Source organism: Cetorhinus maximus, unplaced genomic scaffold (genome assembly GCF_964194155.1).
Source record: "Cetorhinus maximus unplaced genomic scaffold, sCetMax3.hap1.1 HAP1_SCAFFOLD_1878, whole genome shotgun sequence".
Taxonomy (NCBI): Eukaryota; Metazoa; Chordata; class Chondrichthyes; order Lamniformes; family Cetorhinidae; genus Cetorhinus; species Cetorhinus maximus.
The window spans coordinates 1-64,777 of record NW_027597818.1 but is presented as its reverse complement, the minus strand read 5'-3'; the positions used below and the strand labels follow the sequence as shown (position 1 = coordinate 64,777).

The 64,777-nt window shown below is 52.5% G+C and overlaps 2 protein-coding genes across 2 annotated transcripts; one reads left to right on the top strand and one right to left on the bottom strand.

The window, feature by feature from the left end:
* Positions 1-14,407: 14,407 nt before the first annotated feature.
* mrpl9 (mitochondrial ribosomal protein L9) lies at positions 14,408-21,021 on the top strand. Its single transcript, XM_078537081.1, has 7 exons — positions 14,408-14,553; positions 16,590-16,749; positions 16,859-16,983; positions 17,181-17,234; positions 18,493-18,594; positions 19,643-19,726; positions 20,652-21,021. Exons 1-7 carry the CDS (start codon positions 14,449-14,451, stop codon positions 20,802-20,804), a joined length of 783 nt encoding a protein of 260 aa, XP_078393207.1. The 5' UTR covers positions 14,408-14,448; the 3' UTR covers positions 20,805-21,021.
* Positions 21,022-22,006: 985 nt separating this feature from the next.
* LOC144676764 (otoancorin-like) lies at positions 22,007-64,347 on the bottom strand (the record flags this gene model as incomplete). The annotated part of the gene is made up of 22 exons (XM_078537082.1): positions 22,007-22,510; positions 25,309-25,453; positions 26,503-26,600; positions 27,777-27,913; positions 28,686-28,828; positions 30,508-30,663; positions 31,120-31,304; positions 33,422-33,590; positions 34,471-34,564; positions 35,664-35,857; positions 37,644-37,779; positions 41,797-41,915; positions 43,290-43,410; positions 44,458-44,507; positions 45,164-45,304; positions 48,195-48,272; positions 52,681-52,908; positions 55,563-55,671; positions 56,851-56,990; positions 57,956-58,059; positions 59,881-60,023; positions 64,136-64,347. Coding segments are annotated over 22 exons (2,988 nt in total), but the record flags the coding sequence as incomplete, so codon positions are not given.
* Positions 64,348-64,777: the final 430 nt, after the last annotated feature.

Below are 64,777 nucleotides of genomic sequence, written 5' to 3'. Positions count from 1 at the left end.
GGAATAATTAATCAGGTCACAGGAGGTGCTGCCTTTCACAGTCAACGAGTGCACACATTAAGATTGGCCCATTTGTAGTCAGAGAGCAGAGAGAAGGGCCACTGCCTGGTGACCCGGGGAACACCCCAGCGACTGTGGGGAGAGAAGTGGGGATTTAATTTACAGTTTTGGAGCAGGGAGACCAGTGTTTCTCACAGGGACTCACCCGGCAGTTTGGGAGCCCGAGTGGTGAGTGCTCCCCTCCCCCTCCTCAGCAGAGTCTTTACCCAATCTTACCCCGTTTACCCAAAAAAGACTGTGCAATAAATAGGAAAACTGGAACCCACTGACATTAAAGCTTGTTCAAATTCCCCGAGTCACTCTTCATTCATCCCAAACGACGCATTCCTGCAGCACCTTTATCCTCGGACATCCCCAAAAGCGCCTTACCGCCGGTGAACACGACCCCTTTGTGTTGTCTGACGGAGAGTGGAAGACCCCTGCGTTGGGTTATAATCCAGTGGAAAGCTTCAGCATTCCTGTCCCCACAAAAAACAGCCTCGTCTTTGTCTTTTGGAGAACTGAAATACCGCGAGTGAGCAGGTGGTGGCAGCAGAGGATCACAAATGACTCCACACAGGAGGAGGCCATTCAGCGCCTCGAGCCTGCTCCACCATTCGATAAGATCGCGGCTGACCTGGTTGTGGTCTCGGCTCCGCTTTCCTGCCAGCACCCCCGCCCCCATAATCAAAACATCTGTCTTCACTCCGCCCTGACTCTATTCAATGCCCCCAGGCCCCTCTGAGGCCAAAGAGATTCTCCTCATCCCCGTCTCAAACTGTCCCCCTGACCGAGCGGCTGCACCTCCGCCGAACAAAGAGCTGCATTTCTGTAGAGCCGGTCCCGACCGCCGGACACTGCAGAGCGCGATAACCAGCCGGTGAAGCGCTTTCCAAAGCGGAATCGCTGTTTCGTGTAGGACGCGTGGCAGCCAGCTTTCGCACAGCAAGATCCCACAAACAGCAACGTGTTAATGACCAAGTCGGCTTTCCTTCAGTGATGTTGATTTGAGGGATGCGTATTGGCCCCAGGACACCGGGGAGAACTCCACCCCCCACCCACCCCCTCCACACTTTTATTCTTTCACGGGATGTGGGCGTCACTGGCTGGGCCCAGCATTTATTGCCCATCCCTAATTGCCCCCTTGAGAAGGTGGTGGTGAGCTGCCTTCTTGAGCCGCTGCAGTCCCTGTGGTGTAGGTACACCCACTGTGCTGTTAGGGAGGGAGTTCCAGGATTTTGACCAGGCGACAGTGAAGGAACGGCCGATATATTTCCAAGTCAGGATGGTGAGTGACTTGGAGGGGAACTTCCAGGTGGTGGTGTTCCCCATGTGTCTGCTGCCCTTGTCCTTCTAGATGGTAGAGGTCGTGGGTTTGGAAGGTGCTGTTGAAGGAGCCTTGGTGAGTTGATGCAGTGCATCTTGTAGATGGTACACACACTGCTGCTACTGTGCGTCGGTGGTGGAGGGAGTGAATGTTTGTGGATGGGATGCCAATCAAGCAGGGCTGCTTTGTCCTGGATGGTGTTGAGCTTCTTGAGTGTTGTGGGAGCTGCACTCATCCAGGGATGTGGGGAGTATTCCATCACACTCCTGACTTGTGCCTTGCAGATGGTGGACAGGCTTTGGGGAGTCAGGAGGTGAGTTACTCTCCGCAGGATTCCCAGCCTCTGACCTGCTCCTGTAGCCACAGTATTTATATGGCTGGTCCAGTTCAGTTTCTGGTCAATGGTAACCCCCAGGATGTTGATAGTGGGGGATTCAGTGGTGGTAATGCCATTGAATGTCAAGGGGCAATGTCTGGATTCTCTCTTGTTGGAGATGGTCATTGCCTGACACTTGTGTGGTGCAAATGTTACTTACCACTTGTCAGCCCAAACCTGGATATTGTCCAGGTCTTGCTGCATTTGGACATGGACTGCTTCAGTATCTGAGGAGCTGTGAATGGTGCTGAACATTGTGCAATCATCAGCGAACATCCCCACTTCTGACTTTATGATGGAAGGAAGGTCATTTATGAAGCAGCTGAAGATGGTTGGGCCGAGGACACTACCCTGAGGAACTCCTGCAGTGATGTCCTGGAGCTGAGTGACTGTGGGATCTTTCATGTCCACCTGAGAGGACAGACAGTACCTCAGTTTAACATCTCATCTGAAAGGCAGTCCCACTAGCAGTGCGGCACTCCCTCAGTACTGACCCTCCGACAGCGCAGCACTCCCTCGGCACTGACCCTCCGACAGTGCGGCACTCCCTCAGTACTGACCCTCCGACAGCGCAGCACTCCCTCGGCACTGACCCTCCGACAGTGTGGCACTCCCTCAGTACTGACCCTCCGACAGTGCGGCGCTCCCTCAGTACTGACCCTCCGACAGTGCGGCACTCCCTCAGTACTGACCCTCCGACAGCGCAGCACTCCCTCGGCACTGACCCTCCGACAGTGCGGCACTCCCTCAGTACTGACCCTCCGACAGTGCGGCACTCCCTCAGTACTGACCCTCCGACAGCGCAGCACTCCCTCGGCACTGACCCTCCGACAGTGCGGCGCTCCCTCAGTACTGACTGTCCGACAGCGCAGCACTCCCTCAGTACTGACTGTCCGACAGCGCAGCACTCCCTCGGCACTGACTGTCCGACAGTGCAGCACTCCCTCGGCACTGACTGTCCGACAGTGCAGCACTCCCTCGGCACTGACCCTCCGACAGTGCGGCACTCCCTCAGCACTGAGCCCCCCCCCCCAAATGGTCAGGTACCTGTGGACAGTGAGAAACAGAGCTAACATTTAAGTTCAATGACCTTTCATCAGAATTCGAGGGAGAAAATCTGTTCTGAATAATTCCTCCTCCTCCTCTCCCCCCCACAACCCTCCACTGCCCAGTGGGTAGACATCCGTCCAGGACAGCACACGGACTGAGTGTTATCTATAACTACATTGACATTCTATGCCATACGGTCTCTGCTCCAAGTCAGGGACCAGCCCAACTCCCTCTTGAAGGTGAACAAAGAGTCAGCACCCATCGCACCAGCCAGCAGTATACTCCAGAGATTCACTACTCTTGTGGGAAATGAAAAATCACCCCATGCCTGGTCGGTTTAAACCCTTGCCCCCTGGTCCTTGCCAATCTGTTAAACTGCAGTAATCCATCACTCAGGACGCTATGCAGCCCTTTTCGTTGTTTTATATATTCTTCTTCATCAAGCTTCCTCTAAGTGGACATTGTTCTAAGCTAAATAAACCTTGGTCCCTGTTGAATATATCTGAAGTGTCGGTGCCTGTACCTTTAAGGTGTTTAACACGCAGCATCAGGAGTGTAGTTGCCTATACCTTTAAGGTGTTTAACACAGCATCGGGAGTGTAGGTGCCTGTACCTTTAAGGTGTTTAACACGCGGCATCAGGAGTGTAGGTGTCTTTACCTTTAAGGTGTTAAACACGCAGCGTCGGGAGTGTAGGTGCCTGTACCTTTAAGGTGTTTAACACGCAGCATCAGGAGTGTAGGTGTCTTTACCTTTAAGGTGTTAAACACGCAGCGTCGGGAGTGTAGGTGCCTGTACCTTTAAGGTGTCTAACACGCAGCGTTGGGAGTGTAGGTGCCTGTACCTTTAAGGTGATGTTTGGTGTGAATTGCCCAGTCAGTCCCTGGTCAGAGTCCTGTGTTTTTCCACACCGTGAACGTCACTGCAGCTGCTCCAGCTCAGTTACTGCCATCCAGATGTTTGTACTAAACCGAATCATGTCTGGAGTGTTAAGGCAGCTTGTGTGAACGGTGGAATGTTTGTCCCACCGATGTCTCTGTTAAATCGCTGGTCTGGAAATCTGTCTGATATTGTGGCATTTCTCATGCAGCTTATTCACTTTGTTAATCGCAGAGGGGGTTAGAGCCGTTTGAGAGCGACAGAATCCTGCATTGATTTATCACCCCAGCATATAAAGCTTCAAAAATCCTCTTCACATGATGGGTTTTAAACAGCTTAGCTCTTGGGCTTCCGAGGGCCGGATAAAGAGCTCCCTGAAATACCACAGGTGAGCAGATGGTGGCAGCAGAGGATCAGAAATGACCAGGGGTGTAACGCAAGCTGACCAAAGCAGGTCCAACTCTGCCCGGGAAAGACCTGCATTTCTATAGAACCTGCCCCGACCACAGGGCATCACAAAGGGCTTTACAGCCAATGAAGTACAGTTACGACCGGGATGGGGGTGTAGTGCGCAGTTGATCTAGCCCCGCTACTCCACAGCTCACACCATTAGTTTAAAAGTTTAACTTACCAAAATGGCCAATCATTTACCTTCTCTACTGTACCCAGAATAAACAACAAACTTATTAGTTTATTATAAAACCAGTCTTGTTAAATAAAAAGGCAAAGCTTATTAACATACAGCATGGAATATGAAAGTATACCAAGTACTCTTTCAAGATACACTAAATCTCTCTCTCGCACGCTCATCCACATTCGCTCTCTCACATTCACACTCACACATGCACACGTTCACACTCTCATGCTCTCTTACACACAAACACACTCGCTCATGCTCACATTCACACTCTCGCTCACGCACACGTTCACACTCTCATGCTTTGTTACACACATGTTCACACTCTCATGCTCACATTCACACTCACGCTCACACACACGCACACGTTCACACTCTCATGCTCTGTTACACACAAACACACTCGCTCATGCTCACATTCACGTACTCACGCGCACACACACGCGTTCACACTCTCATGCTCTCTTACACACACTCACTCGCTCACACACACCAAAAAACAATGAAAGTAAAAATGGAAATGGAGGAATTTGGCCTAAGGTTAAAAGTCAATGTTTTAAAGGCAAAGGATAGACGCAGGAGTTCTTGAAATGGGTCTGGGTTATACGGTTGGTCTCAGCACTGACCTGTGCGTGAAACAATCAATGACTCTGGCACTGCTTTTCAGGCGGCCTCGAGGGTTCTCCATTCCAGCATGTAGAGCATCTCAGGAGCAGCTTACATTCACTTCCAGCTGCGGACTGGCTCTGGAATGCAAAAGGCTGCTGTCTTCCTTCTCAAGCAGTTGGTCCTTCTCTTCTCGAAGCAAAGCCAAAAGCCATTTTTAAAACAGTCTTCCAGGCATGGTTTTATTTTTCTGAGCCATAAAACCCACGTGACCCTCTTGATAGTATTTTTTTCAACTGCTTTATTACCCTTTTTCCAGGAATGGAAATCAAGGGTCCTGCATTAACCCTTTAAGGAGCAGTGTCTTTTGAAACACACATTCTTCTAGAACGTTCTAAGCCCTTGAAGATCGGCCAGTTTCTGTGATTTGAGCGTTGGTGACATTACATTTTAAAGCTCTCTGTCGTGATGTAGGGAGCGCGGCAGCCCCATTCAGCGCACAGCAAGATCCCACAAACAGCGATGTGATAATGACCCGGGTCATCTGTCCTTAGTGATGTTGGTTGGTTGAGGGGTAAATATTGGTCCCCCGAGGGCAGCGGGGAGAACTTCCTTGCGCAGCGAGGGCTGACAGCCTAGAACTCTCGCTGCCCGGGAGGCAGGATGGGAGCTGAGATGAGGAATGGTTTCGAAAGGACTAAGCTCACAGGGATAGAGCGGGGGACATGGGACTGATCTATGGAGGGCTGGCCCAGACTCGATGGGCCGAATGTCATCGGCCTGTGCCGTGATGGCTATTCTAGTGGAATATTCTTAGTCTGTCACCGTGCTGAAATTGCCAAAATCTGTACGCTTTATTGCCTCTACCAACCAACCTGAGGATCGAAGGACTGAGCAGTTCGGACTCGCGTTTGTTTCAACCAGCTGAGTTAGCAACACTTTCCAGTCCTGAACAAGGTCCCTGTGGATAAAGCGAGCGGGACCCCCACCTCACACGGAGAGTCGGGGCCAGAGTTACGGAAGCTGATTTTAGCGGGAAGTAGAACAAGGAAGGAAAAAATTCGAGTACAGGAACAGGGATGTCTTGCTGCAATTGTACAGGGCCTTGGTGAGACCACACTTGGAATATTGTGTGCAGTTTTGGTCTCCTTATCTGAGGAAGGATGTTCTTGCTATAGAGGGAGTGCAGCGAAGGTTTACCCGACTGATTCCTGGGATGGCGGGGCTGACATATGAGGAGAGATTGAGTCGGTTGGGATTATATTCGCTGGAGTTCAGAAGAATGAGGGGGTGGGGTTGTCATAGGAACCTCTAAAATTCTAACAGGATAGACAGGGTAGATGCAGGAAGGATGTTCCCGATGGTGGGGGGAGTCCAGAACCCGGGTCACAGTCTTGAGGATACGGGGTAGACCATCTAGGACTGAGGTGAGGAGAAATTTCTTCACCCAGAGAGTGATGAGCCAGTGGAATTCGCTACCACAGAAAGTAGTTGAGACCAAAACATTGTATGTTTTCAAGGAGGAGTTAGATATAGCTCTTGGGGCGAAAGGGATCAGAGGATATGGGGAGAAAGCGGGAGCAGGTTATTGAGTTGGATGATCAGCCATGATCATGATGAATGGCGGAGCAGGCTCGAAGGGCCGAATGGCCTACTCCCGCTCCTAGTTTCTATGATATTCCAGTCCCATTGCCCTGTCCCACCACTGCCTTCCACACCGATGGCCCAATTTTCACTCTGCGAAAGCGAGTGTGGGAGAAGGAAGGAGCAGTTAAACCCGGAGACGAAGCGGGGTCTCGGTGGAACGTGTACGAGCTGATCTTGTGCACCTTAAACTGGCTCTCCGGTATTACCGGGGCCAGTATCACGGCTTTTTACTGGCCTTTCAACATGTTGAACTGTTTTTTTTTTCCTTCACACCCGAAACACACGAGTTAAAATTGGGTCACAAAATGGACCGTTTTCACTGTGAAAGGGCGACAGAGGTTACGTTGTAAAATAAGAGGGAGAGGGGGCTTCGCACTTTCAGTGATGTTGCATTTTAGTAAACGGGTCAAATTCGAACTGGCAGCCTCCCCAGAGCGAACAACCCGCTGGAGCTGATGGTGTCTCAGGGAGCTCGGGGCTGACGCTGCAGGAACATCTGGAGTCCCTCTTGGGCAGGACTCTGGTCAGGCCCTAACTCTGATCGCTGTCCGGGGACACAGGGCCGTCCTCACGCCACTCTCTGTCCACCATCCACACACCACAGGAGCTGCATGAAGCCCGGCTTAAAGCCAGAGTGGCTGAACCCGAATCTGTTTCTTCCATGGAGGGAGCAGAAGGACTGATGGACTCCGATCCTCTGTGTGTGTGTGTGCGTGTGAGAGAGAGAGAGAGAAAATTCATTAATATATAGAACACTCTGACCTGTGTGTGTGAGAGAGAGGAGGGACTATCCTTCTATTGTTTATTCTCTTGTCTTGCTTCCCCTCCCCAAACGCATCACTTCACGTTTGTTAATATCTTATCAATTCCATTGTTAAGGTTTGTTAATGTCAATTTTATCGTTGAGCTTAAGAGAAACAGGCACTGGGCACTTGAGCACATATAAATAGGGGATAGCTGGGACACTGGGTGGAGTGCGAGGAGAGCTGTGAGACTGAACAAGTCAATAAACTCCCTCTACAAAGAAACGCTCCATGTCTTGGTTTTGACTTCAGCTGTCAGGGAGCCTCTGAAAAACATTTCTCCAGATTGAATTCCATTTGCCACTGCTTTGCCCGCCTGACCCAGTCCATTAATATCTTGCTGCAGTCTCCACTTGTCCTTCTCACTATCAACCACGCGGCCAATTTGTGCGTCGCCTGCAAACATCTCAATCAGAACTCCGATATTCATGTCCAAATCGTTAATATTAACCAGAGAAGGCAAGGGAGTCAGTACTGGAGCCCTGAAGAACCCCACTGAAAACAGCCTCCCAGTCACAAAAACACCCATCGACCGTTACCCTTGGCTCCCTCCCTGCCTCTGAGACAACTTTGGGCCCGTCCCTGTTACTTTGCCTCCGATACCGCAGGCTTTAACTTTCGTGACCGGTCTGCCATTATCGAAAGCTGTGCTAAAATGCAAATGGACAACATCAGATTCTGGACCATCATCGAACCTCCTTGCTATCGCTTCAGAAGGTTCCAATCAGGTAAGTCAGACACGACCTTGCCTTGACTGATCCACGTTGACTGTCCAGTCTTTCGAAATGATGATTTGTACTGCCCCTCAGATTTGTTCCCAGTCATTTTCCCAACACTGAGGTTCAGCTGACTGGTCTGTGCATCACTCAACCCCCTTTCTCCCCGTCTAAACAAGTGTGCGGTGTGAACTGTCCTCTGGCGCTGCATCCCTAGCCAGAGAGGATTGGAAAATGATGATCAGGGGCCTCAGCTCCCTCTCCCCTTAACGGCTTAAGACACGTTTCCTCTGGGTCATCTGGATTTCCCCCACTTTCGAAGACATTAACCCTCCGAATATCTCCGCACGCGCTCCGTCAATTCACCTCATATTTCACACCACACCACCTCCTCCACCCCCGATTGCAATGTTTGTCTGGTCCCCTCCCGACACAAAGGGCCAGGTTTTCACCGTCGCGTTGCCTCTGGAGCCCTGGAAAACGGCGGGCGGGTTCCGATTCCAGGACTCCTGACACCCCCCCCCCCCCCATTCCCGGGCTGACTGAATTTCGGGGGTGCCTTTAAGGGGTGCGGGTTCGTCCCTGTCAAAAATGCCCGGCATTCCCGCCCTCACTGGCTCCATTGCGGAGACAGGCACATCCTACTCCTCTGTAATTCTCATGGCGTCGGCATGGTTCACAACCCCCTCAAAGCAGTCACGAACCCTCATCTGCATGAGGGAACCTTTTAGGTGGCTCACCTCACGCCCCTCACGCCAGACTCTGACCCCCCCCACCCACCCCCTATGTCCCCTATGCCAGGGTCTGACATTAACCCACAGTGTAAAGTTGGATGTGTTAAAAAACAGCTTTGAGAAAATGTACTCCGTTAGCAAATTTCTCCTATTGAGGGGGAATAAAAAGGGTCTGGAGATAAAGCTACTAAAAGTGTCAATCATCCAGGCCCTTTGAAATTTCAAAAAACCACAAGCGCTTGAAACTACTTGAGTTATGCAAACAAACATCATGAAATTGACAGCAAGGATCAGAGGGCCTGAGCAATCGATCAAACAATGTTCCCGTTGGGGCGCAGGCTGTCCGGGCTCTCAGCCCGGCATACATAATGAGGCTTGGCTGAGCACCCAGACGTCTAGTGGAATAACAGAACACCTGCTCCCCGGTGGTAACAGATAAGTTGACAGCTCGGGCTCTCTGACCTGCTCACACTGTGACATTGATTGGTCCTAGAGAGTGGGTGAAGGCCAGAGCCAGCCAGAGGGGGCATGAGTGGGCATGGGGGGGGGCATGAGGAGCATTTGGAGGGCGAGGGGATGTGAAGGATGAGGGCCGGAGGCCCTTTCTGTTTTTATTTGCAGCGAGGTTGGGGCTTTTAAACAGCACCACGCCCCCCCCCCACCCACCCCAAGGCCCTGCCCTGTGGCTGCCTCCACACCTCCTCCCAGGTCGTCTGGCCCTGGCTCCAGTCCACAACCCCCCCCCTTCCGGCAATGATGCCACCTTGGCGGGTACTTCGTCCCGAGGTGGGCAGGTCAAGCCGGTCATTTTCCTAAGACCAGCTACCTACCTCGCCAATGAAAATCCAGGCCGCAGTGTTCAGGAAGGAGGACAAACACATCCTCCGCTCCCCCTCACACACAGGTTACCCTAATGCCCCCTTTAACAGCCCCGACTCGCTCCCTGGTTAACCTCCTGCTCTTTATGGAGCTGTAATAAATCGGCGACGTTCCCTCGATGTCACTTGCCGATGTTATTTTATGCCCTCCCTTCACTCTCCTCATTTCCGTTTTAATGTCCATCTGTCCCCTCCCCTCCAGGGGCTGGACTCCTCGGGGCTTTTGTGCTGCATTCGACAAACTTCCCTTTCTTCCCTGAATCCTCGCGGGACCCTCGACACTCAGGGGGCTCCAGGTTTGTTAGTCACGCCCGTTTTCTTTAAAGTAACAGGTCTGTTCTGAAACCTCATCAACTCTTCTTCAAACACCTCCCACTGATTTTTTTAACAAGTCCTTTCATGGGACCTGGACCTCGCGCAGCACTGTCAGAGGGTCAGTACTGAGGGAGCGCCGCACTGTCAGAGGGTCAGTGCAGAGGGAGTGCCGCACTGTCGGAGGGTCAGTACTGAGGGAGAGCCGCACTGTCGGAGGGTCAGTACTGAGGGAGTGTTGCACTGTCGGAGGGTCAGTACTGAGGGAGTGCCGCACTGTCGGAGGTTCAGTACTGAGGGAGTGCCGCACTGTCGGAGGGTCAGTACTGAGGGCGGTGCCATCTCTCAGATGAGGCATTATACTGATGCTCTTGTCTGCTTTCTAAGGTGGATGTCAAAGATCCCGCGAGGGGCTCACCGACTCCCACAGCTACCTCGACTACAGCTCCTTACACCCCGCTTCCTGTAAGGACTCCATCCCATTCTCCGTTCCTTCGCCTCCGTCGCATCTGTTCTGATGATGCTACCTTCAAAAACAGTTCCTCTGACATGTCCTCCTTCTTCCTTAACCGAGGTTTTCCACCCACGGTAGTTGACAGGGCCCTCAACCGTGTCCGGCCCATCTCCCGCACATCCGCCCTCACGCCTCCTCCTCCCTCCCAGAAACATGATAGGGTCCCCCTTGTCCTCACTTATCACCCCACCAGCCTCCGCATTCAAAGGATCATCCTCCGCCATTTCCGCCAACTCCAGCATGATGCCACCACCAAACACATCTTCCCTTCACCCCCACTGGCGGCATTCCGTAGGGATCGTTCCCTCCGGGACACCCTGGTCTACTCCTCCATCACCCCCTCCCACGGCACCTTCCCATGCAACCGCAGAAGGTTCAACACCTGCCCCTTTACTTCCCCTCTCCTCACCGTCCAAGGGACCAAACACTCCTTTCAAGTGAAGCAGCATTTCACTTGCACTTCCCTCAATTTAGTCTACTGCATTCGCTGCTCCCAATGCGGTTTCCTCTACATTGGAGAGACCAAACGCAGACTGGGTGACCGCTTTGCAGAACACCTTCGGTCTGTCCGCAAGCATGACCCAAACCTCCCTGTCGTTTGCCATTTTAACACTCCACCCTGCTCTCATGCCCACATGTCCGTCCTTGGCCTGCTGCATTGTTCCAGTGAAGCTCAACGCAAACTGGAGGAACAGCACCTCATCTTCCGACTAGGCACTTTACAGCCTTCCGGACTGAATATTGAATTCAACAACTTCAGACCATGAGCTCTCTCCTCCATCCCCACCCCCCTTTCCCATCCCCCTTTTTCAAATATTTATTTTTAAATTTATATATGTATATTTTTTTTCCTGCCTATTTCTATTATTTTTTTTAAAATTTATTTCCATTCATTGTCTTATCCCCGGCTTTTCTCCCACACCATCTCCTCCCCCCACCCCACCTCCACTAGGTCCATCAGTCACTGGCTCATCCTGCTTTCTACTCTTAATGTCACCATTAGCACCTCCTTGAGCCAGTATCGCCACCATCAACACACCTTCCACCTTTTGGTTATGACATTTTTCCCAATCTCTCCTTTGCCTCCACCTATTACTGGCCTTTATCCAGCTTCACCTTATATAGTCGTACAGACTCGAAATGTTAACCCTGTCTCTCTCTCCGCAGACGCTGTCCGACCTGCTGCGTCTTTCCAGCTATTTTCTGTCTCAGTTTCAGATTCCCAGCCTCCGCAGTGTTTTATTTGTATTTTGCATTGCGCCCCTGGTCGTTTCTGATCCTCTGCTGCCCCCCTCCCCTGCTCACCCGTGGTATTTCAAGGAGCTCTTTACCCGGCTGTCAGAAACCGAAGGACTAACTAAAGCTGCTTAAAACCCATCGTGCGGACAGGATTTTTCAAAGCGGATAAATCAATGCAGGATTCTGTCGCTCTCAAACAGCTCTAACCGCAGCCCCCACCCTAAGCGATTAACAAATGGGAGCCACTATTTGACATCCACGCCTGCACCGCTCTACTAACAGGTTTAACTGGACTTTAAACAGAAAACTCTTTCCATCGCTTTCTGTACAGTTTGTCTCGGGTTCTAACTCCCGATCTGATCCGAGATCAGCCTTTATGGTTTAAGCTGTGTCCCCCTCGAGGACTGAAACAGGCGATAGGTGGTCACCAGCCCTTAATTCCCCTCCCTGATCCCCCCATCCTTTAAAAAATCAAACACTCTCCTTCGCGTTTGAGTCATACCCGTTGAATAGTACGGCAAGTATTTAAAGAGGGGAAGTTTGCAGGGCTGTGGGGAAGGGGGGGGCGTGGGGTGAAGAGCAGGGGAGGTAGAGCGGGCACTAACCAGACAGCTCTTTCAAAGACCCAGCACAGGCATGATGGCCTGAATGGCCTCTGCTCTGCTCTGTCGTTCTCTAGTTTGGAGCTGGTTAATATTCAGGCTGCTTCACCATGAAATCACCCCCCCACCACCCCCTTATCCATAAAGGGGAGCAATCTTCAAATTCGCTGCTCCTCTTTAAAGCCGGTCTTTAACTGACCCTGTACTGCATTCACTGCAAATTCACTGAAAATGGGGACAAATTCACGTGGCTGGTTTTAAAAGAGGTGAGTTTTTTTGGGACTGGCAGAAGTCGGGGGAATCGGGCTGATGTCCCCCCCCCCTCATTACCCCCTTCAGGACAGCTGTGAGGGCGGACCAGAGCGGTAGCCGAGGGCAAGGAGCTGGTGAAAATCCGTTGGACAGAACGATCCAGCGCAAGAGGAGGCCATTCGGCCCATTGTACCCGTGCTGGCTCTTTGAAAGAGCTATCCAATTAATTCCCGCTCGACCCCCAGCTCTTGACCCCCCCCCATCGCCCTGCAAATATTTTTCCCCTTCAAGCATGTATCCAATTCCCCCTTTTGAAAGTTCCTATTGAATCTGCTTCCACCGCCCTTTCAGGCAGCGCCTTCCAGATCACAACAATTCGCTGTGTCAAAACAAAAATTCTCCCCATCTCCCCCTCTGGTTCTTTTCCCGATTCTCTTCAATCTGTGTCCCCCTCTGGTTACCGACCCTCCTGCCCAGTGGAAACAGTTTCTCCTCATTTACTCTGTCCAAACCCCCTTCCTGATTCCGAACGCCTTGATTCAATCTCCCCCTTAACCTTCTCCGCTCTGAGGAGAACAATCCCAGCTTCTCCCAGTCTCTCCACATGAACTGAAGTCCCTCATCCCTGTCCCCACTCTAGTCAATCTCCCTCTGCACCCTATAGCTCTCCGATGCGTCAATCTCCTTACTGAAGACAGAGTGGCTTGGATGAGAAACGTTAACTACGTATTGCATTGCAAATGGAAGGAACAGAAATTCTTTGCCAATCTGAATAATGGTGTAATTAATGTAGACATATATATATATATATATATACAGACAAGGGAATTCTGCTATCCACAATCTACAGATACTATCAAGCTCTGCCAGGTTACTGCACCAGTCTGGTCGTTGGGTAATTGCAGTTTTTCATTGCAGTGACTCCACCTCGGGTATTGATTGATGTTGGTGAGGTGATTCCTAACAACCTGTCCCAAATCTTTGGTGTTAATCTTGACCCCCTGTTTACTCGAATCTACCCCTGTGTCACAAGAGCCCTGCAGATAGATGGCCTTGCAACTTAACAGTGCCAGGATTAAGCAGGGGGTCCAGCTATTTCCCCTCCTACGGCTTTGGGGTATGCGGAGTGCGGTCGATGTGAACTGGTTTTGGCGTGTCTGAGTCTTCAGTGCAACACCAAGTATTTATGTAAAGCCTTGAACTCAATAAAAGGTCCCCCCAAGTTACTATATTTTATAGCATCGGTGGAGAAGAGCAAAGTTGACGTTTCGAGTTGTGTTGAAGGGTCACGGGGACTCGAAACGACAACTTTGCTCTTCTCCGCCGATGCTGCCAGACCTGCTGAGTTTTTCCAGGTATTTCTGTTTTTGTTTGGGATTTCCAGCATCCGCAGTTTTTTGTTTTTATTACTATATTTTATATTTTGTGTATTAGATATATAATCAGGCAGGAAAAAAGTTGCCAAGGCCACATAAGGAGATATTCAGGAGATCAATAGTTTGATCCAAGAGATGAGTTTAAAGGAATATCTGAAAGGAGAGAGAAAGGTGAAGAGTTCTGTGTGGGGAGGGAAATAAGGAGGTGGAAATGTGGAATATTCTCCAAATGTTGTGATTAGAGAGAGAAAAGAGACACAAATTCTCCTGAAACTGGGTTTTTTCCCATTTCACAGGCAGTGATGAGGGTTTGGCTGAGATTTGGGGGGGGAGGGGCCTTTCCAATCAGGCGCCGCGCCGGACAGCCCCAGGGCCCGGCCGCCAGGGGGCCTCCCTCGCCGCCGGCGCGCCCGTTGCCCGGGTGACGGGGCCTAGTCGGTGCCGGCGGAGCCTTTCCCCGGGATGTGGAGACTCGGCCTCAGATTCCTCCGGCCCCAGGGCGGCGGGGAGGCGGCGGCGGCGGGAGGAGGAGGGAGAGGCCGAGGATTCGGATTGAGCTCGGCCCTGGTGAGAGAGAAAGAGAGAGAGAGAAAGGGAGAGAGAAATAGAGAAAGGGAGAGAGAAATAGAGAAAGGGAGAGAGAAATAGAGAAAGGGAGAGAGAAATAGAGAAAGAGGGAGAGAGAAATAGAGAAAGGGAGAGAGAAATAGAGAAAGAGGGAGAGAGAAATAGAGAAAGGGAGAGAGAAATAGAGAAAGGGAGAGAGAAATAGAGAAAGAGGGAGAGAGAAATAGAGAAAGAGGGAGAGAGAAATAGAGAAAGAGGGAGAGAGAAATAGAGAGGGAGAGAATGAGAGAGAAATAGAGAAAGAAAGAGAAATTGAGAAAGAGGCAGAGAAAGGGAGAGAGAGAGGGTGAAAGGGAAAGAGAGACAGAAAGAGAAAGGGATAGAGAAAGGGAGAGAGAGAAATAGAGAAAGGGAGAGAGAAATAGAGAAAGAGGGAGAGAGAAATAGAGAAAGAGGGAGAGAGAAATAGAGAAAGAGGGATAGAGAAAGAGGGAGAGAGAAATAGAGAGGGAGAGAATGAGAGAGAAAGAGGGAGAGAAATTGAGAAAGAGGGAGAGAAAGAGAAATAGAGAAAGAGAGAGAGACAGAAAGAGAGAAAGGGAGAGTGAGAGGGAGAAAGAGAAAGAGAGAGAAAGGGAGAGAGAGAGGGAGAGAGAAAGAGAGAGAATGAGAGAGACAGAAAGAGAGAAAGGGTGAGAGAGAGGGAGAAATAGAGAAAGAGAGAGGGATAGAGAAAGAGAGAGAGAAATAGAGAAAAAGGGAGAGAGAAATAGAGAAAGAGGGAGAGAGAGAATGGGGGGATTATTGGGATGGAGTGAGATTATTGGAAGAGAATGGGATACCATTCGAGTTTCTTTTATCTGTAAATCAGGAAACCGAACTCACCTGAAAACCGTATTGTCTTTGAACCTCATCGACCTTTAGCGCGGGAAGTCTAATTGTTTGTCTGCCCTGTTTGCCTTGCCATTTTTGTGGTGAATATGTCAGAAAGAGACTTATTACCAGTACCCTGTATTTATTATTCAGTGGCGCATCTGACTTTTCTGGCCATTTTATTTACTGTAGACAATAGCCAGCCCAGGCTCGGGTTAGCGTGATGTACGTTTATATGCGGCATCCGAGATCCAGAATGCAGTCGGCCCTGAGGGTTTTGGATAAAGGATTCTCGACCTGTATTAATGTATCTCTTGCCTCCTCCAGGCAAATAATTAATTAACGGAAGAGTTTGCCTCATCATGCCAAGCACATCAGGGTGTGATGCTGGGACTGTCATCTCACTGGACCTAGTAATCCACGGAGTGTCAATTCAGATCCCAGCGGGGACAGTTAAGACGATTTGAATTCAGCCTTTCAAAATAATGTGTACACTTCGTTAGCAGAAGCGGGGTCAGTAAAAGTGATTGTGAATCTGTCCCTGTGTCATTTCTGTTTGCTTCACTGATGGTTCTTTTGGGACAGGAACCTTGCTGCCCTTTTACCCTGTCCGGGCTTATACGCCACTCCAGTCCCACAGAAACGTGAGTAAGGGTGAGCTACCCTCCGAAATGGCCAGAGGAAGCTGCTACAGGGGCAGCGGTTGGCGGCCTTGCCAGTGGTACCTGCACCCGGAGTCATTTTGAACTCCGAGCGTCAGGGGAGAACCTCTTCCCTCTGCCCCCCCCTCCCGGATAACCAGACGTCGGTGGGAAACAATTGGCACGAGAGCTAGAGGGGGAAGTCGGAAGTTCCTTCACTCGGAGTGTTGTTATGATCAGGGACACGCTGCCTGAGAGGGGTCCGATTCCATACACCTCTCACCAAGGGGATTGGGCTGTGGGGGGTTCATTTGCAGGGGAGGTGTGTGGGGCGAAAATCAAGCCGCTCTTTCGGGGGGCGATGGGCTGAATGGGTCCCCCTCCCACGCTTATAGGATTCTAAGTCCTGGCGACTCTCCCCTGCTGTTGCCTCCGACCCGCCAAGCACCGAATGTGAGACCCTGGTCGGGGTCCAGCGGCGAAGGTCTGATGGTCGATTCAAAGGCTGCTTTCTCCCCACAGAGGACAGTCATCGTGCAGCGCTGGTGGCAAGTTCCACTCCCCAAGGAAGGCAAGCCGGCAAGACTGCACCCCAGGAGGCACCGGGTCTACAAACTGGTGGAGGACACGAAACAGAGGCCCAGGGAGGACCTGGAGCTGATCCTGACGCAGACTGTGCCCAGTAGGTATCCACAGCCGCCCGCCCCCTCTCTCCTCCGGACGCAGTTGGAAAAACCCCCACACACACACCACCGTTCACACGTTTTTCTTTCTCTCCTCCCCACACACAGAGCTCGGAGGCCGAGGGGACACCGTGTTTGTGAAGAAGTCGGTCGGTCGCAACCAGCTCCTTCCCCACGGCCTCGCCGTCTACCCCTCGTCAGAGAACAGGGCCATGTTTGCAGAGGAGCAGAGGGTCAGTGATGCCTTCTCTTTTCATTTCTCTCGTACGCTGGGTTCCCCCCACACCGAGAGTGACAGCGCTCGCCCGCTCGCTGTTAGTGCCCACAGGCTGGGAGCACAGCTCGGGGCAGCGCCAGTTTAGGGGTGGGAGGGAGAGGGAGGAGCTGCGGAGAATAATCCTTCACAGTGAGTTTTCTTGTCTTGTAACAGTTGCTTCGAGAGGGGAAACCAGAGGAGAGAAGACAGACCCGGACTGGAGAAATGGTGAGTGCTATAACCTCCTGATTTATGTTACCTCCTACACCCCTCCCTATCTCTGTAACCTCCTCCAGCCCCTACACCCCTCCCTATCTCTGTAACCTCCTCCAGCCCCTACACCCCTCCCAATCTCTGTAACCTCCTCCAGCCCCTACACCCCTCCCTATCTCTGTAACCTCCTCCAGCCCCTACACCCCTCCCTATCTCTGTAACCTCCTCCAGCCCCTACACCCCTCCTAATCTCCGTAACCTCTTCCAGCCCCTACACACCCTCCCTATCTCTGTAACCTCCTCCAGCCCCTACCCCCTCCCTATCTCTGTAACCCCCTCCAGCCCCTACACCCCTCCCTATCTCTGTAACCTCCTCCAGCTCCTACACCCCTCCCTATCTCTGTAACCTCCTCCAGCCCCTACACCCCTCCCTATCTCTGTAACCTACTCCAGCCCCCTACACCCCTCCCTGTCTCTGTAACCTCCTCCAGCCCTGACACGCCTCCCTATCTCTGTAACCTCCACCAGCTCCTACATCCCTCCCTATCTCTGTAACCTTCTCCAGCCCCTACACCCCTCCCTATCTCTGTAACCTCCTCCAGCCCCTACACCCCTCCCTATCTCTGTAACCTCCTCCAGCCCCTACACCCCTCCCTATCTCTGTAACCTCCTCCAGCCCCTACACCCCTCCCTATCTCTGTAATCTCCTCCGGCCCCTACACCCCTCCCTATCTCTGTAACCTCCTCCAGCGCCTATGCCACTCTCTATCTCTGATTCTGTCTCGTTACGTGCCTGTTAAGCGCCTTGAGCTGTTTTATCATATTAAAGTCGTTATAAAAATGCCCAGTTTGTTGATAATTTTTCCCACTGAGGAGTAGAGAGATGGGTTGAATCCGCAGTGCCGAGCATTGCTATGGTTTAAAAGGGCTCTTGAGCAGCTGGGGGTACCAGTAATCAGAGAGACACTGATCTTCAACAATTGATGCAAGAACCAGAGGGGGAGATGAGGAGAATTTTTCTTTTTCACACAGCAAGTTGTTGTGATCTGGAAGGCGCTGCCTGAAAGGGCGGTGGAAGCAGATTCAATAGGAACTTTCAAAAAGGGGGAATCGGATAAATACTCGAAGAGGAAAAATTTGCCAAGGTATCGGGGGGAGCAGAGCAAGCAGGCTAATTGGATAGCTCTTACAAAGAGCTGCCTCAGGCAAGATGGGCCGAATGGCCTCCCTGCACTGTGCTGATTCTGAGATTCTCTCTGCTTCTGCCATTCAGACTGTTGAGTTCCTGAAGAATTCCAAGCTGATGGTGAGGATGAAGAACAACGTGAAGTGGGAGCTGACAAAGGAGCTTGTCTGTCGACACTTCCTAAAGGAGGTGAGTGAGACCGAGACAGAAGGCCCCCCAGGTAAGTCCATCCCCCGTCCGACACTGAGGCAAGAGGCTGTTTTTGTTATTTTTCAGCAGGATGTGAGTGTTGCTGGCTGGGCCCAGCATTTATTGCCCATCCCTAATTGCCCCCTTGATAAGGTGGTGGGTGAGCTGCCTTCTTGAACCGCTGCAGTCCCTGTGGTGTAAATACACCCACCGTGCTGTTAGGGAGGGAGTTCCAGGGTTTTGACCCAGCAACAGTGAAGGTACGGCCGGTATATTTCCAAGTCAGGGTGGTGAGTGACTTGGAGGGGAACTTCCAGGTGGTGGTGTTCCCCATGTGTCTGCTGCCCTTGTCCTTCTAGATGGTAGCGGTCGTGAGTTTGGAAGGTGCTGTCGAAGGAGCCTTGGTGAGTTGCTGCAGTGCATCTTGTAGATGGTACACACACTGCTGCTACTGTGCGTCGGTGGTGGAGGGAGTGAATGTTTCTGGGTGTGGTGCCAATCAAGCGGGGCTGAACTGCTGATGGGGTGAGACGAGGACCCCAGTGACCTGAATAGTGCCTCCGTTCCTCAGCACCATCATTCCTAATCCCTTTATATACCAGTAATACGCATCAGGGACCAATATCTGTACCCCACCAAGATCAAGAAACCAGACTATCTGATCGTTATTACATTACCGTTTATGGGATCTTGCTGTGCATCAATTGGATGTGCGTTTCCTATATTAGAACGGTGACCACACCTCAGAAAAAGTCCCTCATTGGCTGTCAAGATGTCCTGCAGCCACTAAAGCACTGTGGAACGGTAAGGGAGGAGTGAAATTGGTGTGGGAGTCACTGGCTAGGGCAGCATTTATTGCCCATCCCTAATTGCCCCTTGAGAAGCTGGTGGTGGGCTGCCTTCCTGAACGGCTGCAGTCCCTGTGGTGTAGGTTGTTTTGATTCCCCATGCCCACTGATTTAGTAGCTCGGATCTCACGATGATGGGGCTGAGGACTGAGGGAGGATTCACGGAATCAGTGAATGAAATCCGAATGTTTCTTCCTCAGCTCCGATTGTTTGTGCCGCCAGAAGCCTTGAAGATTCCCGATGAACCGATCACCACCTGGGGAGAGCACTGGTGTGAAGTCATGGTGAGTCGTCAGGAGAATTCTCCATCAAATACTGCAAGGGTTTCAAAACTGCGGACTGTCTCACAGCTTCAGGGTTAGGGTTAGATACAGAGTAAAGCTCCCTCTACACTGTCCCCATCAAACACTCCCAGGACAGGTACAGCACGGGGTTAGATACAGAGTAAAGCTCCCTCTACACCGTCCCCATCAAACACTCCCAGGGCAGGTACAGCACAGGGTTAGATACAGAGTAAAGCTCCCTCCTACACTGTCCCCATCAAACGCTCCCAGGGCAGGTACAGCACGGGGTTAGATACAGAGTAAAACTCCCTCTACGCTGTCCCCATCAAACACTCCCAGGACAGGTACAGCACGGGGTTAGGTACAGAGTAAATCTCCCTCTACACTGTCTCCATCAAACACTCCCAGGACAGGTACAGCACGGGGTTAGGTACAGAGTAAAGCTCCCTCTACACTGTCCCCATCAAACACTCCCAGGACAGGTACAGCACGGGGTTAGATACAGAGTAAAGCTCCCTCTACACTGAGTTTAGTGGTGACTGTGGATAGCAGGGCTCAGCTTGATGAGGGATAGCGAAAACACATTTTCCAAGAAATGATGTTGAGTGGACAGTGAATGGTGCTGTTGTTATCAATGTACACGTCTATATTCAGGTATTTTACAATGTGGGCAAGTTTTATTGTGGGAGTTATATCTTCAAAAAAATGGCAAGTCCTCCAGTGTTGCTTTCCTCTGGTCTTGGCAATGCACAGCAGTGAAAGGGGACAGGTCCTGTTAAGTATTACTGCCCGTTCCCTGCCATCTACCAGTGCTCAGTGGCATGGCCCCTGTGTTGGTGCAACACCCGAGTGGCTGGTAGCCATGGCAGGGGGGGGCTGGTGTTGTGTTTAACCTCCCGTCTGATTCCTGAATGCCACTCCGCAGGTGAATGGGATTGAAACGGTCCGCATGCCCATGTCAGTGCTGAACTTCGAGCGCCCAAAGACCCGGCGCTACAAGGAGTGGCTGCTCCATCAGCAGGGGCAGAGGGAGGAGGTGGAGGAGCAGGCGGGAGAGGAGCCAGCCAAAGTGACCTGACCGCGAGACCAGGCGCCAGGAATCGCTGCCGCCCTTCGTTTCTGCCTCTGACACGTCACTGGGAGCCCCGGCGACACCCGCCCTGGGATTGGTGCAGCTCTCGGGAAGGTGGGTGTGGGTGTCAAGCTTACCCCCTCCCCACCCGTCATTAGTGTGCGCGCTGTGGCTGTAACGTGAACGTTGACTGTAACCCCCATTAATAAATGACTCGTGTCGATTGACGTGTGACTGTGAGAGCCGTGTGCACAGCCCCATCTCCCAGCGGGCTCTGGGTTCTGGTTCCGTATCGCCCACCGTTTGGTCATTCTACCTGCGTGACCTCAGGGAGTGCACGTCAGGGGGCTGCTCGGTCATGGGGGTGGTGGGGTTTGTCACTGCTTCATCCTCACCGGACGCACTCGCATGGGATCAGGAACCAGGCTAGAGTCCCGGACGAGAGTGAATCATTCTCTTTTCCTCTCTGTTTGTCTGAAGAAATGCATCCTCACGTCACCCCTGAATGGCCTGGTCCTAATTTTAAGGTTATGCCCTGCCTTTTACTCCTCCCCTCAGGCCTCCTACACTCGAGGGACCACAGGTCTCTGCAATGTGTCCTCATAACCGAACTCTCTAGGTTCCAATTTCACTCTAACAATCAGCAGCCCAAAACTGCTCCCTGGACCCATCAGCCCTTGATCCTGTTTCATCCTGCCCCTGCATATTTCCCTTTATTCTTTCATGGGATGGTGGACCTCGCTGGCTAGGCCAGCATTTCTTGCCCATCCCTAATTGCCCCTTGAGCTGAGTGGCCTCGCTCGGCCCTTTCAGAGGGGCAGTTAAGAGTCAACCACATGGCAGTGGGTCTGGAGTCACGTGTGGGCCAGACCGGGTAAGGACGGCAGATTTCCTTCCCTAAAGGGGCATTAGTGAACCAGATGGGGTTTTTACGACAATCCATGATGGTTGCCATGATTACCATCACTGAGACTGGCTTCAATTCCAGATTTTATTCATTGAATTTAAATTCCACCAGCTGCCGGGGTGGGATTTGAACCCGTGCCCCCCCAGAGCATTAAATTACTAGCCCAGTGACACTCCCACCGTGTCCTCGTATAAAGCCCCACCAGTTAATAGGTGGAGACTGGACCCCAGCGAGCGCCACACCATCTTCAGGAAAGGAAAGTTAAAGACATTCATGCGTTTAAAAAAAAACGAGAGATTCTGGAAGGATTCAGCTCCTGTTGTGGCTGGAGATATATTTTCTTGAACGCAGAGCAGACAGAAAAACCCTCACACGTGAGAGTGAAATGTAAATAGTTTAATTAAAGAGTGGGGAATGAGTGGAGCTTGTCCTTGTTGGTATAGTGCAGGAGCAGTGACAGGATCGATGAGTATGCTGATTACAGGATCTGAGTAATTATTCATTAGTAAGCACAATTAAGAAGCATAGTTCAATTTTTAACAATTCTTCACTAGGTATATTTCTTTACACACAGCCACTGGGTTGGGGACAGCAATACATAGGAGCAGTCAGCAATCAGACAGTTATATGACATGGCAGCTTTAAAGAGCTGCAGCAGTGCGATTGATCAGGTGGCGATAGCTTCTAGGCGTCGCTTCTTCAGAGAGATGAGTGAAGGCTCAGACAAACAACAGCAGGATCATCAAGAGAGTGTGAGCCACTTGAACCAGCCCAAAGATGCTCAGGCTCGGACTGTGGGATAAAGCTGGGAAATAGAGAGGCAGATTAGTCATTCAGGATCCAGCAGCAGGTACGTAGAAGTACACAGAATGCCCAGCACTGAAACAGGCCGTTTGGCCCATCTGCGCCTGTGTTGGTGTTTTGGTTCCACACGAGCCTCCTCCCACCCCTCACTCCATCTCCCCCCTGCCCCCCATCACTCTTTCCTCCTATTCCTTTCTCCCTCGAGTGTTTATCCAGCTTCCCCCACCCCTCAACGCGTCTCTGCGATTCACCTCGACCACTCCCCGTGGGAGCGAGTCCCACATTCTCCCCGCTCCCCGTGGGAGCGAGTCCCACATTCTCGCCGCTCCCCGTGGGAGCGAGTCCCACATTCTCCCCACTCCCCGTGGGAGCGAGTCCCACATTCTCCCCACTCCCCGTGGGAGCGAGTCCCACATTCTCCCCGCTCCCCGTGGGAGCGAGTCCCACATTCTCCCCGCTCCCCGTGGGAGCGAGTCCCACATTCTCCCCGCTCCCTGTGGGAGCGAGTCCCACATTCCCCCCACTCCCCGTGGGAGCAAGTCCCACATTCTCCCCACTCTCTGGGTAAAGAAGTTTCTCCAGAATTCCCCATTGGATTTATCAGTGACTGTCTCAGATTTATCGTCCCTCATTTTGATGATCACCACCTTCTCACGGGCAATTCTGGATGTGTAATAAGTGTGACCTTGCCAGCGACACTCGCATCCCATGGATGAAGAAAGAAAAAAGTGAAAACGTTTTCTCTGCGTCTATCCTGTTGAACCCTTTCATAGTGTCAAAATTTCTGTCAGCTCCTCTTTTCTAGAGAAAAGAGCCTTAACCTGTTCAGTCTTTCCTGGTAGTTATAACCTCCTTCAGTTCTGGTACTTTCCTTGCATTGTTTTTTTGCACTATCTCCAGTGTCCCAATGTGCACAGTACTCACACAGGTTTGGCCTAACCGAGGTATACAGAGACTAGAATGGCGTAAAGTGCCCCAAGTGGGGTCTGACCGAGTATACAGAGACTAGAACTGTGAACAGTGCCAAGTGGGGTCTAATCGCGTATACAGAGACTAAGATAAAAAGCAAAATACTGCGGATGCTGGAAATCTGAAACAAAAACAAAACATTGCTGGGAAAACTCAGCAGGTCTGGCAGTATCTGTGGAGAGAAAGACAGAGTTAACGTTTCGAGTCCGTATGACTCTTCAGACGATCTTCTTTGGCCATACAGACTCGAAACGTTAACTCTGTCTTTCTTTCCACAGATACTGCCAGACCTGCTGAGTTTTTCCAGCAGTTTTTTGTGTTTGTCAAGTGGGGTCTAACTGAGTATACAGAGACTAGACCTGTACACAGTGCTCCAAGTGGGGTTTAACTGAGGTACGTGGAGATCAGACCTGTACACAGTGTTCCAAGTGGGGTTTAACTGAGGTACGTGGAGATCAGACATGTATACAGTGCTCCAAGTGGGGTTTAACTGAGGTACGTGGAGATTAGATCTGTACACAGTGCTCCAAGTGGGGTTTAACTGAGGTACGTGGAGATCAGACCTGTACACAGTGCTCCAAGTGAGGTTTAACTGAGGTACATGGAGATTAGATCTGTACACAGTGCTCCAAGTGGGGTTTAACTGAGGTACGTGGAGATTAGATCTGTACACAGTGCTCCAAGTGGGGTTTAACTGAGGTACGTGGAGATTAGACCTGTACACAGTGCTCCAAGTGGGGTTTAACTGAGGTACATGGAGATTAGACTGTACACAGCGCTCCAAGTGGGGTTTAACTGAGGTACATGGAGATTAGACTGTACACAGTGCTCCAAGTGGGGTTTAACTGAGGTATGTAACAAGATTGGGCTCTGGGAGAATCTCTTGCCTATACCTCCTTTGAACCCTTCATGCCCTTGGTCGGAAGTGTAGAAAAGCAGATATTTTTTTAAAAGGCAAGAGACCTGTCGTAGTTGTTATTTTGAGAGAATTGTGTAACATGCAGGAACTGCAAACAATTAGGAAAACAAGTGACATATAGTCCTAGCTCTAAGGGAGTTAACTCTAAGATTAGATAGAGTGAGGGGGTCTTGCTGTAAATGTACGTGGCTTTGGTGAGGCCCCACCTGGAGTATGGTGAACAGTTCTGGTCTCCTTATCAAAGGAAGGATACAATATAATATAAAAGCAAAATACTGCAGATGCTGGAAATTTGAAAATAAAAACAGAAAATGCTGGAAAAACTCAGCAGGTCTGGCAGCGTCTGTGGAGAGAGATACAGAGTTAGCGTTTCCAGTCCATATGACTCTTTTTCAAAGCTAAAGGAAGGATACGGCTGCCTTAGAATGAAGGCTCACTAGACTGATTCTGGGGATGAGAGGACTGGCCCATGAGGAGAGATTGAGTAGAGTGGGTCTATATCCACTGGGGTTTATCAGAATGAGAGGTGATCTGATTGAAATGTATACGGTACTGGGAGTGTCTGACATGGTACACACTGAGAGACTGTTCCCCACCCCCACCCCCTGTCTGGAGGGGTCACAGTCCCAGGTTAAGGGGTCGGTCATTTTAGACTGAGACGAGGGGGAATTTCTTCACTGTGAATCTTTGGAACTCTCTACCTCGGAGAGGCTCCGACGCTGAATATATTCGAGACTGAGATCGAGAGATTGTTGGGCGCTAAGGGCCTCCAGGGATGGGGCGGGAAAGTGGAGTTGAGGTAGGAGATCAGCCTCGATCTTATTGAATGGGGTGCAGCGGGCTCGAGGGGCTGAATGGGCTGCTGCTCCTGTTGTTCACTAAGTTCTGCTGCAGCTGGTTTAGGTACCTACCAAATGTGTACGAAAACCTAGTGGGGACACCCAGTGCGTCCTTCACGGCCGACTTCTGTTCCTCACTTAACGCCTCCATCTGTGACTGGCTGACAGCCGCAGCATTCTCCGGTCCGAGTTTCTCCAGCTGGGAGACGGAGAGCGCCTAGATGGAGCAGAATGGGTCGTCAATAGGCGGCTGCATTTGGTTATCCCCCTAACCCTCACCTGTCAGCCTGCCTCCCCCCTCCTGCAGGCACTGACTTGCCTCCCCGCTGCCCCTCTCGGTGGCCACTCTGCGGGAGTGAGGGGTACCTCCTACGAGGGATGTGTGGGGTTGGGGGGAAATCACTGAATGTAGACAACAACGACCTGTATTCATATAGTGCCTTTCACAGAAGCCATTATCAAACAGAATTTGACACCAGGCCACACAAGGAGACATTAGGGGCAGGCAAACAAAAGCTTGGTCAAGGAGGTCGCTCTAAAGAAGCCTCTTAAAAGAGGAGCGAGAGAGAGAGGTTTAGGGAGGGAATTCCAGAGCTCAGGGCCCCAGGCAGCTGAAGGCACGGCCGCCAATGGTGGAGCGATGGGAATCGGGGGATGAGCAAGAGGCCGGAATTGGAGGAAAGCAACAATCTCGGAGGGTTGTAGGGGCTGGAGGAGGTTACAGAGATAGGGAGGGGTGTAGGGGCTGGAGGAGGTTACAGGGATAGGGAGGGGGTGTAGGGGCTGGAGGAGGTTACAGAGATAGGGAGGGGGTGTAGGGGCTGGAGGAGGTTACAGAGACAGGGAGGGAGCAAGAAGATTCCCGGGACAGGAAGTGAAGAGATGGATCTGGAAATGAGGAGGGGGATTTTAAAATGGAGGTGTTGCTGGACCAGGAGTGAGGATCAGGGAGTGACAGTAGTAGTGAATGGTGATCAGGAATGAGGAACCCAGGCCCATTGTTCAGCCTCATGGCCCAGGCGAATTGAGGGCCATCACGACGCCTGCCAGGTGAGATCGAGTCCCCTCTGCATATGAGTAGCTAGCGATGCGCACACTGTCATTTCTGGTCTGCTCAATAGGTAACTTTGCTGGGTTTGCTTTCTGGGAAACACCCAGCGTTGTAGTATGTGACCTCTGGTCTTCTGAACTGAATGAGTGTCTCTTCCTCCTCCCGCACCTTCATCCGGTTCCCAATCCCTCCAAGGAAATAGAGCCATACTTGACCTGGAATCTGTCTGGCGGGATGAGTCTGACAGCGGTGGTGGCGAGATAAGGCATTATGGTGCTATCCAAGCTCTTCAGCTCATTGACACTGGCTCCAGCTGGAAGGGTCAGAGAGAGGGGTCGGGGAGACAGCAGATTATTGAATACAGTCAGCACAGTGATGGGCAGAAGGCTGGAATCTGGCCTCCCATTTTAAAGCTCGAGAGTAAATCCAGAAGGTTTAACCCCCCCCACCCCTGCCCGAAAGGTAGGATGTTCCAAAGCAGTTTGACTGCAATAAGTGCTTGTTTTTGGGAGTGTAGTCTCTATCATGGGCCTTGTGGCACAGTGGCTAGTGTCCCTGCTTCTGAGTCACAAGCTCTGGGTTCAGGTGCCACCCTGAGATTTGAGGGCCATAATGTGGACCAGACAGGTCGATTATGAACCTGCAAATCCTTCCAACCCGCCAACGGCAGGGGGTAAGAGCGGGAGAGTCTGCAGCTCGGCCAGAACCTGCAGAAGACAACAGCAAAACCTTGCCAAACATAACCACAGAGAGACACATGGAAGCCCCTGGTCGCATGGCACTTGAAGAGAGCGAGAGAGAGAGAGTCACCATTATCCAGGAAAGGTGTCATCTGAATTTGTGCACAGCAGGACCCCATCAGAATGACCAGAGAATATGTTTTGTTTAGTGATGTTGGTTGAGATAAATATTGGACCCCAATACACCAGTGGAGAATTACCCCCCTCCACCCAACTCCCACCACTCCAACACCCCACCCCCAACCACCACCAAACTGCCCTTCTTCCAATAGCGGCCGCAGAATCTTTACAATGTCCCCCGGGTGGGCAGATTGGGGAATGTGGGGGGGGGGGGGGGGGGGTCTTGCTTTGATGTGTCATCAGAAAAACGGCACTGCCAACACTCTTCCCCTCAGTCCTGCGACTGGGAGCGTCACTCTGCATTTGGTGCTCGCGTGATTGGATTGGGGCTCGGGCCCACGCCTTTCTGAGGCAGAGATTGCCTGAGGTTGAAGGGAAGAGGCCCCAGCCTCAAGAAAGCCACACTCTGCCCTCCGGAGAGAGGCTCATCGAAAGGACTGTGTGGACAGTGGGATTTGTTTTAGTGGCCCTGACTTCGCTGCTCTTAGAAACATAGAAAATAAGAGCAGGAGTAGGTCATTCGGCCCATCGAGTCTGCTCCGCCATTCAGTATGATCATGGCTGATCCTCTATCTCAACACCGCACTCCCGCTCTCTCCCCATACCCATTGACGCCTTTAGAGTCTTACCAACTATATTCCCAAGTTCAGACACCTGAGCTTCTGACCAGCTCCCCATGGGCCCAAAAACCTTAGTAACTTTGTCCTTCAGTAAGTCCAGGGTCTCAGGAGAGCAAGTCAGCTTCCCCAAGCTGTTAGCTGCAAACCTGTCAAACAAATAAAAAGGTTCCATTTTAGTAATTGTCAATGATGAGAGAGTAAAGCTCCCTGTACACTGTCCCCAGAGGTGTCAGCTGTGGCTCAGTTCATAGCACCCTCACCTTTGAGTCAGAAGGTTGTGGGTTCATGTCCCACTCCAGGACTTTGAACCCCAAAAAAAAGTCAAGAACTGTGAATGTACTCGAAAGAGTTACATTATTATCTGCTTGCAACTTCCCTAGTTGGGCACAAGTCATCTCCAAATAGTACACTGTCCCCATCAAACACTCCCAGGACAGGTACAGCACGGGGGTTAGGTACAGAGTAAAGCTCCCTCTACACTGTCCCCATCAAACACTCCCAGGACAGGTACAGCACGGGGTTAGATACAGAGTAAAGCTCCCTCTACACTGTCCCCATCAAACACTCCCAGGACAGGTACAGCACAGGGTTAGATACAGAGTAAAGCTCCCTCTACACTGTCCCCATCAAACACTCCCAGGACAGGTACAGCACGGGGTTAGATACAGAGTAAAATTCCCTCATCAATCTGCCGTGGTGTAATGAGTCTGGATCCGCGGGGTCTGAGGATGGTAGACGCTGGGAGCCTGTGTGCAGAGTGTGTGCGATAGGGCTGGGGCCAGTGGAGGACTAGGAATTCGAAGGAACGAGAGACAAAGGAAGATTGAAGCTTACACAGGAGGGAGTGGGGGAAGATTGGAGCTGTGCCTTTCCCCAAAAAGCAGAGAACGACTGGATTGAGAGGGGTGGGCAACTCACTTGATCTCGTCATCTCTTAGCTGGGTGATTTGATCAGCCTTCATTCCACAGACAAAGCTCCCCAGCCCGCTGATCTCGATGGATCCCAGGTCTGCAGCCGTCATCCCGCTGAGCTCCAGGAAGCGTTGCAACACCACGGCCCTCTGAATGTCCCAAAAGGCAAGATGGAATCAGTAACGGGAAGGGGGCTCACACTGGCCCTTGGCAACTACCCTCCCCCTAAACCCCCTACCTTCAACACTCTGCTCTCATTGTCTCTTGGCTTAACCACAGGTGGCCCCTTGTACCTCAGGGTGTGTTGTGTATGCTCCTGGGCACCAGACCTCTGGAAGTATCTACGTGCCTTGGAGTGAGCGCAGTGAGGGTTGACCCAGAATATCAGTACGGGTACTGAGGCTTGGATTACCAGGAGAGATCACACACACTAGCCTTGTAATCCCCAGAATATTGGGTATTCGGGGGTGGGGGGGGTGGTTTGATGAAGAATTTTAGCAGTTCTGAAAGGTAAGAGACAAAGGAACCTTTTCCACTCATTTGGGGGAGTCTAGGACAAGGAGGGATCGATGTTAAAATCAGAGACACCTCATGAGGAGAGAAGTTTGGAAAGACTTCTTCGCACAAAGATTAGGTGGAAGTCTCTCCCACGAGAAGCAGGAGAATGGAAGTTCCATCAACAATTTTAAATCGGAGGTGGATAGATCGTTTTTCTGGCCAAGAGCCAAATGGGGTTAGGTCACAGATCAGCCACGGTCCCTCTCAAAGGTGGAACAGGCTCAAGGGGCTGAGTGGCCTCCTCCTATTCTCACGTTCCTCGCCCAAGGGATCACACTTCAGGCACAAGCCCAGATGGGGAGTGCCTCAGTCTATTTGACTGTGAGGTGCATCACGGGAGTCCTTATCCAACCTTCAAACACACATATGTGCAGTTTCCACACCCCTCCCTATCTCTGTAACCTCCTCCAGCCTCTCATCCCTGCCTTTCTCTGTAACCCCCTCCCTATCTCTGTAACTCCCTCCAGCCCCTCATCCCTCCCTATCTCTGTAACCTCCTCCAGCCTCTCATCCCTCCCTTTCTCTGTAACCCCTCTCTATCTCTGTAACCTTCTCCAGCCCCTACACCCCTCCCTATCTCTGTAACCTCCTCCAGCCCCTACACCTCTCCCTATCTCTGTAACCTCCTCCAGCCCCAACACCCCTCCCTAATTCTGTAACCTCCTCCAGCCCCTACACCCCTCCCTATCTCTGTAACCTCCTCCAGCCCCTACACCCCTCCCTATCTCTGTAACCTCCTCCAGCACCTACACCCCTCCCTTTCTCTGTAACCTCCTCCAGCCCCTACGTTCCTCCCTATCTCTGTAACCTCCTCCAGCCCCTATACCCCTCCCTATCTCTGTAACCTCCTCCAGCCCCTACACCCCTCCCTATCTCTGTAACCTCCTCCAGCCCCTACATTCCTCCCTATCTCTGTAACCTCCTCCAGCCCCTACACCCCTCCCTATCTCTGCAACCTCCTCCAGCCCCTACACCCCTCCCTATCTCTGTAACCTCCTCCAGCCCCCTACACCCCTCCCTATCTCTGTAACCTCCTCGAGCCCCTACAACCCTCCGAGATCTCTGCGCTCCTCCAATTCCGGCCTCTTGCGCATCCCCCGATTCCCATCGCTCCACCATTGGCGGCCGTGCCTTCAGCTGCCTGGGGGGCCCTGAGCTCCAGGTCAAAATGTGTTTGGTGATCATTCCCATGAAGCAGCTTGGGACATAGGTGTTGTTGGAGTGGGAGTGGGTGTTTGACCATGCTCTTGAGGGCCAGAGGTGCAGTTACCTTTTCCTGGGTCCATGTTGGACAGAATGCCATGCTTTCCAGATTATCAATGGAACGGAGATCCAGTGACTTTATCTCGCTCGCTGGGAGCACGCTGATGAGGGATTTCAGATTTGCAATTTCTTCCTGGGTGAAACTGGATGTGGCTCCCCATGCCTGCAACACACAAACAGACGGACGAGTCATGCTGGCTACCCTCACAGCGAGGCATCACTTGACCTTTGGCTACGCATCCTTAACACTGCCGTGGCTCTGTGGGTACAGCAAGCTGCTCCCTTACCCCTCTGAGCCACAGAAGGTTTGAGTCTGACTGCAGGGTCCTGAGGACAAAATCCAGACCCAATTCTCCCGGCGCCAGTAGTGAGGGAGTGCCGCACAGCCAGAGGTATCGTCTGCTCTATCAGGCGGGTATGTAAAAGATTACTCCCGCCCTCCCCCCCGCCTCCCGGGCTGCTATTGGATGAAGATAGTGCGGAGAACCCCTCTTGCCCTGGGGCCAATATTTACCCCTCAACCAAGATCACAGACGAAAGAGATGATGGGGGTCACCCCTCCGAACCCACATCCAGCCCGGACCCCCCGCCTGCTTTCATCTCACGCGTTGCACGTTACCTCCACTGCCTTGTCCATCAGAGCGACACGCTGCTCGTCTGAGAAGCTGTAGATTGAAGCCAGCACATCAATCGTGTCCTCAAAGGTCTCCGTCGACATACACATGAGCTGCTTTGGTGTCCAGAGTGCGTTGGCCTCCCCCAGTTCCTGGATTTCCTCGCTGGTGGGGGTCTTGCTGCATGAAGCTGTTTCAATTGGGAAACAAGAGCGTTGTTTAATTGATCCTTCACCCTCCTCCATTGCCATCCCTCCCTCGCTCCCCCTCCATCATCCCCTCCCTATGCCTCCCTCTCCTTCACTTTCCCTCCCTCACCCTTCGCCCCCTCCCTCCATCCCCGACACTCCCTCACGCATCTTACCCCTCCATCCCACCTCCCTCTCCTTCCACCTTCCTCCCTCCCTTTCACTCACCCTCCCCTCCACCTCCCTCTGTCTGCATCCCTCCATCACTCCCCCTTCATCACCTCTTCCCTCTCCTGATGTATCCCTCACTCGCCCTCCCCCTCCATCCCCCTCTCCCTATGTCTTCTTCCCTCCCTCCTTCGTCCCCCTTCCCTCCCCCTATGTCCCCCTCACCTTCCTTCATCCCTGTCCTTCCCTCCTTTCCTCTCCCTCACTCACCCCCTCCACGCCCCTCTCCATGTTTCCCTCCCCTTCATTCTCCCTCCCCTCCCTCCTTCAGCCCCCTTTCCCTCACCTTTCTTCGTCCACATCTCTCCATCCCTCCAACTCCCTCACTCACCCTCCCCCGCCACCCCCGAGCCACATAGGGAGATATTAGGGAGAAGAAGCTCGGTCAAAGAGGCCTGTTTTAGGCAGTGACTTACAGAAAGAGAGAGGGAGGCGGAGAGGTTTAGGGAGGGAATTCGAGATCTTAGGGCCCAGGCAGCTGAAGGCACGGCCGCCAATGGTGGAGCAATGGGAATCAGGGGATGCGCAAGAGGCCGGAATTGGAGGAGCGCAGAGATCTCGGAAGGTTGTAGGGGCTGGAGGAGGTTACAGAGATAGGGAGGGGTGTAGGGGCTGGAGGAGGTTACAGAGCTAGGGAGGGGTGTAGGGGCTGGAGGAGGTTACAGAGATAGGGAGGGGTGTAGGGGCTGGGGGAGGTTGCAGAGATAGGGAGGGGTGTAGGGGCTGGGGGAGATTGCAGAGATAGGGAGGGGTGTAGGGGCTGGGGAAGGTTACAGAGATAGGGAGGGGTGTAGAGGCTGGGGGAGGTTACAGAGATAGGGAGGGGTGTAGGGGCTGGAGGAGGTTACAGAGATAGGGAGGGGTGTAGGGGCTGGAGGAGGTTACAGAGATAGAGAGGGGTGTAGGGGCTGGAGGAGGTAACAGATAGGGAGGGGTGTAGGGGCTGGAGGAGATTACAGAGATAGGGAGGGGTGTAGGGGCTGGGGGAGGTTACAGAGATAGGGAGGGGTGTAGGGGCTGGAGGAGATTACAGAGATAGGGAGGGGTGTAGGGGCTGGGGGAGGTTACAGAGATAGGGAGGGGTGTAGGGGCTGGGGGAGGTTACAGAGATAGGGAGGGGTGTAGCGGCTGGGGAAGGTTACAGAGATAGGGAGGGGTGTAGGGGCTGGGGGAGGCTACAGAGATAGGGAGGGGTGTAGGGGCTGGAGGAGGTTACAGAGATAGGGAGGGGTGTAGGGGCTGGAGGGGGGTTACAGAGATAGGGAGGGTTGTAGGGGCTGGAGGGGGGTTACAGAGATAGGGAGGGGTGTAGGGGCTGGAGGAGGTTACAGAGATAGGGAGGGGTGTAGGGGCTGGGGGAGGTTACAGAGATAGGGAGGGGTGTAGGGTCTGGGGGAGGTTACAGAGATAGGGAGGGGTGTAGGGGCTGGAGGAGGTTACAGAGATAGGGAGGGGTGTAGGGGCTGGAGGAGGTTACAGAGATAGGGAGGGGTGAGGTCACAGAGGGATTTAAAACCATTTTTGCTGATTCAGAAGTCGATGTAGATCAGACAACCGGGAAGGGGCAGTCGGGGGGGGGTCTGAGGTGGGGAAGCCGGGGAGAAGATACAGGACATAATTACGGCTTAGGACATGAGGACAGCAGAGATTTGATCAAGCTGATGTTTACAGAGTGCGGAAGGTCGGGAGATCATCAGGGAGAGCAGCTTCCCGCTTGACAATCTGTGAAAGCCATTGCAGCAGGCTCCTCTTCCTTCCGGCCAACAGGGCCCCTGCCCGCTGCATGTGACAGGACAGGAGCAGCTAACACAAAGGCAGGGCCCAGGCAGGAGGACGGGGTGGGGGTGTGGGGGGGGTGCTCATGTAGTACGGCGGGAGAAGTGGACATTACCTGCCCGGGTTCTCCACGAGTCATCCCCTGCTGGGTCGCCCACCACTAGGATGAAAATCTTGGTCTGGCTCTGGATCCTAACGCCACTGGTATCGAACTCTGGCAGGACAGCGGGGCCCGGCGCAGCCTGAGAGGCCGAGTACTCCAACAGGGCGTCTTTAACAGCGGTCTGCAATCGAAAACAGGCCACAGCGTCAAGCTCAAGAAAGCTCACACCCGCTCACAAAGTTGCTTTCCAGCCAGTGAGGGAGTTTCCTGCCACATTCCCACTGCCTGGTGCAGGAAACAGGGACACAGCCCAGTTGGCGCACAGCAAGCTCCCATTATTTTCAGGTCAATATCGGCCCGACCCCACCCCGCCAGACACCCGGGGCGGTGGGGGGGAAATTTCCCCCAGCACCCATCCCAACCCCGGCTCGTCTTCGAAATGGGTGGCCGTGGGATAATCCACATCATAGGTCAGAAAAGCACAGCAAGATCCCACAAAGCAGCGATCGGGTATTGACCAGAACGTGTGTTGCCGTTTTTTTTTTTAATTCCTTAAAAAGCGGCGATGGTGAAGGGGTAAAAAAAAAGGTGTGCCCAAAACCAACCTCACCCTCACCCCGGCCGTTTGTCAGCCAGCCAGCCAGCCCGTGCAGAGCAAGATCCCACAAAGGGAGCCGGGTCAGCCGGCTGATGCGTTGCTGGGCGGTGACTGGCAGAGAGAGGGATTGGGGGGTGGTAGGGGAGTACCACCCAGTATGGCGTGATCTGGAGTCTATATCTGGAGAGAGAGAGAGAGACAGGATGGGGGTCCGGAGAGCTGTAACCAGCCTGCTAAACATCACCGGCCACCTCCCAAGTCACGGGCGGGCACTCCTTGGGAGCGCAGCGACGGTCGTTATGTAGGGAAGGTGGTGGCAGCCATTTTGCGTATGGCAAGAGCCCACAAGGAGGAGGTAGACGGACAGCTAGACTGAGCCACGGAGTGGCTGTGCTTTGAGAAGAGCCTATGACAGCAGGCGGGGTGGTGTGAAATCTGTCTTGCCAGCGCTGCGGTGACTCACCGTGTTTGGGAGCTGGAGTAACATGTCCTCACCAAGTAACGTGATCATTGACCCAAGTGAAGCAACCGTATCTGCCGTCCATTGGGAGACAACTCTGGGAGGGCCGTAAACAGAAAATAGTGATTAGGTCCCAGTTCATCTGAGTCAGAGAGAGATAGAGAGAGAGAGAGAACGATCCATTGCCCTGATACCCCAGCTGATCCAGTTAGGAAACAAATTCATGACATGAGTTGGGGGTTGGGTGGAGGGGCGGGTGGGTGGGTGGAGGGGCGGGTGGGTGGGTGGAGGGGTGGGGGAGGTGGCGGGAGGGGTGGGGAGGAGCAGGAGTGTACAACCTGCAGCTTAACCTCTAGTGATAGCCCAAAGCCAGCCACTGTGACACCCCAGGGTGGGCTCTTCCCCACTCCCACTGCAGATTACATCAACCGCTCACCTCTCCTCACCTTTCCCACTCCTCCCCGGGACACCTGCCCTCCACTCAACATCATGCAGCAGGTCAGACTATTCGACTTCAGTAACCTTCACCGTCTTTTTCCCCCGACGGTGAAAGGTCCAATGTGTTCTCCAGACCACCCTCCCTCCAACCTGCCTACATCCCCCCCCCCACCACAACCACCGGGGGGGGGGGTCTGATGGTCGCTGCAATTACTAACGGCCAGCAGTCAGGAGCCCTGGATCAGCGTACCTCCCCCGTACACCCTCCCTGCCCTGGTGAGACATTCCTGCACCCCGTGATCCCATAACCATTCCAGCTGGCTGTTAGACAGTAGGAGGCCTCTCACTCTGATGCTGTGGAAATGCCTGCATGTGCATCCCGGAGAGGGGTTGCAGAAGATGGTGGGAAGGTGGTCAATGGGTAGCAACAGGTGCAGGAACTTTATCTTTCCTTTAATCCTTTCCTAAGCCTCAGACATGCCAAGGTTACCTCAAACCCGCCCAGCCATGATCCAGCTCTGCAGCACGCGGGAATTTGACCCTGGCAGGCGGCGTGGAGTGTGGCGTGGCCCGAGGATTCAGTTACGCTGACCGCGATGGAACCGAATTGCAGGTCTGGGGTCCAATGGTGGCACTGAGGCTACTCGGGTACAACACCCTGGTCGAATTTCCACCCCTCACCACCACCCCCGACCCTCTGCGTTACTGTCAACCAGCCGAAGAACATCAACATGAGAGAGCCATTCAATGGGACTGACCCTAAGGTGTCCAAGAGCTTGGAGCTCAAGCTGCTCCCTGCTGTGCTGTGGAACTGTCGACACTTGCCCAACTGTGGGATCAGAGCCAGAAATACATCGTCCGGCAGGTCCGAGATATTCTGTCCGGTGAACTCGCACACTAGCAGCCCCAGTTGGCCAACATCGGTTTCATCCAGTGTGGACATGGCATCAGACTGCAACAGAGAGGCAATCAGTCCGCGTAACACATCCTTAACACTGCAAACTTGCCGTGCGCGCAATCTCTTATTTCAGCCTCCAGGTTAGATACAGAGCAATAAAAACAGAAAATGCTGGAAATGTTCAGCAGGTCTGGCAGCATCGGCGGAGAGAGAAACAGAGTTAACGTTTCAAGTCCGTGTGACCCTTCTTCACAGCTAAAGAAGAGACCCACGGAGGCAAAACGTTAACTCTGTTTCTCTCTCCACAGACGCTGCCAGACCTGCTTGAATTTTTCCAGCATTTTCTGTTTTTATTTCAGATTTCCAGCATCCGCAGTATTTTGCTTTTATCTTAGATACAGAGCAAAGCTTCCTCTACACTGTCCTCATCAAACACTCCCAGGACAGGTACAGCACGGGGTTAGATACAGAGTAAAGCTCCCTCTACACCGTCCCCATCAAACACTCCCAGGACAGGTACAGCACGGGGTTAGATACAGAGTAAAGCTCCCTCTACACTGTCCCCGTCAAACACTCCCAGGGCAGGTACAGCACGGGGTTAGGTACAGAGTAAAGCTCCCTCTACACTGTCCCCATCAAACACTCCCAGGACAGGTACAGCATGGGGTTAGATACAGAGTAAAGCTCCCTCTACACTGTCCCCATCAAACACTCCCAGGGCAGGTACAGCACGGGGTTAGATACAGAGTAAAGCTCCCTCTACACTGTCCCCATCAAACACTCCCAGGACAGGTACAGCACAGGGTTAGATACAGAGTAAAGCTCCCTCTACACTGTCCCCATCAAACACTCCCAGGACAGGTACAGCACGGGGTTAGATACAGAGTAAAGCTCCCTCTACACTGTCCCCATCAAACACTCCCAGGACAGGTACAGCACGGGGTTAGATACAGAGTAAAGCTCCCTCTACACTGTCCCCATCAAACACTCCCAGGACAGGTACAGCACGGGGTTAGATACAGAGTAAAGCTCCCTTTACACTGTCCCCATCAAACACTCCCAGGACAGGCACAGCACGGGGTTAGATACAGAGTAAAGCTCCCTCTACACCGTCCCCATCAAACACTCCCAGGACAGGTACAGCACGAGGTCAGATAGAGTAAAGCGCCCTCAATTTCTGGGGATGCGCAAGAGGCTGGAATTGGAGGAACACCAAGATCTCAGAGGGTTGTAGGGGCTGGAGGAGGTTACAGAGATAGATTTATCAGGATTGGAGGACGTTGGACAGATAGGGAATACTGAAGAAACGCCGCACTGTCGGAGGGTCAGTACTGAGGGAGCGCCGCACTGTCAGAGGGTCAGCACTGAGGGAGCGCCGCACTGTCGGAGGGTCAGTACTGAGGGAGTGCCGCACTGTCGGAGGGTCAGTACTGAGGGAGGGCCGCACTGTCGGAGGGTCAGTACTGAGGGAGCGCCGCACTGTCAATGGGTCAGCACTGAGGGAGGGCCGCACTGTCAGAGGGTCAGTACTGAGGGAGCGCCGCACTGTCGGAGGGTCAGTACTGAGGGAGTGCTGCACTGTCGGAGGGTCAATATTGAGGGAGCGCCGCACTGTCGGAGAGTCAATATTGAGGGAGCGCCGTGCTGTCACACTGTAGGTAATGCTGTCTTTCAGAGGGGTCATTGAACCAACTCCCTGTCTGCTGTGTCAGTGGGTGCAATAGATCCCACAGGATCTTTCTTACCTCCTGCTGTCTCACCCCAGAATCCCGCAAGAGATTTATCAAAACCCAGAGGTGGCTCTGCGAGTGGCTGTCCACTTTCCCACTCAGGCACTCACCAGGCAATGGACAGCAGCGTCACGGACACACGCACGCACAGGTGAACTCCTCGGTAACAGCTCCAACCGAGCTCCTTCCACCTTCTCCAGAAACGTGCCACAGGCCTTGGCAAAACGCTGACAGGCATACTCTTCCCTGGGGATTAAAACGAAAGGGAACATCCACTCAGAGCTGTGTCGCTCCCTGTCCGATTTCTCTTTCCCATCATCTCATCCTGAGTGCACCTTCCTGACCGTGACACAGTTTTGGCAGTCACCAAATATCTCCCAAACCTCGGCAGATCAGCCAAGGTACAGTGGGCAGCAATCCCTCTCGCCTCTCAGTCAGATGGTCGCGGTTGTAACCCCCACTCCAGAGGTCTCGGCAGCTAACCCAGTGACACTCCCAACACCAGTACTGAGGGAGTGCCGCACTGTCGGAGGGTCAGTACTGAGGGAGCGCCGCACTGTCGGAGGGTCAGTACTGAGGGAGCGCCGCACTGTCGGAGGGTCAGTACTGAGGGAGTGCCGCACTGTCGGAGGGTCAGTGCTGAGGGAGTGCCGCACTGTCGGAGGGTCAGTACTGAGGGAGTGCCGCACTGTCGGAGGGTCAGGACTGAGGGAGTGCCGCACTGTCAGAGGGTCAGGACTGAGGGAGTGCCGCACTGTCGGAGGGTCAGTACTGAGGGAGTGCCGCACTGTCGGAGGGTCAGGACTGCGGGAGTGCCGCACTGTCGGAGGGTCAGTACTGAGGGAGCGCCGCACTGTTGATGGGTCAGTACTGAAGGAGCGCCGCACTGTTGATGGGTCAGTACTGAAGGAGCGCCGCACTATCAGAGGGTCAGTACTGAGGGAGAGCTGTTCTGTCGGAGGCTCAGTGCTGAAGGAGTGCTGCACTGTCGGGGGGTTAATACTGAGGGAGTGCAGCTCTGTCGGGGGGGGTTAATACTGAGGGAGAGATGCACTGTTGGAGGGTCAGTGCTGAGGAAGTGTCGCACTGTCGGGGGGTTAATACTGAGGGAGCGCCGCACTGTCAGAGGGTCAATATTGAGGGAGCGCCGCACTGTCGGAGGGTCAGTACTGAGGGAGTGCCGCACTGTCGGAGGGTCAGGACTGAGGGAGTGCCGCACTGTCGGAGGGTCAGTACTGAGGGAGTGCCGCACTGTCGGAGGGTCAGTACTGAGGGAGCGCCGCACTGTCGGAGGGTCAGTACTGAGGGAGAGCTGTTCTGTCGGAGGCTCAGTGCTGAGGAAGTGCTGCACTGTCGGGGGGGGTTAATACTGAGGGAGAGATGCACTGTTGGAGGGTCAGTGCTGAGGAAGTGTCACACTGTCGGAGGGTCAGTGCTGAGGGAGCGCCGCACTGTCGGGGGGTTAATACTGAGGGAGCGCCGCACTGTCGAGGGGTTAATACTGAGGGAGTGCAGCACTGTCGAGAGGTTAATACTGAGGGAGTGCAGCACTGTCGAGGGGTTAATACTGAGGGAGTGCAGCACTGTCGGAGGGTCAGTACTGAGGGAGTGCCGCATTGTCGGAGGGTCAGTACTGAGGGAGCGCCGCACTGTCGGAGGGTCAGTACTGAGGGAGTGCGGCACTGTCGGAGGGTCAGTACTGAGGGAGTGCCGCACTGTTGGAGGGTCAGTACTGAGGGAGTGCCGCACTGTCGGAGGGTCAGTGCTGAGGAAGTGTCGCACTGTCGGAGGGTCAGTGCTGAGGGAGCGCCGCACTGTCGGGGGATTAATACTGAGGGAGTGCAGCACTGTCGAGGGGTTATACTGAGGGAGTGCAGCACTGTAAGAGGGTTAATACTGAGGGAGTGCTGCACTGTAAGATGGTTAATACTGAGGGAGAGCTGCGCTGTCGGGGGGTTAATACTGGGGGAGTGCAGCACTGTCGGGGGGTTAATACTGAGGGAGTGCAGCACTGTCGGGGGGTTAATACTGGGGGAGTGCAGCACTGTCGGGGGGTTAATACTGAGGGAGTGCAGCACTGTCGGGGGGTTAATACTGAGGGAGTGCAGCACTGTCGGGGGTTTAATACTGCGGGAGTGCTGCACAGTCAAGGGGTTAATACTGAGGGAGTGCAGCACTGTCGGGGGGTTAATACTGAGGGAGAGCTGCACTGTCGGGAGGTTAATACTGGGGGAGTGCCGCACTGTCGGAGGGTCAGTGCTGAGGGAGTGCCGCACTGTCGGAGGGTCAGTACTGAGGGAGTGCCGCACTGTCGGAGGGTCAGTACTGAGGGAGTGCGGCACTGTCGGAGGGTCAGTACTGAGGGAGTGCCGCACTGTCGGAGGGTCAGGACTGAGGGAGTGCCGCACTGTCAGAGGGTCAGGACTGAGGGAGTGCCGCACTGTCGGAGGGTCAGTACTGAGGGAGTGCCGCACTGTCGGGGGGTTAATACTGAGGGAGCGCCGCACTGTCAGAGGGTCAATATTGAGGGAGCGCCACACTGTCGGAGGGTCAGTACTGAGGGAGCGCCGCACTGTCGGAGGGTCAGGACTGAGGGAGTGCCGCACTGTCGGAGGGTCAGTACTGAGGGAGTGCCGCACTGTCGGAGGGTCAGGACTGCGGGAGTGCCGCACTGTCGGAGGTTCAGTACTGAGGAAGCGCCGCAATGTTGATGGGTCAGTACTGAAGGAGCGCCGCACTGTTGATGGGTCAGTACTGAGGGAGCGCCGCACTATCAGAGGGTCAGTGCTGAGGGAGTGCTGCACTGTCGGGGGGGTTAATACTGAGGGAGTGCAGCACTGTCGGAGGGTCAGTGCTGAGGGAGTGCAGCTCTGTCGGGGGGGGTTAATACTGAGGGAGAGATGCACTGTTGGAGGGTCAGTGCTGAGGAAGTGTCACACTGTCGGAGGGTCAGTGCTGAGGGAGCGCCGCACTGTCGGAGGGTCAGTGCTGAGGGAGCGCCGCACTGTCGGGGGGTTAATACTGGGGGAGCGCAGCACTGTTGGAGGGTCAGTACTGAGGGAGTGCCGCACTGTCGGAGGGTCAGTGCTGAGGAAGTGTCGCACTGTCGGAGGGTCAGTGCTGAGGGAGCGCCGCACTGTCGGGGGATTAATACTGAGGGAGTGCAGCACTGTCGAGGGGTTATACTGAGGGAGAGCTGCACTGTCGGGAGGTTTATACTGGGGGAGTGCAGCACTGTCGAGGGGTTAATACTGAGGGAGAGCTGCACTGTCGGGAGGTTTATACTGAGGGAGTGCAGCACTGTCGGGGGGTTAATACTGAGGGAGAGCTGCACTGTCGGGAGGTTAATACTGGGGGAGTGCCGCACTGTCGGAGGGTCAGTGCTGAGGGAGTGCCGCACTGTCGGAGGGTCAGTACTGAGGGAGTGCCGCACTGTCGGAGGGTCAGTACTGAGGGAGTGCGGCACTGTCGGAGGGTCAGTACTGAGGGAGTGCCGCACTGTCGGAGGGTCAGGACTGAGGGAGTGCCGCACTGTCAGAGGGTCAGGACTGAGGGAGTGCCGCACTGTCGGAGGGTCAGTACTGAGGGAGTGCCGCACTGTCAGGGGGTTAATACTGAGGGAGCGCCGCACTGTCAGAGGGTCAATATTGAGGGAGCGCCACACTGTCGGAGGGTCAGTACTGAGGGAGCGCCGCACTGTCGGAGGGTCAGGACTGAGGGAGTGCCGCACTGTCGGGAGGTTTATACTGGGGGAGTGCTGCACTGTCACGGGGTTAATACTGAGGGAGTGCAGCACTGTTGGGGGGTCACTGTTGAGTTTGTGCTACACCTTTGGACGTGCAGTGTTTTGGGTGAGACATTAAACCGAGGTTCTTTTTTCCCTCAGGTGAATGAAAATGAACCCATGGCCACGATTGAAAGGAGAGCAGGGTGGGGAGTTCTCCCTGATGTCCTGGCACCAATACTTTTCCCTCAAACAACCTCACAGTAAAACAGTAGATCTGGGTCATTTACCACATTGTGATTTGTGGGAGCTTGCTGTGTGCAAATTGGCTGCCGTGTGTGTGCGCTGCATTAGAACAAGAAAACATTTCATTGGGTGTGAAATGCTTTGGGATGTCCTGAGGCCGTGAAAGGTGCTATAGAAATGCAACTGGATGGGCCACTGGGAAGGATGGAGCTAACAGTGTCGTTAGGGTGTCAGACCCAGACTCAGTGGAGTGAAATGTTGGTTTCCCCAAGTTAAAGCACACGCACACCTACCCAAGAAAGAGCAGGATTTCACTGGGAATGGGCTGCAGGAATGCGTCCAGATTCTCACTGAAAATATCTGGCTCCAAATTGTCCAAAATGGTCTTGAGTTTCTTAGCCACACAGGACAACTGCAAGAGCCAAAAACAATACATCAGCTCAATTGAATAAAGGCAGCAAACAAGCAAGATCGTACCAGACACCGGGCTCATTATCACGCACCACATCAACAGCATTACCACTGGCAACTTTACCCACTTATTCCCACCAACCTGTTCATTCAACCAACCAACATGCAGCTGTTTAATTTCAATTATCTTCTTCTCTGAGGTCTCCGAGGTCAGTGATGCAAGATAGAATTTCATCTACCAAGGGCAGATACAGCACGGGGTTAGATACAGAGTAAAGCTCCCTCTACACTGTCCCCATCAAACACTCCCAGGACAGGTACAGCACGGGGTTAGATACAGAGTAAAGCTTCCTCTACACTGTCCCCATCAAACTCTCCCAGGACAGGGTACAGCACGGGGTTAGATACAGAGTAAAGCTCCCTCTACACTGTCCCCATCAAACTCTCCCAGGACAGGGTACAGCACGGGGTTAGATACAGAGTAAAGCTCCCTCTACACTGTCCCCATCAAACACTCCCAGGACAGGTACAGCACGGGGTTAGATACAGAGTAAAGCTCCCTCTACACTGTCCCCATCAAACACTCCCAGGACAGGTACAGCACGGGGTTAGATACAGAGTAAAGCTCCCTCTATACTGTCCACATCAAACACTCCCAGGACAGGTACAGCACGGGGTTAGATACAGAGTAAAGCTCCCTCTACACTGTCACCATCAAACACTCCCAGGACAGGTACAGCACGGGGTTAGATACAGAGTAAAGCTCCCTCTACACTGTCCCCATCAAACACTCCCAGAACAGATACAGCACGGTGTTAGATACAGAGTAAAGCTCCCTCTGCACTGTCCCCATCAAACACTCCCAGGACAGGTACAGCACGGGGTTAGATACAGAGTAAAGCTCCCTCTACACTGTCCCCATCAAACACTCCCAGGACAGGTACAGCACGGGGTTAGATACAGAGTAAAGCTCCCTCTACACTGTCACCATCAAACACTCCCAGGACAGGTACAGCACGGGGTTAGATAGAGGGTAAAGCTCCCTTGATATGCTGATTTATTGAGTGAGAGACAGGACAGGACTGGTGCCTTCTCCTGACCTCTGGGCAACCATTTTCCTGTGTATCCAGCAGTGTTAAGCTCCAACTATAACACGGGTTTCTTCTCTGTTGGACATTGTTGAGTTTTCCTTTAGCTATCGTTTGGTTTTGTACTTATAACTTGCGCAGGAAAGTGGTAGGTTGTCAAATAAGCATTCCCAGATCCTGGAATGGAACTTCAGATTGGAATGGAGCACAGGGAGAGAGAGGGAGGAGGGAAAGGGAGAGAGAGGGAGCAGAGTTGCCGAAGGTTTGCGAACCCAGCAAGCCGGTACCTGTTTTCTCGATAACCACGTGGTGACATTCGCTAGGGTTTGGCTAATGTTCAGACCGAGGTGGTCAGCATATTTCTGCATCATCTCACAGGTCAGCCCCTGAATCAGGGGTCCCAGCTGCCTGAGGAGGTTAAACAAGCAAGTCAGCCTATCCCATTCTGAAAACCATCACAGTCCCACCCTCAATTCCCCCACCCAAACAATCCCCACTTCAACTGGTGTCCCACAAACGTTCTGATTAAATGAGCCATATGAAAGCAGGGAAGAGGAACAGGCTGGGCTCTTTTCTTCAGTACAGAGAGGGCTGAGGGGTGACCTCATTGGGGTCTTTTTAAATTAGGGAAGTGTTAAATGAGGGAAGATGTTTCCACTTGTTTGCCGGGGGGAGTGGGGGTGGGGGGGTGGGGAGGGGGGGGGGTGCGCGGGTGGTGGGGGAGGCAAGACAGAACTAGGGGGCCATCAATATAATACATACAGTAATAAATCCGATGGGGAATTCAGGAGAAACTTCTTTACCCAGAGAGTGGGGAGAACGTGGGACTCGCACCCACGGGGAGTGGGGAGAACGTGGGACTCGCTCCCATAGGGAGCGGGGAGAATGTGGGACTCGCTCCCACGGGGAGTGCGGGGAATGTGGGACTCGCTCCCACGGGGAGTGGGGAGAATGTGGGACTCGCTCCCACAGGGAGTGGGGAGAATGTGGGACTCGCTCCCACAGGGAGTGGGGAGAATGTGGGACTCGCTCCCACAGGGAGTGGGGAGAATGTGGGACTCGCTCCCACAGGGAGTGGGGAGAATGTGGGACTCGCTCCCACAGGGAGTGGTCGAGGCGAATCACAGAGATGGATTGAAGGGGGTGAAGCTGGATAAGCACACGAGGGAGAAAGGAATAGAAGGATATGGTGATGGGGTGAGATGAACAGTGGGTAGGAGGAGGCTCGTGTGGAGCAGGTACACCAGCAAGGAGTAGAGGGGCTGAATGGCCTGTTTCAATGGTGGAAAATTTATGTAATTCTACACATATACATAGACATTTCCAAACATACACACAAACAGATACCTATGCACATATGGACACAAAGACACACACACACACACACACACACATAGACACACTCAGACAAATCTAGGCACAGATATTGGCAGACACACACATAGTTATCTTTACCCCAGTTCAGTGGCTGAAATGGACTCAGTTCCATTGAGAAGTAATAGCGCCTAAAGGGAGCAGGAAAGAGGGAGAGGCTTAGGAACACAGCAGAGATTAGCTTTCTACCGAGCAGTCTCGCCAACACACTTGTGAAGCACAGAGTACAATATCCCTCCAATTTAAGTTGGATTCCGACCATCACCTTCAAAGCTTATTGGGCACGCGGATTATTTTGTGGTCTGTTATGTCAGCAACCACCTCTTTTTCTGTTTTTTACACAGCGCGATCCCGCAAACCATCACCACAGTTTTACTTCCCGGGACATGTTGGTGGGGGGGGGGGTGCCAATCGTCAATCCTCACCCCTCGCTCTCTCCAACTTGCTCTACTCCGAGCAGCAGCACGAGATCTATTACAGCCGCCAGGGCCCGGTGTCTGTCCTTGAGGAAAGCCATCTCTCCCGCAAAGCCCACACCACCCCAAAGACGGCGGGGAGCAGCAGTCAGTTGGGATGGGCGTACGGGACTTGGTGAATGAGACAGGACACAGGGCAGCGGGGATTTGGGATCAGCTGAACTTCACAGAGGGTGAGGGACCGGGAGGCTGGCCAGGAGACCACAGGAACAGTCGAGGCCTGGAGGTGACAAAAGGCGTGGATGAGGGTTTCAGCAGCAAGTGGTTTGAGACAGAGGCACAGACGGGCACTGTCTGGGAACCTCACTCACCTGTCCTTCATTCCACGGTCTGTCTGACAGTTCCACCAGGTTCGTGATCTCAACCTCCTGAATAGAAGCGAGGGACACTTCCTTAATAAACGAGCCCCTGATGGACTTAATGGCGTCTGAGCTGTTCATACTTTGCAACATCTGCAACAGAGAACAAAAAGCCATGAGACAAAATTCCCAATGAAGAGGCCAATAATAAACTAAGTAACGCAGGAAGGCCTGTCCCAAACAGTTAGTTTGTCACACCCGGTATCTGCCCTGTGTCATCTCTGGCTCAGCACCGAGCTTCCCCCAGGAAACGTTGAATTTAGCATTCAGTTTGAGAGTGAGAGACTTGAGTCAGAAACAACCATGCCAAACTTAAATAAGGGTAATTACCAAGGAATGAGGGCTGGAGTGGACTGGGAAAGGCGCGTAGCAGAAAAGATGGTTGATGAACAATGGCAGGCATTTAAGAAAATAGTTCATGACTCACAACAAAGATACATCCCAGTGAGGAAGAAGGATTCAAACAAGGGGATAAACCAACCATGGTTAACCAAGGAAGTTAAGGACAGTATCAGATTGAAAGAAAAGACATATAATGTGGCAAAGATTAGTGGTAAGCCAGAGGATTGGGAAAGTTTTAAAAACCAACAAAAGATAACCAAGGAAAATAAAGAGGGAGAAAATAAACTTTGAGGGTAAACTAGCAAGTAATATAAAAACAGAGAGTAAGATATTCTTTAAATATATAAAAAGGAAGAGAGAGACCAAAGTGAACATAGGCCCCTTAGAGAATGAGGCTGGGGAACTAATAATGGGGGAACCAGGAAATGGCAGAGGAGTTCAATAAATACTTTGCTTCAGTCTTCACGGTAGAAGACACTAATATCGTTCCAAAAATACTAAAAAAAAATCAAGGGCTAGAAGTTGGGGGGGTGTGGGAAGGAAATAAATAAGAGTCTGTGGGTGTGGAGTCACATGTAGGCCAGACTGGCAGATTTCCTTCTCTAAAGGCCATTAGTGAACTAGATGGGTTTTTACAACAATTGACAATGGTTTCACAGTCATCATTAGACATTTAATTCTAGCTTTTTTATCGAATTCAACTTCTACCATTTGCTGTGGTGGGATATGAATCCAGATCACTGGAGCATTTCCAGCTCTCCAGATTACTACACCAGTGACAATACCAATAGGCCATTGCCTGCCCTCCAAAGTGGCATTGAGGAGTATCAGATCAGCCATGATCTCATGGAATGGCAGACCAGACTTGATGGGCCGAAAGGCCCACTTCTGCTCCGACATCTTATGGTCTTATGGTCAAGCTCGAACATTATTCATCATGCCCTTTGCTCGGTGACCTACATGGGCTACTGGCCTGGCAATGGCCGGATTTCAAAATTCCTTATTTTCAAATTCTCCCATAGTCTCTCCCCTCCCTATCTCTGTAACCTCCTCCAGCCCCTACACCCCTCCCTATCTCTGTAACCTCCTCCAGCCCCGACACCCCTCCCTATCTCTGTAACCTCCTCCAGCCCCTACAACCCTCCCTATCTCTGTAACCTCCTCCAGCCCCCACACACCTCCCTATCTCTGTAACCTCCTCTAGCCCCGACACCCCTCACTATCTCTGTAACCTCCTCCAGCCCCTACACCCCTCACTATCTCTGTAACCTCCTCCAGCCCCTACACCCCTCACTAACTCTGTAACCTCCTCCAGCCCCGACACCCCTCACTGTCTCTGTAACCTCCTCCAGCCCCTACACCCCTCCCTATCTCTGAAACCTCCTACACCCCTCCCAATCTCTGTGCCCTCCTCCAGTCCCTACACCCCTCACTATCTCTGTAACCTCCTCCAGCCCCTACACCCCTCCCTATCTCTGAAACCTCCGCTAGCCCCTACACCCTTCCGTATCTCTGTAACCTCCTCCAGCCCCGTCACCCCTCCCTATCTCTGTAACCTTCTCCAGCCCCTACACCCCTCCCTATCTCTGAAACCTCCTCTAGCCCCTACACCCTTCCGTATCTCTGTAACCTCCTCCAGCCCCGTCACCCCACCCTATCTCCAAACCCTCCTCCAGCCCCTACACCCCTCCCTATCTCTGTAACCTATTCCAGCCCCTATACCACTCCCTATCTATGTAACCTCCAGTGTTTGATGGGGACAGTGTAGAGAGAGCTTTACTCTGTATCTAACCCCGTGCTGTACCTGTCCTGGGAGTGTTTGATGGAGACAGTGTAGAGGGAGCTTTACTCTGTATCTAACCCCATGCTGTACCTGTCCTGGGAGTGTTTGATGGGGACAGTATAGAGGGAGCTTTACTCTGTATCTAACCCCATGCTGTACCTGTCCTGGGAGTGTTTGATGGGGACAGTGTAGAGGGAGCTTTACTCTGTATCTAACCACGTGCTGTACCTGTCCTGGGAGTGTTTGATGGGGACAGTGTAGAGGGAGCTTTACTCTGTATCTAACCACATGCTGTACCTGTCCTGGGAGTGTTTGATGGGGACAGTGTAGAGGGAGCTTTACTCTGTATCTAACCCCGTGCTGTACCTGTCCTGGGAGTGTTTGATGGGGACAGTGTAGAGAGAGCTTTACTCTGTATCTAACCCCGTGCTGTACCTGTCCTGGGAGTGTTTGATGGGGACAGTGTAGAGGGAGATTTACTCTGTATCTAACCCCGTGCTGTACCTGTCCTGGGAGTGTTTGACGGGGACAGTGTAGAGGGAGATTTACTCTGTATCTAACCCTGTGCTGTACCTGTCCTGGGAGTGTTTGATGGGGACGGTGTAGAGGGAGCTTTACTCTGTATCTAACCCCGTGCTGTACCTGTCCTGGGAGTGTTTGATGGGGACATGGTGGAGGCAGTGATGAGAACATGCTCCTTTCCACAGCACTAATGTAAGTGGCAAATAATTATTTCAACTTTCGTGTTGGAAGAAGGCAAATAGTTCAATTTACCGTTTCCACAATGCTCTTTTTCTGTAGGCCTGTCATCTCCTCAGCCCGCTCCTCCAGCCCACCCTCCTGGAACGCTTCCTATACCTGTTCCCCAGTCATATTTCGCAGAGTCTTCGAGGGCACTCCACTGGCCAAGCTCCCGAGTTCCTTCAAACTGATGATCTGTGGAAACGGAGCAATGGAAAATAAGAGAGGGATGAGGCAAGCAATTACATAAGAAGCTGCAACGCAGAAACAGGCCATTCAACCCTTCCAGTCCATGCTGGCGTTTATCCTCTACTAGAGCCTCCTCATCATCACCCTTCATCTCACTCCTCCAGCATGTCCTTCTATTCCTTTCTCCCTCACGTGTTTACCCAGCATCCACTTCAATGCATCTCTGCTATTTGTCTCAACTACTCCCTGTGATAATCCAATTATAATAATAATAATATATCCAATGATAACCTCCCAATTTCCACATTCTCACCATGGTCCAGGTCAAAAAGACACTTTCACCTCCTTGCTTCCTCCCCAGTAGCAGAGAGGAAGGGAACTACCCAGGCCTCCTGATTGGCTCCTCTTCACCTGCTGGCCTAGACCAGTTGTGCATTGGCAAGCACGTCGAGTACGGGATCTAGGAGCGTGTTCATTCCCTGGACAGGAATTGTGGCTCAATTGATCTCTAAATATATGAGAGTGCTGCACTGTCACAGGGTCAGTTGCTGAGGGAGTGCTGCACTGTTGGAGGGTCAGTACCGAGGGAGCGCCGCACTGTCGGAGGGTCAGTGCTGAGGGAGCGCTGCACTGTCGGAGGGTCAGCACTGAGGGAGTGTGGCACTGTCAGAGGTTCAGTACTGAGGCAGTGCTGCACTGTCGGAGGGTCAGCACTGAGGGAGTGCTGCACTGTCGGAGGGTCAGCACTGAGGGAATGCTGCACTGTCGGAGGGTCAGCACTGAGGGAGCGCCGCACTGTCAAAAGGTCAGTACTGAGGGAGCGCTGCACTGTTGGAGGGTCATTTGCTGAGGGAGCACCGCACTGGCGGAGGGTCAGTACTGAGGAAGTGCTGCACTGTCAGAGGGTCAGTACTGAAGGAGCGCTGCACTGTCGGAGGGTCAGCACTGAGGGAGTGCTGCACTGTCGGAGGGTCAGTACTGAGGGAGCGCCGCACTGTCGGAGGGTCAGTACTGAGGGAGCGCCGCACTGTCGGAGAGTCAGTACTAAGGGAGCACCACACTGTCGAAGGGTCAGTACTGAGGGAGCGCCGCACTGTCGAAGGGTCAGTACTGAGGGAGTGCTGCACTGTCGGAGGGTCAGTACTGAGGGAGCGTGGCACTGTCAGAGGGTCAGTACTGAGGGAGCGCCGCACTGTCGGAGGGTCTGTACTGAGGGAGTGCTGCACTGTCGGAGGGTCAGTACTGAGGGAGTGCTGCACTGTCGGAGGGTCTGTACTGAGGGAATGCTGCATCCATGATTATCACCATACCTTTCTGACAAGCTCCCATTATTTCTTTCTTTATATCCCACCCTACCATATGGTTACTGTTAGGGGGCCTGTACAACACTCCCACAAGAGACTTCTTGCCTTTATCATTTCTCATATTTACCCAAACTGCCTCTATATCCTGGTTACCTGAACCTAGGTCACTCCTTTCAGTTGTGTTAATCCCATTATTAATTAGCAGAGCCACCCCTCCACCTTTTCCTCGCTTCATGTCCTTTCTAAATGTCACGTACCCTTCAATATTCAGGTCCCAATCTATATGTCATCCTGCAGCCATGTCTCTGTAATGGCTATTGGATCGTACTTATGATTTCTATTTGCACTATCAGTTCACCTATTTTGTTTCGAATGCTATGTGCCTTCAGGTGCACAGACTTTAGTTTTGTCTTTGTATTATTTTTGTAACCTCCATCCTTATTTGCTGATTTACTCTCAGGTTTGTAATCTCTGTCCTTTCCTGTCATGGGTGGTTTACCATTTTCCTTTCTCTCTTGCCTTGTCTCTATTTGATTTACCAGATCTTCCCAAATTTGAGCCCTTGTCCCCGCTATTTAGTTTAAAACCCTCTCTACTTCCCTAGTTATGTGGCTCACTAGGTCACTGGTCCCAGCATGATTCAGGTGTAGACTGTCCCAAAGGTACAGCCCCTACTTTCCCCAGTACTGGTCCTAGTGAACTGGAACCCACTTCTCCCACACCAGTCTTTGAGCCACACTTTCACCTCTCTAATCTTATTAACCCTATGCCAATTTGCATGTGGCTCCTGTAATAATCCAGAGATTATTACCTTTGAGGTTCTGCTTTTTAATTTAGCGCCTCGCTGCTCATGCTCTCTATGCAGAACCTCTTTCCCAGTTCTACCCATGTTGTTGGTACCTACATGGACCACCACAACTGGATCCTCCCCCTCCTAGTGCAAGTTCCTCTCCAGCCCTGAGCAGATATCCTGAACCCTGGCACCAGGCAGACAACACAGCCATCTGGCTTCTGACTCTCGGCTGCAGAGAACAGTGTCTATCCCCCTTACTCTACTATCCCCTACTCCTACATTTCTTTTAACTCCCCCCACTTGAATGGCTTCCTGTACCATGGTGCCATGGTCAGCCTACGCGTCCAGCTAAGTTCTAAAATCTTAAAAACTGGACAAAGACCCTTTTTAAAATGGCTGAAGCTATGTTTGTCCATGACCCTCAAACAATAGGAACCAATATTGCAGTTTTGCAGAAACTGATACCTCGCTATCTCTGAAGAGACCCTAACAACCCCCTGTGGGCTGCAGAGACTAAATTCAAAGGGAACTATACACAGGCCAGCAACATTTCATAAGCCAGGCCCGGACAACTGGGGCTGATTTGTCTGCTGGGACAAAGGACCCTGCAACCTCCTGTTCAAGACTTAATGGTTGGAACATTAACAATCCCAGGTACCCAGACAAAGGGATACACACCCTTTGTCAAAGCCCGAGTGGAGAGGTGGGAGTCATCTGGCATGTGGAACAAGTAATATTGCCATGTGGTACTAAGAAATATCAGTCTGCCATTTTTACCATCTACAAGCAGCAGCACAGAAAAGAGGCATTATCCAGGTTTGAATGCCAGGCCTCATCTACACTGTTGCTATTGGAACATCGGTATCATTGCCTACAAAACTGATGCATCTCCGTGTGTCTATCTCATCGTGGAAGTCAACTCTATTGGAAACGTGAACTATACAGCATCAGTTTTCAGCCTGCGCACCTCCATGAAGGAATACCTCATTGGACTTTTGTTCTGGACTCTGGGCTCACATGAAACAATAATTCTTTTCTCTGTGGTCTTTGTCCTGTAAATCATTCTTTTCTCTATCCCTCTTTTACTGAATGAGTGCACAGGGGGCTACGTGGCAACCCCCGCCCACATTTTTGAGTGTGTGCAAATAAACTAACCCTTTGAGTTCATCCTATCACAAGTTTTCTGTGGGGTTATTAATAGAAATTGGATTACACCAAAACTGAGGGGGTGGGAAATATGCCACTGCTTATAAAGGGGGAAATCAAAATCAAAACACCTTTCTGTTTAAGTTAACCCCTCCCTCCTGTCCATAACAACTTGTTGTTCAGTTGCAAGGGCTGAGGCTCCTCCACTTGAACCCCTTATCTGCCTGTCTCACAGTCATACCCTCCTGTCCCTGACTATTGTACCAGAAGGCAGTCACATCCCTTAGGTCAGTGTCACCTGATTTGGTCAAAGTGTCCAGGTAACTTTCCCCCACCCCACAACTCTCTGATGAGTTACAATGTCTACAGCTCAGCCTCCAGCTCATTAACTCTGAGTCAAAGCTCCTCAAGCCAGAGACACTTAGTGCAGATGTGGTTGCCATGGATTGCAGTGGCATCCAGAAGCTCCCACATACTGCAGTTGTGACACCTTACCCGTCCTGCCACCTGTGTTGTGTTAATTTAATAAATGTATTTTTCTCAATTAGTTTATAGCTCCCCTCCTCAACGAACTCCCTCACTCACCAAACTCCCTCACTCACCAAACTCCCAGCTTGACACTCTGTGCACCCAAAGCAGCACTCGGTACCGACCACGCAGCACTGAGGAACCCCTGTATTTATACTTTTTGAAAAATAAAAGATTCAAGCTTTAAAAACCAGTTTAAGTTAGCTACCTAATTAACTAGCTGCAGCTGCTCTCAAAAGCTTGTATGCCCCTGTTGAAGGCTTAAAGAAACTTAACTTCTCTTAAATTAAGGAGTAATTTTTAGCTGATTGCTAAATTAAAGATAAATGCAGATGATCTAGGTCATTAGCGTGTTGATTTTTGCAGGATCTTGCTGTGTGCAAATTGGCTGCTGTATTTCCTACATTATAAGTGTTCATGACACTTCAACTGTACTTCAATGGCTGTAAAGCACCTTGGGAACGTCCTGAGGAGAGCAAAGAGGCTATAGAAATGCATGTCCTTCTTTCGAAAAGGCCCTCGGTTAATTCCCTCCACGTACCCACGCACTGCCAAGATTTTGGATCCGATCAATAAATATTGACTTGCGTTCTGTCTCTCTATGACACATAGTCCACACAGGTAGACCTTTGAGCTCTCTCACCTTGCCTCCAGCTTTCAGGAACTTGTCAACTAACAGCCTGGCCTGACGTTTTGTCCATTTCAAGCCTTCCTCTTTGCCCAGTTCTGGAATGGAGTCTCGAACATCCTCGTTACTGATGCGCTTGAGGATTTTGTGCGACAGACATGAGGCTGCGGACCCAAGTTGCTTGAGGTCCTTCTTTCCCGGGACACGCCCTTTCAGCAATGCATTGACCAGTCTCCCAGCATTCTGGAACACAATAACATTACATCGAAGCGACATTCCACACCCCCACGATGGCAATGTGACGTCACTGCTCCAGAACCTAGCAAAGTCACGTCAAGTTAATGTTCTAGAACTCAGAGGCGTCACATCATATCGATATTCCAAGTTCTAAGCATGTCAAGCTGGGGCTGATACTCTAGAGGCCAACAGTGCCACATAACAGGAATATAGAAGCAGGAGTAGGCCATTCAGCCCCTCGAGCCTCCTCCACCATTTGACTAGATCGTGGCTGATCTCCTACCTCTACGTCATCCTCCCACACCATCCCTGCATCTCTTGATGTCATTGGTATCTAGAAATCTATTGACCTCTGCTTTGAACATGCTCAATGATTGAGCCTCCACAGCCCTCTGGGAGTAGAGTCATGTTCAATGTTCTAGAGTTCCACAGCATTGCACCAGAGATCGACATTCCAGAACCCAACAATGTCACGTTGGTTGCTTTTCTAGAACCCAGCGATGTTACGTCAAGTAATGTTCTACATTCTACAGCTCAACTATGTCAGGTCAGGGCCAATATTCTGAAATCCAACAACACCACACTGGGTTGATATTCTAGAACCCAACAATGTTGCATCTAGTCAATGTTCCAGAACCCAACAGTTCACAGGAAAGTGTTGGACCCACTTTGCAAAGTGCTTCTCTGTATTCACAAGTAGTAACTACTACCCCTTAATCTCTACCTGCAGTACAGTACTGAGGGCTGATTTGCACTGTCCGACAGGCTGTAACTCGGGTATGACATTAAACCAAACATCTTCAGCTGGATGTTAAAGGTCCACAGCTACAACTGGAAAATTAACAAGGGAGTTTTCTGCTGTGTCCTGCAGCAAAATTCAACCAACAGCATCCAGAACACATTCACACAGCCTTCACCCTATCTTTGCTATGCGAGCTCTCCCACACATCTCCCCTACACCCCTCCCTATCTCTGTAACCTCCTCCAACCCTCACACCCCTCCCTATCTCTGTAACCTCCTCCAGTCCCTACACCCCTCCCTATCTCTGTAACCTCCTCCAACCCTCACACCCCTCCCTATCTCTGTAACCTCCTCCAGCCCCTACACCCCTCCCTATCTCTGCAACATTCTCCAGCCCCTACATCCCTCCCTATCTCTGTAACCTCCTCCAGCCCCTACACACCTCCTTATCTCTGTAACCTCCTCCAGTCCCTACATCCCTCCCTATCTCTGTAACCTCCTCCAACCCTCACACCCCTCCCTATCTCTGTAACCTCCTCCAACCCTCACACCCCTCCCTATCTCTGCAACATTCTCCAGCCCCTACATCCCTCCCTATCTCTGTAACCTCCTCCAGCCCCTACACCCCTCCTTATCTCTGTAACCTCCTCCAGTCCCTACATCCCTCCCTATCTCTGTAACCTCCTCCAGCCCCTACACCCCTCCCTATCTCTGTAACCTCCTCCAGTCCCTACACCCCTCCCTGTCTCTGTAACCTCCTCCAGCCCCTATAACCCTCCGAGGTCTGTGTGCTCCTCCAACTCTAGCTCCTTGCCCATCCCCCGATTCCCATCGCTCCGCCATTGGCAGCCGTGCCTCTAGCTATCTGGGGCGCTAAGCTCTGGAATTCCCTCCCTAAACCTCTTCATCCCTCTCTCTCTCACTCTCTCACGCTTTCTCCTCAAGCTTTTGGTCACCTGTCCCTAATATCTCCTGATGTGTCTCGGGGTCAGTATTTGATAACAATCCTGTGAAATGCCTTGTAACATTCTGACGCGTGAAAGGTGCCATATAATTGTTGTAGTGACCATTTGTGGGAGGTGCTCAAACTGGCTGGCTTGGTTATCTATCTAACATCGAGACAAGAGTTGCCATCGTCGCACTCTGGGATTTCCTGAGCATATAAGACATTCTATAAGTCTGTATCCATTCTTCTAAGACTCTGAATGGGTTTTTTTTCTGTTTTTTCTCATCATATTTGCTTTTATCCAGAATCTGAACTGGACCAGCCATATAAATACTGTGGCTATAAGAGCAGGTCAGAGGCTGGGAATCCTGCGGAGAGTAACTCACCTCCTGACTCCCCAAAGCCTGTCCACCATCTACAAGGCACAAGTCAGGAGTGGGATGGAATACTCCCCACTTGCCTGGATGAGTGCAGCTCCCACAACACTCAAGAAGCTCGACACCATCCAGGACAAAGCAGCCCCACTTGATCGAGACCCCATCCACAAACATTCACTCCCTCCACCACCGACGCACAGTAGCAGCAGCGTGTGTACCATCTACAAGATGCACTGCAGGAATTCACCAAGGCTCCTTCGACAGCACCTTCCAAATCCATGACCACTACCACCTAGAAGGACAAGGGCAGCAGACGCATGGGGAACACCACCACCTGCAAGTTCCCCTCCAAACCACTCACCATCCTGACTTGGAAATATATCGGCCGTTCCTTCACTGTCGCTGGGTCAAAATCCTGGAACTCCCTCCCTAACAGCACAGTGGGTGTACCTACACCACAGGGACTGCAGCGGCTCAAGAAGGCGGCTCACCCCCCCACCTTCTCAAGGGGGCAATTAGGGATGGGGCAATAAACGCTGGGCCCAGCCAGTGACGCACACGTCCCCTGAAAGGATAATAAAACAATGAATTTCACCTTTTTTGCTGCAGCATTGCTGCAGGACCTCATTTCACTCAGAAACGCCATTGCACTGCTGTTGTCAAGGGACCCCACATCTTCAAAGAAACAGCTCAAGGCTCCCAAGCTGCAACGCAATAGAACGGGATCAGAAAGTGAAACACAATCTGGAAATTACACTGTCAATGTCCAAGGTTCGCAATGCCCTCGGCCTGCCTCCTAGTCCATGCCATAAGACAGTCGTGACAATGATTTAATGCTTGCTGTTGGCAGCAACAAACATTGGACTTGGCAGCCATTGAGCTCCATTTTTACCAATGGTAGTTCTTGCTCTCCCTCTCCCTCTCTCTCACCTTTGAGTCAGGAGGTTGAGGGTTCGAACCCAACACCAGAGAGTTGACACTTCCAGTGCAGTACTGAGGAAGCGGGGCACTGTCGGAGGGTCAGTACTGAGGGAGCGCCGCACTGTCAGAGGGTCAGTACTGAGGGAGCGCCGCACTGTCGGAGGGTCAGTACTGAGGGAGCGCCGCACTGTCGGAGGGTCAGTACTGAGGGAGCACCGCACTGTCGGAGGGTCAGTAGTGAGGGAGTGCCGCACTGTCGGAGGGTCAGTACTGAGGGAGAGCCGCACTGTCGGAGGGTCAGTACTGAGGGAGCGCCGCACTGTCGGAGGGTCAGTGCTGAGGGAGCGCCGCACTGTCGGAGGGTCAGTAGTGAGCGAGTGCCGCACTGTCGGAGGGTCAGTACTAAGGGAGTGCCGCACTGTCAGAGGGCCAGTACTGAGGGAGTGCCGCACTGTCGGAGGGTCAGTCCTGAGGGAGTGCTGCTGAAATTCCATTTTAGGATGAGATGTTAATTGGAAGCCCCTGTCTACGCATTCAGGTGTAGGTCATTGCTGTCTGTGGGAGCTTGCCCTGTGCACAGGGCTGCCGTGTTTCCTACATTACAACAGTGACCATTACAACAGTGACTGCTGTTCAAAAATACTTAATTGGCTGTAAAGTGCTTTGGTACGTTGTGAGGTTGTGGCAGGCGCTATAGAAATGTAAATTCTTCCTTTCCTGAAAGTACCCGACAGACTTAAATTATCCTGACGTTAAAGGGCAAGGCTAATGAGCTATGAAGGTCAGAGGAACACAGCCCTTGGTCTACCGCATGTAGGTTGGGATGGGGGGGGCGTTGGTGGTAGGGAAGGAGGGAAGTAGGCAGGAGCACCAGTCAAGACCCTTCCCCACCCACCCACCCCCACCAAAAGAACAATCACACCTCCCTCCACACCCCGCGAGATGTGGCAGAGACTGCTTACCGCTGGATGTCAGAGGGCTTGGTAAGATTGAGGCAGGTCCCACTTAGCATGGAGAGGATGTGCTTCCCCCGCGAGGGTTGGATCTTAAACATGCAGTTCAGACCCTTGGCAAATTCCAAATTGTTGTAGAGCTGACATATCTGATGGGGGAACCAAACAAGGGATGGGTCACAGCATTAATACCATAAGACCATTTGGCCCATCGAGTCTGCTCCGCCATTCAATCATGACTGATAAGTTTCTCAACCCCTTTCTCCCGCCTTCTCCCCGTAACCTTTGACCCCCTTACCAATCAAGAACCTATCCATCTCGGTCTTAAATACACAATACATGGAAGCATTCCCAAACATGGACCATGCTGGAACAAAACTAGGATCTCAATAGTGGGATACATGAGGAAGCAGAGAGGGAACAGTGCGCTTGAATGCTCCTTTCAACATGACAACAGAATGTCGACTTTCAACAATATGGGATTCAGCATATCTAAGAATGTTAGAGCCAAGATTGAAAACCTGTCCCCAGCAACCACTCTGAGGACAGGTACAGCACAGGGTTAGGTACAGAATAAAGCTCCCTCTACACTGTCCCCAGCAACCACTCCCAGGACAGGTACAGCACGGGGTTAGATACAGAGTAAAGCTCCCTCTACACTGTCCCCATCAAACACTCCCAGGGCAGGTACAGCACGGGGTTAGATACAGAGTAAAGCTCCCTCTACACTGTCGCCATCAAACACTCCCAGGACAGGTACAGCACAGGGTTATATACAGAATAAAGCTCCCTCTACACTGTCCCCATCAAACACTCCCAGGACAGGTACAGCACAGGGTTATATACAGAATAAATCTCCCTCTACACTGTCACCATCAAACACTCCCAGGACAGGTACAGCACAGGGTTATATACAGAATAAAGCTCCCTCTACACCGTCCCCATCAAACACTCCCAGGGCAGATACAGCACGGGGTTAGATACGGGGTAAAGCGTTAACTGCAATGCCACAGCCTCCAGTTGTGCCTTGCAGTGGGGCAGAGTGTAGTGAGGAGAAATATTGTGACTGGTTAGTCCCTCTTTACAGTGATGCATTCAATCTGACAGAACCTACCTGTCGAGGGGTGATCTGATCAAAGACCTTGGCAGGGGCAGCAATGACGAAGGGTCCCAGTATTTCCAGACTGCTGTTATTCATCCATTTACCACCGCAGCCAGCTGCAGAAGCAATAAGGTGAATATTTAATCATATCAAAGACAGGGAGGCCATTCGGCCCATTATGCCTGTGCCGGCTCTTTGAAAGGATTAGTTCTCCAACTACTGCTCTTATCCTGAAAGTCCTGCAAATTCGTCCCTTTCGAGTATTTATCCAATTCCCCTGTTGAAAGTTCCAATTGAATCTGCTTCCACCGCCCTTTCAGACAGCGCCTTCCAGATCACAACAACTCGCTGAAGGTTACAGAGATACAGAGGGATGTAGGGGCTGGAGGAGGTTACAGAGATAGGGAGGGGTGTAGGGGCTGGAGGAAGTTACAGAGATAGGGAGGGGTGTAGGGGCTGGAGGAGGTTACAGAGATAGGGAGGGGATGTAGGGGCTGGACGAAGTTACAGAGATAGGGAGGGGTGTAGGGGCTGGAGGAGGTTACAGAGATAGGGAGGGGTGTAGGGGCTGGAGGAAGTTACAGAGATAGGGAGGGGTGTAGGGGCTGGAGGAGGTTACAGAGATAGGGAGGGGTGTAGGGGCTGGAGGAGGTTACAGAGATAGGGAGGGGTGTAGGGGCAGGAGGAGGTTACAGCGATAGGGAGGGTTGTAGGGGCTGGAGGAGGTTACAGAGATAGGGAGGGGTGTAGGGGCAGGAGGAGGTTACAGAGATAGGGAGGGTTGTAGGGGCTGGAGGAGGTTACAGAGATAGGGAGGGGTGTAGGGGCTGGAGGAAGTTACAGAGATAAGGAGGGGTGTAGGGGCTGGAGGAGGTTACAGAGATAGGGAGGGATGTAGGGGCTGGAGGAGGTTGCAGAGATAGGGAGGGGTGTAGGGGCTGTAGGAGGTTACAGAGATAGGGAGGGGTGTAGGGGCAGGAGGAGGTTACAGAGATAGGGAGAGTTGTAGGGGCTGGAGGAGGTTACAGAGATAGGGAGGGGTGTAGGGACTGGAGGAGGTTACAGAGATAGGGAGCGGTGTAGGGGCTGGAGGAAGTTACAGAGATAGGGAGGGGTGTAGGGGCTGGAGGAAGTTACAGAGATAGGGAGGGTTGTAGGGGTTGGAGGAGGTTACAGAGATAGGGAGGGGTGTAGGGGCTGGAGGAGGTTGCAGGGATAGGGAGGGGTGTAGGGGCTGGAGGAGGTTACAGAGATAGGGAGGGGTGTAGGGGCTGGAGGAGGTTGCAGGGATAGGGAGGGGTGTAGGGGCTGGAGGAGGTTACAGAGATAGGGAGGGGTGTAGGGGCTGGAGGAGGTTGCAGGGATAGGGAGGGGTGTAGGGGCTGGAGGAGGTTACAGAGATAGGGAGGGGTGTAGGGGTTGGAGGAGATTACAGAGATAGGGAGGGGTGTAAGGGCCGGAGGAGGTTACAGAGATAGGGAGGGGTGTAGGGGCTGGAGGAGGTTACAGAGATAGGGAGGGGTGTAGGGGCTGGAGGAGGTTACAGAGATAGGGAGGGGTGTAGGAGCCATGGAGGGATTTGAAAACAAGGATGTGAATTTTAAAGTTGAGGCAGTTCCGGACCTAGAGCCCATATCACTGAGGTTCCTGGCGGGTGAATCGGGCCTGTTGCGCGTTAGGATCTGGGCAGCAGAGTTTTGGATGAATTTAAGTTTTGGGCTATGGAAGCTGGGAGGCTGGAGTGGAGAGAGTCAGAATAGTTAAACATATGGATGTGGCCATGACACAGATGAGAGGTGCTGCGGATGTGTTGAGGTCAGAACAGTGATCGGAGACGGAGGTGGAAGTAAACGATGGAGTGGAGATGAGAGTCAGGCTCTCAGCTGAAGGGCTGCACATCATTCTTGAGGTTAAGTCAGTTTATTTAGAATTCCTACCACTCCGGCCTTTGTCTCTTTCTCCTTCAGGACCCTCTCCCTTCCGGCACAAGCTGAGCATCAAACTTTTTCTTGCCCAGTTGAAGATACTTGTTCGGACCTCGATGCTCAGGGCGCAGTGATTCATGCGGAACATCTTCATCCTGGCGGAGCATCCCGCGTGAGAGGGGGAAAGAATGAGAGAGAGGGGTGTGGTGGAAGAGAGGGAGGGAGGGCATTGGGAGAGGGAGGGTGGGGGATAGAGAGATAGAGAGGGCAGGGTGGGAGAGGGAGAGAGTGGGTGGAAGAGTGAGGGGTTGGGAGCGAGTGAGAGATGGGAGTGGGAGAGAGAGAGAGTGAGTTGGGAGAGCGAGAGGGAGGGAGAGAAAGGGGTGTGAGAGGGAGAAGTGTGGGGGGGGAGAGAGAGAGAGAGAAGAGTAGGAGAGGGTGATGGGGTGGGAGAGAGAGGGAGGGATTGGGGATGAAGGTAGAGATAGAAGGGGATCGGAGACAGGATCGGAGAGAGAGAGTGGGGGGTCGGAGAGAGGCGAGGTGGAAGAGAGTGAGAGAGGGGCGAGAGAGAGAAGGAGATGTGGGGGTGGGGGAGGGACAGAGAGGCGAGGTGGGAGAAAGAGAGAGAGGGGGAGGGGATGGGGAGAGAGGGATGGCTTCAGGATGGAGGTAGAGATTGAGGGAGTGGAAGACAGGGAGTGTGAAGGAGAGAGAGAGAGGCAAGGTGAGATGGATGAGAGTGAGGGGAGTGGGAGAGAGAAAGAGATGGGGGGGTGGGGGAGAGAGAGAGATGAGGTGGGAGCAAGAGAGGGATGAGGTGGAGGATAGAGACGAGGTGGAAGGGAGAGAGGGGGAAGGGTTGGGGGAGAAAGAGAGAGAGTGGAAAAGAGTGATAGAGAGGGGGTGGGATAGAAAGATAGAAAGAGGGAGTGGGAGAGAGAGATAGATGGGTTGGGAGAGAGAGAGAGAGACGGGGGGTTGTGGGAGAGAGAGACAGAGTGGGGGTTGGATTGGAGAAAGAGGGAGGGGGTGGGAGAAAGGGAGAGGAGGATGGGAGAGAGAAAGGGGTGGGAGAGAGAGAGGAAGAGAAGAGTTGGGAGAGAGAGGGAGAGGTGGGTGGGAGAGAGGGGTGTGGGAGAGATGGAGAGGGAGAGAGGGAGAGTGGAAGTGGAGGTAGTGGAGAGAGAGAGAGTGTGGGTGGGAGGGAGGGTGATAGAGAGGTGGAGATGGTGGGGTGAAAGATAGAAAGGGTATGGGAAAGATAGGGAGAAAGAGAGAGAGGAGGGGTAGGAAAAGAGAGAAAGGGAGAGGGAGAGAGTAAAACAATCTCTATCACCATCAGCCAGAAACTATAAGACAGAGAACTGAATCGATCAGTAAGTCTTTTTCAATGATTGAGGACATTACACAACACTGCAGCTCTGCATGCGCTCTACCGGTACGCGGTGGTGAAGCGGGAGCTAAGTTTTAGGACAAAGCTCTTGGTGTACTGGCCAATCTATGTCTCCATCCTCACCTATTAGCTGTGGGTAATGACCGAAAGGATAAGATTGCAGGTACAAGCGGTGGAAATGAGGTTTCTCCACAGGGTTGCTGGGCGTACTCTCTGGGACAGGGGTGAGGAGTTCAGCAACGTGGGAGAGCCTCGGAGTAGAGTCACTGCTCCTGTGGATCGAGAGGGGCCAGTTGAGGTGGTTTGGGCATCTGGTAAGGATGCCCCCTGGTAGGTTCCCGCTGGAGCTGTAATGGGCACGGCCCACTGGGCGGAGACCTCGAGGCCAACCCAGGACAGGCTGGGAGGGGATTACATCTCTCGGCTGGTCTGGGAATTCTCCAGGAGGAGCTGGAATCTGTGGCTGAGGAAAGGGAAGTCTGGTTGACCCTGCTCAGCTTCCTCCTCCCTCACCAGGAGAAGCGATGTGAAAATGGATGGATGGATGGATGGATGGATGAAATGTAGCTGTGTTCAGAATGAGGGAAAGGTGGCAGTCAAACTGCACACAGCAAGATCCCACAAAGCGTGATGTGACAATGGTCTGGATCATGCATATCTCTCTACCATTGGGAGAGAACTCTCCCTTCTTCTGGAAATATTAACAGTGGGATCTTTAACATACAGGGCCCCAGTTTAATGCCCTGAGGAAACAACCTCTCTGACAGTGAGGCATTCCCTCAGCACCACACTGGCTGGATCAGGCTGGATTTTGCGCTCGGACTCCGGAGGGGGAGTTGAACCCACAACCTCCTGGTACAGAAGCGGGAGAAGCTGACACCATGATACCATGACTGATAATCCATCCATCAAAGACATTCAGGTGAACGACATTGTCCCTCCCCACAGGAGTGCGCTCAGGGGAGTTCTCAAAAAGTGAGCGAGGTGGGAATTGAGGTGGGTGTGGTGATGGAAGAGGTGTGGTGAGGGTTCAAGGGGAGAATGCAAGAGTGTGGAGGTGTTGGACGTGGAATATGGAAGAGTGTTGGGGAGGTGGAGGGGGAGGGGGGAATGGAAGAGTGTGTGGAGGTGGAGGGGGGAATGGAAGAGTGTGTGGAGGTGGAGGGGTGACTGGAAGAGCGTGTAGAGGTGGAGGGGAGAATGGAAGAGTGTGGGGAGGTGGAGGGGGGAATGGAAGAGTGTGTGGAGGTGGAGGGGGGAATGGAAGAGTGTGGGGGAGGTGGAGGGGGGAATGGAAGAGTGTGGGGGAGGCGGGGGGGGAATGGAAGAGTGTGTGGAGGTGGAGGGGGGAATGGAAGAGTGTGGGGGAGGTGGAGGGGGGAATGGAAGAGTGTTGGGGAGGTGGAGGGGGGAATGGAAGAGTGTGTGGAGGTGGAGGGGGGAATGGAAGAGTGTTGGGGAGGTGGAGGGGGGAATGGAAGAGTGTGTGGAGGTGGAGGGGGGAATGGAAGAGTGTGTGGAGGTGGAGGGGGGAATGGAAGAGTGTGTGGAGGTGGACGGGTGACTGGAAGAGTGTGTGGAGGTGGAGGGGGAATGGAAGAGTGTTGGGGAGGTGGAGGGGGGAATGGAAGAGTGTGTGGAGGTGGAGGGGGGAATGGAGAGTGTGTGGAGGTGGAGGGGGAATGGAAGAGTGTGTGGAGGTGGAGGGGGGAATGGAAGAGTGTGGGGGAGGTGGATGGGGGAATGGAAGAGTGTTGGGGAGGTGGAGGGGGAATGGGTGTGTGGAGGTGGAGGGGGAAATGGAAGAGGGGTGGAGGGGGAATGGAAGAGTGTGGGGATGGAAGAGGGGTGGGGGGTTTGGAAAGTGTTAGTGAGGGAAAATGATTTATAGAAATTATGGGTATGATAGGGGTTGTATGTGTTTTGAGAAAGAGTATAGGGAAAATGATTTATAATGGAAGAATGTGTAGAGGTGGAGGGGGAATGAAAGAGTGTGGGGGAGGTGGAGGGGGGAATGGAAGATGTAGGGAGGTGGAGGGGAGAATGGAAGAGTGTGTGGAGGTGGAGGGGGGAATGGAAGAGTGTTGGGGAGTTGGATGGGGGAATGGAAGAGTGTGTGGAGGTGGAGGGGGAAATGGAAGAGTGTTGGGGAGGTGGATGGGGGAATGGAAGAGTGTTGGGGAGGTGGAGGGGGGAATGGAAGAGTGTGTAGAGGTGGAGGGGGGAATGGAAGAGTGTTGGGGAGGTGGAGGGGGGAATGGAAGAGTGTTGGGGAGGTGGAGGGGGGAATGGAAGAGTGTGTGGAGGTGGAGGGGGGGATGGAAGAGAGTGTGGAGGTGGAGGGGGAATGGAAGAGTGTTGGGGAGGTGGAGGGGGGATGAAGAGTGTGGAGGTGGAGGGGGGAATGGAAGAGTGTGTGGAGGTGGAGGGGGGAATGGAAGAGTGTGTGGAGGTGGAGGGGGAATGGAAGAGTGTTGGGGAGGTGGAGGGGGGAATGGAAGAGTGTGTGGAGGTGGAGGGGGGAATGGAAGAGTGTGTGGAGGTGAAGGGGGAATGGAAGAGTGTGTGGAGGTGGAGGGGGGAATGGAAGAGTGTTGGGGAGGTGGAGGGGGGAATGGAAGAGTGTTGGGGAGGTGGATGGGGGAATGGAAGAGTGTTGGGGAGGTGGAGGGGGGAATGGAAGAGTGTGTGGAGGTGGAGGGGGGAATGGAAGAGTGTGTGGAGGTGGAGGGGGAATGGAAGAGTGTGTGGAGGGGAGAATGGAAGAGTTTGGGGGTGGGGGTGTGGGCAGCGGGGTCAGGAGAGGATAACGGGGCTGCACTGATTCAACACCCACCCCCACTCCGTGCGAGAGGATCAACCCTTACTCACATGGTCTCCACCATCGTGATGTTACTGAGCACAGGGAGTTTCTCAATGCCCTTGGTCTTCACTCTCTTCAGGAACGGGGTCGATGCCTTCAGCAGGATTTTGAACTCCAGCGGTGACATTCTGGACAGATTAGCCCGGAGTGATCTCCATGCAATCATTGAGCTCGGAGTTCTCTCCACACAGTCCATCAGTACCGGCCCACTGTCTGTCTCCTGTAACACAGAAACACCTTCACTAGGCTCATTCCCTCAGACATAGCACAGGGTTAGATACTGAGTAAAACTCCCTCGACACCGTCCCCATCAAACACTCCCAGGACAGGTACAGCACGGGGTTAGATACAGAGTAAAGCTCCCTCTACACTGTCCCCATCAAACACTCCCAGGACAGGTAAAGCACAGGGTTGGATACAGAGTAAAGCTCCCTCTACACTGTCCCCATCAAACACTCCCAGGAGAGGTACAGCACGGGGTTAGATACAGAGTAAAGCTCCCTCTACACTGTCTCCATCAAACACTCCCAGGACAGGTACAGCAAGGGGTTAGATACAGAGTAAAGCTCCCTCTACACTGTCCCCATCAAACACTCCCAGGACAGGTACAGCATGGGGTTAGATACAGAGTAAAGCTCCCTCTACACTGT

What these genes read in the sequence shown, in the direction of transcription:
- mrpl9 (XM_078537081.1), top strand. Translation starts at nt 14,449, where the DNA reads ATGTGGAGACTCGGCCTCAGATTCCTCCGGCCCCAGGGCGGCGGGGAG. An exon ending in CCTGACGCAGACTGTGCCCA is followed by an intron (nt 16,750 to 16,858) that starts GTAGGTATCCAC and finishes CCCCACACACAG; the next exon opens with AGCTCGGAGGCCGAGGGGAC. An exon ending in AGCACTGGTGTGAAGTCATG is followed by an intron (nt 19,727 to 20,651) that starts GTGAGTCGTCAG and finishes GCCACTCCGCAG; the next exon opens with GTGAATGGGATTGAAACGGT.